General features: G+C 39.4%; 1 protein-coding gene and 2 long non-coding RNA genes across 3 annotated transcripts; all 3 read left to right on the top strand.

Moving 5' to 3' along the window:
- Nucleotides 1–15,412: 15,412 nt before the first annotated feature.
- LOC129775366 (uncharacterized) lies at nt 15,413–15,765 on the top strand. Its single transcript, XR_008742943.1, has 3 exons — nt 15,413–15,512; nt 15,573–15,636; nt 15,691–15,765. It is a non-coding gene; the product is annotated as an uncharacterized LOC129775366 (long non-coding RNA).
- A 2,469-nt stretch (nt 15,766–18,234) lies between these two features.
- On the top strand, nt 18,235–21,522 carry LOC129773684 (uncharacterized). The gene has a single exon (XM_055777330.1). It carries the CDS (start codon nt 18,235–18,237, stop codon nt 21,520–21,522), a length of 3,288 nt encoding a protein of 1,095 aa, XP_055633305.1.
- A 53-nt stretch (nt 21,523–21,575) lies between these two features.
- Nucleotides 21,576–22,051, top strand: LOC129775120 (uncharacterized). Its single transcript, XR_008742859.1, has 3 exons — nt 21,576–21,798; nt 21,859–21,922; nt 21,977–22,051. It is a non-coding gene; the product is annotated as an uncharacterized LOC129775120 (long non-coding RNA).
- Nucleotides 22,052–72,089: the final 50,038 nt, after the last annotated feature.

Below are 72,089 nucleotides of genomic sequence, written 5' to 3'. Positions count from 1 at the left end.
TTAGGGCAGTAGAGCGCATTATTGGAACAACTTTTATATTAAGGTACACATATTTATTATTAATATTATTATTCAATTCATTTGTTCATTGTTTAATATTATTATCAATTATTATCATATTTTTTTTGCTATTTTTTTTTGAGATTTTTGTTAAAATCAATAATAAATTAAAAATAAGACAGAAATCTTTGTAAAATGGAGTATAGTGGAGGATCTCCAAAGATGGAGATCTCCGATAATGAATCTCATACAAGATCTGGGAAAAAACATAAACGAGTCCCTCATAAGGAAGATAATTCTTCTGGGGACGAATCCGCTCATCCTACCATGTCCCCCTCTAAGAAAATTGCAAGCCTCCCTTCTCAACCCACTGTTACTTCCACTCCCCCTCTCCCATCATCGATTTCGCTTCCCCCTTCTGATGCTTCCGATCCAACCCAATCCTCGTCCTCGTCCTCATCCTCATCCTCGTCCTCGTCCTCGTCCTCGTCTTCCCCCTCTGTTGTCTTCGCTCCACGTGTCAGAGTTTATCCAGAAGATGCACCTGGAACTGGCCCGTGGGTTGTTTTCCTCCGGCCAAAACCGAAAGGAAAAAACCTTAACGTGATTCAGATTATGAAAGATCTGGCCAGATACACTTCTGTATCTGAAATTCGCAGGGTTAGACCGAACAAATTGCAAGTTGTCGTGAATGACCGGAAACACGCAAACGAGATTGTTGCTGATCAACATTTCACTCTCGAATATCGAACATTTATACCCTCCCATAACGTAGAAATTGAGGGGGTGATAACAGAAACGGGTCTGACGAGCGAACAAATAAAAGCAGAAGGAAAAGGCAAGTTCAAGAAGCTCCCCTCAATGTGAAGTGAAAATCTTGGACTGTCGCCAACTCGGGAAACTTTCCCATGATGGGGACCAAACTGAATTTACGCCGTCCGACTCGTTTCGAGTCACCTTTGCTGGTGCCGCCCTCCCTGACTACGTTATGGTGGACAAATTGAGACTACCTGTGCGACTCTTCGTGCCAAAGCCCATGACTTGCAACAAATGCAAGTCAGTTGGTCACACTTCGGATTATTGTGCCAACAAGGAGCGCTGTGCCACTTGCGGAGAGCAACATGAGGGGAAATCCTGCAGTGCGACTGAGCATAAATGTCCATATTGCGGGGGATCCCCACACGAGCTCTCAGTTTGTGAAACTTACAAGAGTCGCTGGGAGAAACAGAAGCGCTCTTTGAAGGAACGCTCGAAGCGCACATTTACGGAAATTTTAAAGGGCGCTTCGCCACTGACCCAACAACAAGAACAACCAATCTCAACACACAATACCTTTTCCACGTTGCCAGTTGATGAAATGGAAGCGGACACAGCTAGCGGGGGCACACCGTTTATTTTCAAAGGGAATCCCCGGCGCAAAAATGTGACCACTCCCAAAGTTCAAGAACAAGTCCCCACGGTTATATCCTCTGTTAGCTTGCCTAAAAAATCGAGTGCAGCGGACAAGCAAAACCAGGTTCCTCCTGGCTTCCGTGGGAATATTTCATCTTCGAACGACCCAGCACTCGAGGGGACATCAAAAACCCCAACTGTCCCTATTTTTCCGTCCAGTTCAACTTCCCAATCGGGATTTATAAAGTTGTCTGACCTTTTGGATCAAATCTTCAAGTGTTTTAATGTTTCCGACTCCATCAGAACAATTGTCATCTCAATGCTTCCAGTATTAAAGACAATTTTGCAACAATTGATGCAAACATGGCCCCTCCTTGCAATGATTATCTCTCTTGATGTCTAATTCAAATAGAGAGGTCGGAGATATCACTGTTTTACAGTGGAATTGTCGTAGTCTTATCCCTAAATTGGATACATTCAAATTTTTAATTCATAACTTCAATTGTGATGTTTTTGCTCTGTCCGAAACTTGGCTTTCTTCGCGAGATGATATCTCTTTCCTCGATTTTAATATTATACGCTTGGACCGTGATGATAGATACGGAGGGGTGCTTTTGGGGATCAATAAGTGCCACTCATTTTTTAGAATTGACCTTCCACCTATTGGAGGGATCGAAGCTGTTGCTTGTCATGCAAACATCAGAGGCAAAGACCTCTGTATTGACAGCTTGTATTGGCCTCCGAGAGCTGCGGTTAGCCGCAAACAACTTGATGACATGTGCTCACTGCTTCCTGAGCCACGATTGATCTTGGGAGACTTCAACTCTCACGGAACTGCCTGGGGGGAACAGTACGACGACAATCGTTCATCGTTGATATATGACCATTGTAACAACTTCAATATGACCGTTTTGAACACTGGGGAAGCAACACGTGTGCCTAAACCTCCTGCTAACCCAAGTGCTCTTGACCTCTCGCTTTGCTCGAATTCACTATCGTTAGATTGCAAGTGGAATGTAATCCAGAACCCCAACGGTAGTGATCACTTGCCAATCAAAATTTCCATCACCATTGGGTCGAATTCTTCTGAATCTATAAACATGGCATATGACCTCACAAGACACATTGACTGGAAAAAATATGCGGACGCGATTGCTCTAGCCATCAATTCCAGAGATGGTTTACCTCCATTGGAGGAGTATAACTTCCTTTCTCGTTTGATCTATGACAGCGCGGTTCGCGCTCAAACGAAACCCATCCCAGGTTCCACCATTTCCCGAAGGCCTCCCAATCTATGGTGGGATAGCCAATGTTCCAAGCTTTATGTAGAAAAATCGAATGCATTTAAAGCTTTTCGGAAACGTGGAACCCCTGAAAATTTTCAAACGTATTTAGCCCTTGAAGATCAATTTAAAAACTTAATCAAAGGGAAAAAACGTGCTTATTGGCGAAATTTCGTGGGAGGTTTGTCACGAGAAACGTCAATGAAAAAATTATGGAAAGTGGCTCGAAACATGAGAAATCGCTCTTCAACGAATGAAAGCGAAGAATATTCACATCGATGGATTTTTAATTTTGCACGGAAGGTTTGTCCTGATTCCGCTCCTGTGGAAAAAAATGTCCGAGATATACCACAAGGTAGGTGGTATATCTCGGATCTTGATTCCGAGTTTTCGATGGTAGAATTCTCTCTTGCTCTCCTTTCATGTAATAATTCTGCTCCGGGATCGGATAGAATTAAGTTCAACTTGCTGAAAAATCTCCCTGATGTGGCGAAACATCGCTTGTTGAATTTATTCAATCGGTTTCTGGAGAATAATATTGTTCCAGATGATTGGAGACAAGTACGAGTTATAGCTATTCAGAAACCCGGAAAACCCGCGTCCGACTTCAATTCGTACCGCCCAATAGCAATGCTGTCTTGTATACGGAAATTGTTGCAGAAAATGATCTTGTTTCGCCTTGATCGATGGGTTGAAACGAATGGCCTACTCTCAGATACACAATATGGGTTCCGCAGGGGCAAGGGGACGAATGATTGTCTTGCGTTGCTTTCTTCAGAAATTCAAATGGCTTACGCCGAAAAAAAACAAATGACTTCAGTATTCTTGGACATAAAGGGGGCCTTTGATTCTGTTTCAATAGAGGTTTTGTCAGACAAATTACACTCTCGGGGTCTGCCGCCTCTATTGAATAATATGTTATATAACTTGCTTTGTGAGAAGTATTTGAACTTTTCTCACGGAGATTCGGCAGTAAGTCGGGTCTCTTACATGGGCCTCCCCCAGGGCTCATGTTTAAGCCCCCTTTTGTACAACTTCTATGTAAGCGACATCGACAATTGCCTTACACAAAATTGCAGCCTAAGACAACATGCTGATGATGGAGTGGTGTCTGTCGTAGGATCAAACGAATCCGACCTGCAAGGACCCTTACAAGATACTTTGAACAATTTTTCAACCTGGGCCATTGGGCTAGGGATCGAATTCTCCACGGAGAAAACAGAGATGGTGGTTTTTTCTAGGAAGCATAAACCAGCAAAACCAAAGCTTCAACTTTTGGGTAAACCGATCACTCATGCTATGTCATTCAAGTATCTTGGAGTTTGGTTCGACTCTAAATGTACTTGGGGGGGCCATATTAGGTATCTGAGTAAAAAATGCCAACAAAGAATAAACTTTCTCCGTACAATTACCGGCACCTGGTGGGGAGCCCACCCAAAAGATCTTATAATGTTGTATCGAACAACTATTCTCTCAGTGATGGAGTATGGCAGTTTCTGTTTTCAATCAGCTGCCAAAACACACCTCATTAAACTCGAGCGAATTCAGTATCTTTGTCTCCGTATCGCGTTGGGATGTATGCCCTCAACGCATACCATGAGTCTCGAGGTTTTGGCAGGCCTACTCCCACTAAAAGATCGCTTCAAATTATTATCTCTTCGGTTCGTCATCCGGTGTAAGGTCATGAACCCATTGGTGATCGGAAATTTTGAGCAGCTGATCGAGCTAAATTTTCACTCCGGATTCATGAGTTCATATCATGAATTCATCTCCATGCAGGTTGATCCTTCTTCGTATATTCCCAACCGTGTTTGTTTCCCTGACTACATCAATTCCTCTGTGCATTTTGATCTGTCCATGAAGCAAGATATCCATGGATATTCAGATTACCAACGATCGAGGATCGCTCCAACGATCTTCGATGAAAAGTATGGGGATATCAATTGTGATAATATGTACTTTACTGATGGGTCCACTATAAACGAGTCCACAGGATTTGGAGTGTTCAACGAATTTTTTAGCACCTCACACAGTCTTCAGAATCCTTGCTCAGTGTATATTGCTGAATTGGCAGCAATTCATTGGGCGCTGGACAGCGTCGCCTCACGACCTGTTGAACACTATTACATTGTAACGGATAGTCTTAGCTCTGTCGAAGCTATCCGTTCAGTGAGGCCGGAAAAGCACTCGCCGTACTTCCTTGAGAGAATACGAGAAATTTTGAGTGCTTTATCCAGACGCTGTTATGTCATTACCTTTATCTGGGTCCCTTCACATTGCTCCATTCCGGGTAATGAGAGGGCCGACTCATTAGCAAAGGTAGGTTCAATTGAAGGCGATATTTATCAGCGTCAAATCGCCTTCAATGAATTTTATTCTTTAGTCCGCAAAACTACCATCGCTAACTGGCAACGCAAGTGGAATGAAGATGAATTGGGCCGGTGGTTTCACTCGATTATCCCTAAGGTTAGCCTCAAACCGTGGTTCAAAAGTCTAGACTTGAGTCGGGACTTTATTCGCACCTTCTCCCGACTCATGTCCAATCACTGTTCGTTAGATGCACTACTCTTTCGTTTCAATCTTGCCAGCAGCAATCTCTGCGTTTGTGGCCAAGGTTATCACGACATCGAGCACATTGTTTGGTCGTGCGAGGTGTATCTGGTCGCCAGATCGAATTTAGAAAACTCCCTTCGGGCCCGAGGAGACAGCCCAATGTGCCGGTGAGAGATGTGTTGGCTCGGTTAGACCTTGATTACATGTCCCATATATATGTTTTCCTTAAAACTATAGATCTTCGTGTGTGATTGACCTTATCCTTATACCCTCCTTTCCTTCCTTTGCGGGTAATTCGTCCCCTTGCTATAAATAGTAGAATAAGTTGAAATGTAAATACACTATAGATATACGAATAGATTTATGAAATGAGTGTTCATCAACATTGTTACAATTTCCTTATATCCCATCCTTCTCCTAAAAATATGTCACCCTCCTAAACTCGAGTACACCGCGAGTGATCGGTTTTCCACCTTTCTAACCATAGATGTAAGAAAATTGTTTATATATATATATAGTTTTAAAATTATATTTAAGAATTCGGCTCCTTTAAACCTAAGTAACTGAGCCTGTAAATATAAACGAATTAATAATAAAAAAAAGGTTACTTTTCGTAACCGCAAGGAATGTGACAAACGTTGTTGACATATTCTTATTCCAGAACAAATAAAATTCCCTGCCAAAACTCACAAACATTCAGAGCGATTATTGTGTAGCTTTGAACGTTTAGTCGATGTTACAAGTGCTGTAGCGGGGCCTGTTAATAGATACTTTGAATTTCTTTCCAAAGTTCACCTGTTATCTTGTATAATAGGAAAAGTTTTCTGCTAAATTCAATCTTGTGACACATCTGCTACGCATCCTACATTTTCTACCGGAGAAAAAGTTAGAAGCGCACACGGACACTGTCCGTGGGAAAAGTTTCCAGAACAGCAGTGATAAAAAGTCATTTCGGAATCAAAAGTAGCAGCAAGTGGCGAACAGATATTGCGAAATATAATGTCTGGATACTACCAACGGCTGACATGTAGTAGAAAATATTGCAAAGTATAATTGTGCTTCGCAAGCAGCGTAACGTTTATGCTTATCATTCCCGTTGCTGCCGATAAAAGAATATTTAGGAAAAGGAGAATTAGACGATTTAGCACAATTTAGGATTCAATAAACCAAGAAAGGAAAAGAATTCTATTTCAAATTCAAATTTCACATTCAAATCAGCAGATGCTTTTAGCAGAACGAGATGAAATTGATTTTATTATTCCTCGTTACAAGTTTTCCATGCCCAAAAAAGAGAGCCCGAAACGTGCACAAGTTACTAAAATTTTTTGACAGGCAATCTTGAATAAATTTCATAGACGATTGAGAGTGCTCCGATTAAATAGTAATAGGTATTATCTGTGTAACGTAATCTGTAAAGCTGAAAGAAATATTAAAGGTACTGTGATATCAAAGTTTCATTAGATATCATTGATTTTTTTTCGAAACGCGAAGCATGCTGACGTACCCTTATAATTATAGTTTAATATTTCATGATGATCAGTGGAGTGAGGTGTTTATGAGAAAATTCGAACACGTGTAGATTAGACAAGTATCAAACTCCGTCTGCATTTTCTACAGAGTTTGATTCTTATTTCAAGCAGCTTACTTTTTTTCCGTCAGTTGTGCGACTCTCACTTCCTTACATTTCAATTTTGTACCCTCAGAAGATCTGATGTAAGTGTGGATATACTCAGTGTTTCTAATTTCCATTTGTCCATTTGTATCCAAACATTTTGTTAATGAGTCATATTTTTTTGTTTTGCTCTTTCGGTCTAATATCATTAATATCATTAGAAAGGCGGTTCTACATGAACACTGATTATCAAAGCACTGCGCACGCTTTTACCCATTTCAAGATGGAACTCAGAGATTATGTATATCAGATAAACCCCTGAATATGTTGATAGAGTGTTTTGCAGAAATGTTACATATTCATACAGCTGTAACTGAGTTGCTCTACTCGATTCAAATGAAAACCATAGCATCATCCGGGAATGTCTGAAACGTGTCACATATTGGGTCATAAAATATACTTCGGAACAGTTTTACGAGTACATTCACTTATATTGAAAGGCATGTGGGAAAAAGTATGCATCCAACATATTGATGATATTGACATATGTGTTACCATAAAATTACTCAGGTTTTTACGCCAAAGTATTCTGATGAATAGCTCACAGTACCTGAAACACTTTTCGTTTCGGCACCCTGGGCTGACACTAAGTTTCAATGAATATGTGTTTATCATATCTTATGTTTGATTCGATACATATGCTTGCCATCATCAGGAAGCATTGCTGATTTCAGCCAATGTTTCGTGGAAATTCGAGCCAGAAGAAAAGCGACAGCCGCATTGAGTTTATAGCTTATCCATTTTCATATTGCTTGTTTCTTTTGCCACAAATTGGATACTCAGTTCGACTTGAGTGCATGAATGGCACGTCGAGAGTAGTCAATGATTGCGAATAAAATAATAAATGATTCCGTTCAGGTGTCTGAAACCGTATTTTTCGGATTTCAAAGAGATTATTTAAAATGATTAAATTGCTTTGGCTAGGTTAATGAGTTTTTTTTGTCATTTGAAAACAGTCCTTACCTGAGAACATTCTCTAGTATGGTTAACGAAAAACACTGATCTTCTCAATTGTATCAGCATCATTTGCGCTGTGGATCCAACTGGTAAATTTTAACACATGACGAATTTCATGCCAACTCGTCTAAGGAGTTGGCAGCACCATCTCAGATAGTAGTGAAACGTTGTGGGTGTAACGACATGGGTCATTTAAGTAACTTTGCATACTTGGAATATTCGAAAAAGAGTTAGACTACTTTTTGGAAAAAGTTAATTTTTTACAAAAAATTATAACTTAAAAACTATGATACCTACAAAATGATTGTCAAAGGGTGAAATGTGGGAAATTGTTTAAATTTTCACAAAAAAAACCAAAAGTTTTTTGGAAAAAAAAATTCGACGACAAAAAAGTTATTTTAAAAATTAAAATTCGTTTTTCTCAAAAACGTATTTTTGAAAAAAAAAAAAGAAAAGATATATATATATATATATATATATATATATATAAGTATAAAATATAAAAATATATATATATATATATAATATAAAATATAAAAATAGAATTTTCCGTTGTTCGAGCTCCAGTATTTCCTCAATTGAGTTGGGCTGTGCGAACAATGACTGTCTATCAAATCTGTTTTTGTATATCGATAATTGCCCAGTTCACCGCAAGTAAGTTCGGACAATGTTTTCTGGAATGGGCGAACCACGGAATTATATTTACCCATCGTGAGTGTTGCACCGTAAGATGAGAAGCGTTTCAATTATTGAAAGATATAAATATGAAAAACAGATTTGTAGACAGTTATCGTTTGCACAGTCCAACTCAATTCAGAAAATATTGGATCTCGAACCACGGAAAAATCTGAAACTTCTTTTCATCAAAAATACGAACGACAATCAATTAAGATAGGAATGTTTTAATTTTACATTTTATCGATTAGCTGCTCGTGCTGACTTGGTTTCTTAATGGAGCGATTGCAAGAAGTAACTTGTGGATCAAAATTTGAATTCCAAAAATAAATTCGAATATAAAATCGAAATAGACGAAACTTAATTGACATTCAACTTTCTGGCCTATTTTATAGAGGGTTCAAATCGACTGTATTGGTCGCATCTGTGTTTTAATTAATCAAATGTGAATCTAGCAATTCAAATTTCCAGCAATTCCGATTGAAAGCAAATCCTGATATCCATTTCCATTCTGTCCAACGAAATACGAGCTAAGAATAGGAAATAAGCTATGCTGCCGTTCTCGAAAACTGGACACAAGCCCGATTGCACGAGAAAAGTGAAATTTTATTTTCTCTCAGGGAATATGATCACGGTGATTGTATGTCAATTAGTTCTATAGTCGTATACCGTTCCGAATTATATTTCGGACGCTTAAGGCATATGATGCAGAAAACAGATCTAAACTTTATGCACAGGTATTACTTGGTAGATATTTTTAATAAATTAGTTCAATATGTTTTCAAGCTTTCTACTTTGGTACCTATTTGATTGAAAACATAATAAAATCATCGAATAAAATGCTCTTTAAATGAAGCGAATAAAAATCAAACTTCGGACACTAAATCAAATTTCGGACAGATTTAATTCAAATTTCGGACACTTTATTTTGTGATTTTATGAACGAAAATTACATTACACTTGATTATATTTTATAGTCAACTGCGAAACACTTACCTTAGCAATCACAGTAAACTGTTAACGATGATGAGAACTGATGAAATACGAGAGAAATTTAAATATTTATGAATGGGTAAATTCTACGTGCTCACGCAAAACAAACGTCAAACACAAACGATAGTGAGTAGTGTTGATAGATTTTTGCCGATTATGTGATAATTCAATGCTATTCTTAAACGAAGTGATAGTGAAACCAAGGGATCACTCTAAAGAAGCAATTGTGATATTAAATTTATAGTTGTATCATCAGTGCATGAAGCATTTCAAGATATTAGAACAAAGTGTCCGAAATAAGATGTTGTCCGAAATATGATTCAGAACGGTATGTATCAGTTTCATATTGAAATTACTGATGACAAAGACTCCACCTGATGGCAGCTTACTGTTATTGTTATCTTACTTAGTTCATGACTGCATGAATAAAATCGGAAGCAGCATGGAATAGTTGTGCAATACAATAAAACGTTGAGGAAAGTGGTGGGGATGTAGGGGAACCGTGGGGGAACCGTGGGTAATACGGACAGTAGGGGTAATATGGACACATGTGGTTGATTTGTATAGTTACAATTAGGATTTCAGATTTCTGTTAATGAGAACACCTTCTACATGTTATTCTACATCATTTAAGTCACCCTATGGCAATGAATACTGATCAAAAGTGGAAAAGGAAAACAAAAACCGAAAATCATACATGATTTCGCGTGTGGATGTAATTTTAGCTGCTTCGATATTGAGCATTTTGAGTGGTTTAATATCGAAATTTTATTCGCTCATGGTTATATTCCGGTTTGTGAGTTAACAGAGAAGCGATATTAGGTATGTAAGGAAAAGTATTTTTCATTTTTGAGTGGAAAATTTAAATTATGAAATAATTGTAATGGTGGGGTAAACCGGACAGAGGCCAGTGGGAGTGAGATGCCATGCGTTTATAAATGGAAATTAAATCGCCAAATGTGGACTGTTTAGAAGCTGACTGGAACCAAAAGCAAAATAGTTGAGGGTCTGTCCGTTTATACTGCACGATATCACTCCTAGGTGGTTTTATTCAGTTGTTTCATCATTTAACGGACATTCTTGATGAGTTCAGACCTTGGTTGAATAAAATTATTCCACTCGCGATCGATAAACCTCTACGCTTCATGTTCAAACATTTCCATATTATCCGCATCGAAAAAAATGTTGTTCTTTTCAGTCTGTTTTAATTTCAATAAAAAACATTGCAATACACTTTTTTGTAAAACATTTGACCAATGAGGTATAAAAACAGTATATTGGATTGCAAGAAACTGCATCAAAGTTTTGGGAAACATGAGTTTCCAAAGATATAATTGAAGTTCTTCTTAACATGTCCGTTTTACCCCCACCTCCCCTATGTCATCGCAGAGCCGAGTCAGGAGCACCTTCCCCTACTATATAGAAAAGTTGTGCTCTCGATTTGGTTCTCTCCTCTGTCATAAACCATTGAACAGCTGTTTTATTCTTACGCTCTACTTATACTTAGTTAAGAAGAAATAAAATTCATTCAGAAAATATGACGTTTGAAAATATTAAAACTCTTAGTTTAGATGAAATCAATAATTCTAAAAGGAGTAAGAAAAATAGAGAGAAAAACCGCTTTGTTATTCATAACATTGTTTTCCAGTGGAAGCAAACTCAGTGAAATGTAGGCTAAAATATTTCCCCCCATGTCGCCATTTTACTTTCTGTGCTGGTACGAACATGGAAGTTGAAAAATGTAACAAATTTATTCAGAACGATGATAGTTTGACGCTAGAGAAAACCGACCTGATTTATGCGACACGATGGCAAGTGATCAAGTGGAAGCAAGAGTGGAGAATTTGAGTGGGAAAAATGAAAAATGAGCATAGGTTTTTCTTTTGAGTGGATTTTGACCACAAAGTAATTTATGATGTTGATCTAATCGTTCTAGCTCGCACATTCGGCCCCTAAAGTTTTGGTACTCTTGCTTTTGCAATAAATGAAATATTTGCACTAAACATAATTGAAAAAGCTGGAGAAAACTTCTATATCGTCCTTTTTTCGTTCCGAAAGATAATAATGAATGTGATTACCGTATAAACATTGCCTATATGTGAAATGTCTTATGTTCGCCTATACTAAGCCAACACAAACAAATAACCGTTGTTCACATAACTTAACCTTAATAGAGCTATGTTACCTCCTGATTTCCACCGTCGTTATGTTAACTAAAGGGCACCCCAAAATAGACATCATATTATATCCGACCGTAGAAGGAAAAAAATCAGCCGTCGCAACGATACAATGTTTGACTGTTATGTCTCGAATAAAAATAAATTTCTAGATGATAACATAACGCTTTTTTCGCGTTGTTGCTTCTTTTCTTACTAGATATTCAGGGTTGAAAGAATGGCGTTGAGCTAAGGACAACTATAGTACAGTAATGCTTTTGAATCCGGATACTTTTTCATTACATTCAATATCATACCAAATGACATTTTTTGCATGTTGAATTAATGTAACTTATAGTTACAATTATTAGGCTGTCAAAAAAGTCCTGCGGTATTTCCGTTGTAAGCGCGTAGTTCTAGTTGTATCCATTGTATCGAGTCATGCTATAGCTTGTTGGAAAGGTATTTATATAATATAAATAATATAGTTCTTGACAGTGTTTTGTTTGGTTAAGTCGTTCGTGAGTTATAGTGTCGCAAATATGGAGCAAAATGAAGAGAAAATCCGACATATTTTACAGTACTACTATGACAAAGGCAAAAATGCATCTCAAGCTGCCAATAAAATTTGTGCAGTTTATGGACCCGATACAGTTTCCATTTCCACCGCACAACGATGGTTTCAACGTTTTCGTTCTGGTGTAGAGGTCGTCGAAGATGCGCCACGCTCCGGAAGGCCTGTCGTCGAAAATTGCGAATTAGCCGAGAAAGACCGGCATAGTAGCAGCCGTAGCATCGGCCAAGAGCTGGGGATAAGTCATCAAACCGTTATTAACCATTTGAAGAAGCTTGGATTCACAAAGAAGCTCGATGTATGGGTGCCACACACGTTGACGCAAAAAAACATCTTTGACCGTATCGACGCATGTGAATCGCTGCTGAATCGCAACAAAATCGACCCGTTTCTGAAGCGGATGGTGACTGGCGATGAAAAGTGGGTCACTTACGATAACGTGAAGCGCAAACGGTCGTGGTCGAAGCCCGCTGAAGCGGCTCAGACGGTGGCCAAGCCCTCATTAACGGCCAGGAAGGTTCTGCTGTGTGTTTGGTGGGATTGTCAAGGAATAATCTATTATGAGCTGCTTCCCTATGGCCAAACGCTCAATTCGGACCAGTACTGCCAACAACTGGACCGCTTGAAGGTAGCACTCATGAAGAATAGGCCATCTTTGATAAACAGAGGCCGCATTGTCTTCCATCAGGACAACGCAAGGCCACACACTTCTTTGGTGACGCGCCAGAAGCTCCGGGAGCTCGGATGGGAGGTTCTTTTGCATCCGCCGTATAGTCCGGACCTTGTACCAAGTGACTACCACCTGTTTTTGTCCATGGCGAACGAGCTAGGTAGTCAGAAGTTCGCCACAAAAGAGGCCTGTGAAAATTGGCTATCCGAGTTTTTTGCCAATAAGGGAGCGAGCTTCTATAACAGGGGTATTATGAAGTTGGCATCTCGTTGGGAACAAGTCATCGAACAAAACGGCGCATATTTGACTTAAAACAGATGATTGTAACTAATTTTATGAACAAATGAAAATTCAAAAAAAAATACCGCAGGACTTTTTTGACAGCCTAATACATCAATTTAGTGTACTGTCAAATGTAGTGCCTAACCAGTGACAAAAAAATGTCAAAAATCAAAATGAATACTTATGTTTCACAAACCCATGTCCGGAATAAAAAGTACATCTAGAAAAGGATTTTAAATCCGGAGAATCAAAAGTTTAGCTGATGTTTAGGAGCTACATAAGTAGACTGACCAAACGTACCGTTTTTAACGGGACAGTACCATTTTTTCGAACGATTTTCATTGTCGCGTTTTTTTTATCAATTTGTACCGTTTTTTGAGTATACAGAAAACACTTATACTTCTTAATATTCCACTATCATCAATAATTTTATTCGAATGAACGAATCGAGATTTACATTATTGTATTCGCAGAGATTTTACATAACTGTCTTCAACATGCAATCGATATTGAAAGCTCCGTTTGCAAAACTTTATGAATATCTTCATATTTATACGATTCGTGTAGAAAAAATGAAGAGTTTTTGTGGTTTAGTCGGTGAACATGATGCTAAAATGCTTGATCAGGGTAACACACGATTCCTTTCTCTTGGACCTTCTATCGAGAGGATTCTTACTAAAGGGTGTGTCACATCAAATTGCATCACGGAAAAATGTCGTCGAACGAAAAAGAGCGTCGTGAATTAATCCTGCGCACTCATTTCGAGAATCCGGAGTTGTCACATCGGGACATCGGTAAGATGCTGGGAATCGTCCAATCCACGGTCAGCAGAGTACTAAAACGATACTTCGAGAACCTAACCATCGACCGGAAGGTGAAGAACGGCAAAAATGGATGCTCCGTCAGTGAAAAAGAGCACAACGCGTAGTTAAGCAGTTTAGACGTGATCCGAGAAGTTCGGTCCGGGATGTCGCCAATAAGCTGAATTTGTCAAGTTCATTCGTCCAGCGGACCAAGCAGTGGGAGGGCCTGCGTACATACAAGGTTCAGAAGGCTCCTAACCGCGACGAAAGGCAAAACATGGTGGGGAAGACGCGAGCCCGGAAGCTGTACACCGAAATGCTGACGAAGCCGCATTGCCTGGTAATGGACGACGAAACCTACGTCAAAGCGGACTTTCGTCAGCTGCCGGGCCTGTTGTTCTTCTCCGCAGAGGACAAATTCAGCGTTCCGGAGGAGATTCGCCAGCAGAAACTATCCAAGTTTACCAAAAAGTACATGGTGTGGCAAGCGATCTGCTCTTGCGGAAAGCGGAGCGCCCCCTTCGTGATGACCGGCACGGTAAACGGGCAGGTTTACCTTAAGGAGTGCCTACAGAAGCGCTTACTACCACTATTGAAGCAGCACGAGGGCCCGACCATCTTCTGGCCGGATCTTCGTGCCACTATTCAAAGGATGTGTTGGAGTGGTACGAAGCCAACGGGGTCACCTTCGTGCAAAAGGAAATGAACCCGCCCAACGGGCCGGAGCTTCGCCCAATAGAGAAATATTGGGCGATTATGAAGCAGGCCCTCCGGAAGAACCCAAAAGTTGTCAAATCGGAGGCGGACTTCAAGAGAAAATGGATTTCTGTTCAAAAAAAACTACAACCTAACGTTGTACAGAACCTTATGGACGGGGTAAAGAGGAAGGTGCGAGCATACGGGCTTGGGCTCGAAGTATGAATAAAAAGAAAATGCCAAAAGTTGTTTAATAGTTTTTACTTTACTGTCTAAAATTTTCAAAAGGATCGGTCTACTGGGCGAATTTCTACAGCGTTTTTTTCCGTGATGCAATTTGATGTGACACACCCTTTATTCATAAAGGATTGCACTCTTATTTTCTTTCACAAGTTCTTTGTGGTTGTGGTTGCTTTCAACCAGAGACATCAGTAGGTGACCTTTCAAACATTTATTCGTCTTGTTGAAAGAGACTATGTATCTGCCACTGATATTGCAGTTAATTTTAATGATTTTATTAGAATTATTATAAGTGTCAAATCGTCTTCAACTCGATTATCTCCGAGTGTTGCGACACCCCTCGTGTAGCAACGCACCTTCAAACCAGCTATAAGGTCTAACTGACACACTCAAACCTTGTTTTGATCAAACCTTAAAATTAGTTCGCTTAGTCGGTTGACAAGTAGAAAAAATTACAATAGATAGTGGAAAAACGTGGCTTGATTACTAAAGTGGTTTCTGAATTCTTTATATCCAATTTATAAATTTCTTTGAATTACTGTATCCTATTCCGTTTGAAGCTTGAAGTAAGTTAGAAACCAATAAAACTTTATAAGAATTCGAATAATAATAAATTAATCGCTCAGGTGTAGGTTGATTGATTGTCTCCACTTATATTCCGTGAGGTCGTGCGAGATACTCGAATTTGAGGTATTTTATATAATAAATGGCTCAAAATAGCCTACTAATTGTTGATATATACAGGTGTACCTATTCAGGTTCCATTCAATATAGTTCAGGGAACGAATGCAACGAATTCCACGAAACCCACAAACGTAAGCATAGATTAAATAACCTAAAAAATATGTACTAAGAAACAAATGTAATTTACAGGAAAATTTTAACTCTGTAATAAAGTTTACAAGTTATCATTTAGGAAATTGTTTCGTTTGTTGCACTCTGCAACATTATTAAAATTTTCGTTTTCCCGGACAAAATTGAAAGATGCCAATCGATCGAACTCCACCACAGGATTATAGTTGTCCTATCTGCAAAAAGTACGATAACAGCCGGATGGTCCAATGCGACGATTGTAGCATTTGGTACCATTTCGACTGTGTGGGAGTGACGGAAGATGTTGAGAACCACGACTGGAGCTGCCTACAATGCACGGAAGCTAAAAAAGCAGCCAAATCCAAAGAACAAGTCTCTCATCAAGGTAACCCACCCACGCAGTCCCAAGAAGCTGCCGTCGAATTTCAGCAGGCAACAAGAACCCAAAAGGGAACAACGAGGACGACAATGGAGAATTTAGATCCCAACAGTTTGTTTGCCCCTGGACCGTCAAACAGGATGATACAGCAGAATGATAGGAACAGTGAAGGAAGTTTGCCAACGGTACAAGCAGAGATACGGATGAAAATGCTTGAAGAAGAAAAGGCTCTCGAGCGAAAATATCTTCAGAGGAAATACGAAATTATGATGGAAGCCGCTGGTGGATCTTCCGCACTGTTGGAGCATAATGTCGTGAACACTGATCTCCTCGGAGCCCCAGTAAGTCATTCATCTCCAATTAATTCACATCTACGGCCGAGCGCACCTCCGTTTCATCCAAACCACGATGATCATGCTGACGCAGAGGTTGATTTGATAATGTTGAACCGGAGCCAGATTGCTGCACGCCAGGCCATACCCAGGGATCTGCCAACTTTCGATGGTGATCCAGAAGAATGGCCCCTTTTCGTAGCGACTTTCGAGAGCACAACACGGGTGTGCGGTTTCAGTCAGGAGGAAAATATAATCCGACTACAGAAATGCCTACGAGGCAAAGCAAAAGAGTCTGTTAGGAGTCAGTTGCTCCATGCGATGAATGTGGACAATGTCATATCTACACTAAGAATGTTATTCGGTCGCCCGGAGATAATCGTTCATTCAGTAATCCGGAAGATTCATACATTGCCAGCACCAAAGGTCGACAAGTTGGGATCAATAGTGGATTTCGCAGTGGCTGTTCGGAACATGGTTGCTACAGTCCATGCATGTAATCTAGATGAGTACCTGTACAACATCACTCTGTTACAGGAACTTGTGGATCGTTTGCCTCCAATGATCAAATTAAATTGGGCCATGTATCGTCAGGGCAAGAACCAAGTATCACTAGGTGACTTCAGCGAAATGCTTAACAGCTTAGCGGAAGCCGCAAGCACTGTAACGATTCCCTCGTTGACCACATTTGCTGAATCGAAGACAAGACGCGGTCGAAAAGATGATGGTTTCCTCAATTCACACCATGAAACGCCTTTATTGTCAGACCGAAAGCAAATCAGTGAGGATCAACATGCAACCTGTTGTATCTGCAACGGAACCTGTGTTTCAGTGGAGCGCTGCAAGAAGTTCTTGAGTTTTGATCACTCTACGCGATGGCAGAATGTGAGAGAACGCAAACTTTGCCGATGTTGCCTCAAGAAACATAGAGGATTCTGCAAATCAAAAAATGAGTGCGGAGTTAGTGGGTGTACCAGTAAACACCATCAGCTGTTGCACAACAATTCATCGTTTAAACCGCGAACGCCACAGCCTCAAAATTTCGAGCAGATAACTGCGACACCACAGCCGAGAACCACGTCGGTTGCTGAGCACAATTGCAATATTCATCGTAGCGATTATACGGAAGTTCTTTTTCGATATGTGCCCGTTATATTGTATGGTCATGGAGTTAAAATCGAAACATACGCTTTTCTTGACGATGGTTCGTCATTGACGCTGCTTGAGAACGATTTGGCAGTCGAATTGAAACTTGATGGCGTTGCGCACCCTCTCTGTTTACAGTGGACAGCTGACACATGCCGCTATGAGGAGTCGTCACAAAAAGTGTCCTAACAGATTTCTGGTTCCCGGAATCCTGGAGTACAATATCATCTTCCAGCAGTACACACTGTCAAACAACTTAAGCTTCCCCCTCAAACATTGGAATTTTCTAAACTAGTTGACCAATATAAATATCTTAAAGGTTTACCGGTTGACTCTTACACCAATGTACGCCCAAGAATCCTAATTGGAATAAACAACTGGCGTGTGGGTCACGTTCTCGATAGCCGTGAAGGAAAAGAATATGAGCCAGTCGCATCAAAGACTCGTTTGGGGTGGATGGTATATGGTGTACATAATAGCGCCCAGCATCATGAAAGGTATACTGCATACCACAGTTACCATATCTGTTCAAATTCTAGTCAGATTGATGACGATTTACATAACATTGTTAAGAAATTCTTTGCGCTTGATAGTATCGGCATAACTAAACCAGATAAAATGATCTGTTCCAGTGAGGATGAACGCGCCTGGTCCATGATGCGTGCTATTACCACTTTAGAGAATGGACACTATAAAACTGGACTCCTTTGGAAATTCGACGACGTAAGACTGCCTGACAACAAGGCAATGGCGCTTAGAAGATGGCAGTGTCTGGAACGTAGGATGACCAGAGAACCTGAACTAGGCGCTGCACTCAGAGCAAAAATGGAAGATTATTTGCGTAAAGGATATGCGCGGAAGATGACGACCGATGAATTGAGGCTACCATATGAACGCATTTGGTACTTACCAATATTTCCGGTGTTCAATCCAAATAAGCCGGGGAAACTGAGAATCGTTTGGGATGCTGCTGCTGCTGTGAACGGCGTTTCGTTGAACTCAGTGCTAATGACCGGTCCAGATCAGCTAACAGAACTCCCAGCAGTACTCTACAAGTTCCGCCAATATCCGGTGGCCATAGGAGGAGACGTTCGTGAAATGTTTCACCAGTTACGAATGAATGAGATGGATCAACATTGTCACCGATTTTATTTCAGCATGGATGAGAATCAAAAGGAACCCGACGTATACATTTTGCTCGTTATGTCTTTTGGAGCGACTTGCTCACCGAGCCTTGCCCAATTCGTTAAAAACGAAAACGCGGAACGCTTTCGGCGTCGCTTTCCAACCGCAGTGGACGCAATCATAAAATCACATTACGTTGACGATATGTACACGAGTGTCCCCACCAAAAAGGAAGCAATCGTTCTAGCCAAGCAAGTCAAGGAAATTCATTCTCACGGTGGGTTTGAGATGACCAACTGGGTTTCTAATTCGCCAGATGTACTTGAAGCTCTGGACGCATCAGAGGTTCCTGAAAAGAATTTAGACACGACGATCGAAGTTGCCAATGAAAAGGTACTCGGGATGTGGTGGTCGACGGAATCAGATGTTTTTACCTACAAACTATTCCTGCAACGCAACAAGGATATCCTTTCTGGAACGCGACGCCCTACTAAAAGGGAACTTTTGAGAACCATGATGAGTGTCTATGACCCTCTCGGTCTCATCGCACACTATTTGATGTTTTTGAAGATGCTTTTGCAGGAGGTCTGGCGATCCGGAGTCGGTTGGGACGATTGTATTGCTGAACGTGAATGGGAGAAATGGAATATCTGGCTGCAGTTTCTGCCCTCGCTTGAAAATTTACGGATTCCCCGCTGTTACCGTCTGAAGACATCGATAAACTCCTCCGTTCAACTCCACACTTTCGTGGATGCTAGCGAGAACGGATATGCCGCTGTATGTTATTTCCGGTTTGAAGAGGATGGCCGAGTCGAATGCACGCTGATTGGGGCAAAAAGTCGTGTCGCACCACTTAAATTTGTATCTATACCGCGTTTGGAATTACAGGCAGGTATCATCGGTGCTCGATTGGCAAAGGCCGTAGAACAAGGCCATACATACAAAATATCGAAACGGTTCTTCTGGACTGATGCTCGTAACGTTTTATGCTGGCTGAACTCCGATCATCGAAGATACAGCCAGTTCGTTGCCTTCCGTGTAAGCGAGCTGCTGGAGACAACGGATCTTACTGAATGGCGATGGGTGCCAACCAAATTAAACGTGGCCGACGAAGCCACAAAATGGAAATGTGCACCGAGTCTTAAGTATGATAGTCGTTGGTTCAAGGGCCCCGAATTTCTGCTACAACCGGAAGAAAACTGGCCGAAGCTTCCAGCTTTAGAATCCTCCAAGGAAGAACTCCGTTCGAATTTTTTAAACCACCATGACGTTGATAATTGGGTGGTTACACCAGCGAACTTTTCAAGTTGGAAGCGTTTGCTTCACACCGTGGCATTTGTGATGCGGTTCCCAAGAAATTTGAGGAGAATGAAAGCTGCAGAAACACCGACAGCTGGACCGTTGTCTGCGGAGGAATTAACCGATGCTGCAAATTACATCTATCGCCGAGCTCAAGAGAATGTCTACGGAGAGGAAAGAAAGTTGCTTGCTAAACCCAACCGTGCTAATGGTACTCCGATTCTTCCCAAAAGCAGCTCTCTATACAAAGTCGAACCATATCTTGACGATGCTGGGGTAATGCGTATGCGTGGTCGCATCGGCGCGTGCGATTTAATTGATGAATCTACAAAACATCCGGTTATTCTTCCTCGAAAACATCACATCACCTCTCTAATCATCCAAAAAGCTCATGAGGAATTTCATCATCAGTGTCATCAGACTGTTTTGAACGAAATCCGACGCAGATACTATATACCGCGGTTGCGGACAGTGTACAGTAAAACTCGTCGGGATTGCCAGAAGTGCAAAATAATGACAGCTAAGCCACAGCCTCCTCCCTTGGCCGACTTACCAAAGGCTCGTCTCGCCGCCTTTGTTAGACCATTTTCATACTTAGGTATTGATTACTTTGGTCCGATGCAGGTGGTAGTTGGTCGCCGTGTCGAAAAGCGCTGGGGCGTACTAGCCACTTGTCTGACTACTCGAGCAATTCACATCGAGCTGGCTCATTCATTAACAACGGATTCCTGCATCATGTGTCTGCAAAACATAATAGCGCGACGTGGGACTCCTGTCGAGATCATAAGTGATCGAGGAACAAATCTTATCGGTGCAAGTAAAGAGCTAAAAGAAGCTTTAGGAAAGGTAGACAAGGAACGTTTAATGAAAGAGTTCACAACCGAGAACCTCAAATGGGTCTTCAATCCACCTGCTTCCCCTCATATGGGGGGAAGCTGGGAAAGACTGATACAATCAGTGAAAAAAATTTTGACCAGTATTCTCCCGACCCAACGACTACCTACCGATGAAGCACTCAGAAACGCTCTTGTTATGATAGAAAATGTTATTAATTCACGCCCTTTGACCTACGTATCAGTTGACGACGAAGCAGCCCCGGCACTCACTCCAAATAGTTTTTTGCTGGGATCCACAGATGGCTCAAAACCTTTAGTACTTCACGATGACAGCGGTGTAGCTCTTCGAAGTGCCTGGAAATCATCACAAATATTGGCAAACAAGTTTTGGAAGAAATGGCTAGAAGAGTATCTTCCTGAAATAACCAGGAGAAGTAAATGGTTTACGGCCGGTCGTCAGATCCAGATTGGAGATATCGTGATTGTTGTGGACCCAAGTTTCCCACGAAATTGTTGGCCAAAAGGCAGGATTATCGCGACGAAGGTATCCAAAGATGGTCAAGTTAGATCAGCGACGGTGCAGACAGCGGCAGGCATACGAGCGCCCGGCAGTTCGTCTGGCAATGCTGGAGGTAGGTGCAGATAGAAGTGACCAGGATCAGGATCCAATCACTGGGGGGGCTGTTGCGACACCCCTCGTGTAGCAACGCACCTTCAAACCAGCTATAAGGTCTAACTGACACACTCAAACCTTGTTTTGATCAAACCTTAAAATTAGTTCGCTTAGTCGGTTGACAAGTAGAAAAAATTACAATAGATAGTGGAAAAACGTGGCTTGATTACTAAAGTGGTTTCTGAATTCTTTATATCCAATTTATAAATTTCTTTGAATTACTGTATCCTATTCCGTTTGAAGCTTGAAGTAAGTTAGAAACCAATAAAACTTTATAAGAATTCGAATAATAATAAATTAATCGCTCAGGTGTAGGTTGATTGATTGTCTCCACTTATATTCCGTGAGGTCGTGCGAGATACTCGAATTTGAGGTATTTTATATAATAAATGGCTCAAAATAGCCTACTAATTGTTGATATATACAGGTGTACCTATTCAGGTTCCATTCAATATAGTTCAGGGAACGAATGCAACGAATTCCACGAAACCCACAAACGTAAGCATAGATTAAATAACCTAAAAAATATGTACTAAGAAACAAATGTAATTTACAGGAAAATTTTAACTCTGTAATAAAGTTTACAAGTTATCATTTCGGAAATTGTTTCGTTTGTTGCACTCTGCAACACCGAGGTTAGCCTTAAACCATGGTTCAAAGGCCTGCCCTTCAATCGGGACTTCATTCGCAATTTCTCCCGACTCATATCCAATCACTGTTCGTTAGACGCGCTGTTATTTCGTATCAATCTCACCAGAAACAATCTCTGCGTTTGTGGTCAAAATTATCACGACATTGAGCATGTTGTTTGGTCGTGAGAGGTGTATCTTGTAGCCAGATCGAATTTAGAAACTCGAACTTTTCTAACTTTTCCTCAGAACTATCTATCTCTATGTGTAAACATCAAAATTCTCCATATCTCCTTATGTACTTTCCTCTCTCATGTCACTCTACTAACTTCAAGTCGTCTGCGTTTAATCGATTCCGCATTCTAATAACCGTAGAATAAGCAAATTGTAAATATACTTTAGAATTAAAAATAGGTTTTGAATTTGGTTTCATTAAATTTAAATAACTGAGCCTGTATGAATAAACGATTTATTTAAAAAAAAGTATTCCTGACTAGTGTGGAGCAAAGTGGTCTTGAAAGTTTAGTTGATTCAGATGAAACACAGTAAACGAGATCTATTTAAACTGTGGATAATTTTACGAATATAGAAAAATGAAAATTTAGTTTAGTAAACACACAACAATATGAATGGATTTTATTAAAGTCCATTCCTAACTGACCATTGAATGTAGCATTAGTAAAAAATATTCTTCTTTAGATAAATGGAAACATGTTGTTTGATGAGAGAAATGGAAAATGAATTTCCGTAGTGTAACTTAGCTTGCTTATTATATTTTATGTGTGTTTAGTAGTACCGTATCAGTTGAAATGATTTTTCCATGATGAACAGTATGTGGACAACGGGAAAGTCACGACTCAGTATTGAAATCACGAAATCATAAATAATTGTCAACAGAACTTTCATCTTGGTTGTGACAAAATCTATGAGAAAATTTCCAAAAATCATAAATATTCTTTTCTGGTAGAGAAAAAAGCGTGAACTTTTTGTTTTTTTTTCTTTAGGGTGGTCCGAAAAAACCGGTTTTTCCCTTTTTTCCAACAATTTTGGGAGCAATATTTTGCGATAAGAAACAAATAAGCATGGAATGGCTGTATAAGAATGTTCAATTGTTACGTGTCCCGTTTTTAGTCCGGAACTATTTGGTCAGCCTATGCATAAGAGTGTGTCGAAAGCCCTAGTATGGAGTACGGAGCATGGAGCAAAGATTTTCGATCCGGGGGACCGCAAAACCCTTCGGTTTACAGAACGGACTCGATTATATACAATCACCACTATCTTTTCACTGTATATAATCAAGTGAACAAAATAATATTTTCGTTTCATACACATATATATATCTTTTGTTTTTTCGTATATAACAGAAGAATTTAATTTTTGATTCATCCCCTTATAATCAGAAAACACCTTTCTCACATAAAAAAAACATATATCCGAAATCTTTCAGAACGTGATAGAGGATCATATTTGATGAAAAAAGTCACAGGAGGGTTGTGTCCGGGACACGACGCATAGTTGACGAAGGATTCCGTTAGGCTATCTGTTGAGTTTGGATTTGGTTGAAAAATTACATCGTTAAACTCTTTGATAACGATTTGGTGGCCCTGGAAAGAGCCGTTTCGTTTGGTTGTTCACTCCATCAGTGTTTACCGAGTGATGATGACAGACGGATGGTGGACAGCCGTTGGATGGTGCGTATACATTTTTCTCATCAGTGAAAACATGTTACATATTTCAATTGGAAAAGATAATTTTCTTTTATAGTTTTTACTTTATGAGTGTTTATTCTAGCCAATGCGAATTTTAATTGGACTAACAATTCCTAATACTATATGTAGAGCATATGGGAAATCACTTTTTTAATATTTTTTCACTTTTCCAATTTTTCACGCCGTATAAACTTTCCTTGGGTGAAAATGAACACAACAAAACACAGATTAAACCAAACGACCTGTTCTCGAGCGGGAGCACACCTTGGTTTTTATTTATGAAAATTGAAATAAATCGTTTCATATATCAAGTCATTTTTAACACAACAGCTACCATATACAATTTTACACTTACACTTGTGCTAAATTTTTCACAATACACGATCGGTCATTGACATAAAATTTCACGAAGCAACCAACGTAAAAGTTCTAAATTAAAATTTTATTTGCTAGAAATAATCGTATTACTCACCTTACTTACAATACAAAAATGCCCCCGTCTAACATATATTTGCCATGCCGTTTTCCCCCAGGCAGCTTGGTTTAGATGTCTCTGTTAGGGAATACATTTCGGTAGAAACAAAAGCTCCCCCTACTTTCATGTATTTGCAATGCAAATTCCCCCAGGCAGCTTGGTTTTTATGTCTCTGTTAGGGACCCGCCGCATGTGTCGTCAAATTTCACCAATCAGAAGTGGGTATTTCCGTTAGGATAGGGGTTGAGATTTTTCAATTGTTCGATAGTTACTTTCATGACATATATTATTTTGTTCAATATAAAAAATTGTTATGAAGTGCCGAAATCGATTGACGCAAAAATGTCATCAGTCCATCATGAAATTACTGAGCAATAAGCGTTTCAAATTGGACAATTTTCACGATGTACTCGATTTTGGATTTTCAATTTGTACCCCAATATGTTCCCGAAAGACGTAATCCTACGTCAAAAAAATTCTTCTACGCTTATGTTCGAATTTCAACAATTACAGAGTTATTTGTTTCGAATTTTGTTGGCTTAAACTCTACTACGAAAAATACGCTACGTGAAAGGAGTCTGTTGCTTCCATTTGAAAGACGAGACAATTTAGTACAGGATATAGTTGAGAAACCTCCAAATTAGTGGATTTAAATAACATTTTGGAAGTGAAAACTTAGAAGTTAGTGGTTGTTAAGGTGTTATTACTAATATTACTCTAAAAATGCATAATAAACTTGATTTTTCATATCAACCAAATCAAAGCTTTCTAATCTTTCTACAATTTGTTCTTTGACACCCAACTTTTATCTTATAAAAATATATATATATTTACATATATATATATTTTTTATACTGTATGTAATCGAATCATATATAATTGAGTCTGTAAATAATTGAGTTCAGTTTGTCGACTCAGCATCTCATCTGAGAATAAATTAATAGGTACATGGTTTCAAACAAGGTTTCTGAAGTTGTGTACATACTTGATGACCCAACAAGTGTCTTCATTATGGATGAGTACTGCATCGAAAAATATTTGTTTTAGTAAGCTCTAAAAGTCGTCCGAAGACAGTTTGCATGAGGAATTTGAAATGTAAAAATTAGAGCGAAAAACGTATAATAAGAGAATTCACGTTGTTCTAAAACTTTATAGGAAGTGAACTCACGTGCTCTTGAAAACATAATTTAAAATTTAATTATATCTATAAAAGTAAAATACTACTGTACTAGTAAATCTTAGTGTTCAAATTAAGTCAACCGGATGGTTGAAATGAGTAAAATAGGAATTATAAAATAGAATTCTGTCTAAATCAATATCGTAACCAGTGTTGCCACATTTATACCTGTACCAGAGGGGTCAAAAATTTTACTCACCTGTAGTTTTTTTTTTCCAAAAATCTGCACAATCGAAAATATTCGTTGTAGAGAAAAAAAAATTCTTAGCATTAAAAATTACTCATTTATTTACTATAAATACTACATTTGCAAGTCATTCGTGTGTTTGATGAAGCTAATACATAGTTTTTTCAATCTAGATTGCACACTATCATTTTTAAAAATTTTCGAGCTATCACCACGATGTTTGACCAAATCCTTTGATCTCAAAATCGCATTCATCGTATCGTTACTGAGCCGACTTTTTGTTCTGATAGTATTCAGAAAAAAATCGCTCGACAGTTGCCGAGGAGTGAGGCATAGTGAGAACGTTACAACAAGGCATCGAAGCGCCGAAAAGGCGAGCAAACCGTCAATTCTTTTCAGGCATCTTATTTTTGTCCACCAACCCTGCACATGCTTGTTTTCTGAAATTGTGATTTTCTTATGCAGTTCTTTTATCTTTAGGCTACAGAATTAATTCTCCATATTTTGTACATTTTGGACATTGAAACAACGTAAGGTTCCTCGCAGATATTAGTGAGAATGATCAAATAAAAATCTTTCAGCTCTTCATGTAGCATCGTGAATTCAGGTTTTTCAGCCTGAAACAAACGATTCAATCTGCTCATCTGGGGCAAAACATACGTCGCATCGTCCGACGCGAATCCTTCCAGACGATCCTTGTAAGGAACTTCGTCTTTATGAAACTGATCAATCATTGCATTGTAAATGCTATTAAGATCAGCAGCACCAAGCGATACTGCGGCTCTTTCATCGTTTCTTCATATGATACAATGAATTGTAGCTTAAAATTAAAAGAAAATAGTTCAAATTTTGCTAATATAAAAAAAAATTAAATTAAGGAATTCACCAAATAAATTCGTTAGAATTTTGGAACCAATTATCTCTTCGTTGCATTAGCTACAAATGGTAATCCATCGATGTATTCCCGTTATGTCCCAACTCAATTTTTTGTTACATCCGTCATATCAAGCTGAGATGCTTGCGATCATACAAGATCTGAACAGCAAAAAATGTTGCGGATCCGATAATATCTCAGTGAGTGTCATGAAATCGAACGCAGTTGCTTTCTGCAGGAAGATACCCAATACTAAAGTCGTGTCAATTTTGAAATTCGAAGATTGTACTAATCCTAGCAACTGTCGACCGATTTCAACCCTATCATTGTTTAAGGCAGTATTCTAGTCTAGAAATTTGGAAAAAAACAAAATTTGTTTGCAATTATTTTCTCGTTTGCTTAATCATTTTTTTAAAATTTTGTCAATTCTTCAATTTGTTAAAACATTGATTCTTTTATTGTTTAACTCATTAATTTTTTAATTCTTCAATTCCTTCCCGCCGTCGGTATTGGAGTTCGATAACGATGATTTACGGAATTTATCTTCGGTCCGATTGGTTTTAGCGGAATCCTCTCGGTTACCTTTTCAGGTTTCCCAAAGTTCTATTAAGTTCTAAAAAGCTTACCCGTGATAAATTATTAAATATATGGCCGGTTCGATTGTTTTTAAAAGAATTCTCTCGGTTACCTTCTTATGTTTCCAAATATAATTTTCAACCATTGCGATAAGAATTGAGAATATCTCAAGTTCTACTGAACCGATTCATATCGAATTTATATGTATAAAATCTGCAGGAATCTTGTTTAAACCTCTAAAAACAAATATTTTTGAGATTTTACTGATTTTAAAAATTCGGGGAACGTAAGAAGAAGCGTTTCAAGCCGCATTTTGTTTTTCAAACCGATAGACAGTGATAAATAATTCCTGAAGTATCCTGCGTTCAATAAATATTGGAGTACCCCAGGGTAGTAATATTGGACCTCTGTTGTTTCTTCTATACATCAATGATAGAAGTAACCTGTTATTGATAGGAACTGCTAGACTATTCGCTGACGACACTGCATTATGATGTTCTCCAGGTAGTTTTTGACAACAATTGCAACATGGGGCCGAGCGTTGTCATGTTGCAGAATCACCTTGTCGTGTCTATCGGCGTATTGCGACCTCTTGTCCTTCAGGGCTCGGCTCAAACGCATCAATTGTTGACGGTAACGCTCTCCTGTGATAGTTTCATTTGGTTTGAGTATCTTATAATGAATGACTTCGAGCTGATCCCACCAAATACACAGCATAAGCTTGGAACCATGAATATTCGGTTTTGTGGTTGATGTTGATGGCTGGCCGAACTTAATCCAAGCTTTTTTACGCTTACGTTTGTCGTACCGTATCCACTTTTCGTCACCAGTCACGTTTCGGAGCAGGAAAACTTTTTTTCTGTCGCTGAAGCAGTTGTTCGCAGGAGAGAAAGCGCCTTTCAATGTCTCTCGGCTTCAACTCATATGGGACCTAATTGCCTTGTTTTTGAATTACCCGAGTTGCTTTAAACGATGAGGAATTGCTTGTTTTATCACTCCCAACATGTCTGCAAATTCTTTTTGTGTCTGGCATGGATCTTCATCGAGTAACTTCTCCTCATCTTAGATTTTTTTTGGTGCGCCGGGGCGCTCCTTATCTTCGAGGTCAAACTTATCACTTTTGAATCGGTGAAACCAAGCTCTCCATGTTGGTTCCGACAGAGCATGCTTGCCGTAACTTTTCACAAGAATCCGATCTGTCTTCTATTGTTTGCAATAATGCAAATGAATTCCCCGCAAAAACGGCTTTTTTTTAACGAAATTTTCAATTTTTGGAGCGATGGGAAAAATGTTGTTTTGACTTTGAGGATTCAATACGCACTGATACTTGAAGCCTCAACCCTTATCTTTATAATAAAGTTGTGTTCACTGTGGTCCGATGTACATGTTTGAAATAGCAAACCTATTGAGTCAAACGATTGGGACTTATTTGTATACCCAATAGTTTTTTCTGAATCTAGATTGCATACTATTATTAATTAAAATTTTCGAGCTGCTGCCACGATGTTCGATCAAATCTTTTGATCTCAAAATAGCGTTCATCGTATCGTTGCTGAGCCGATAGTATAGTGAGAACGTTACAAACAAAGCATCGAAGCACCAAAAAAATGAGCGAACCGTCATTTTTTTACGCTTCCATTTTTTGTCCATCAATCCTGCACATGCTCGTTTTCTGAAACTCTAATTTCATCTTCAGGGTACGGAATTTATACTCCAGATCTAGTATATTACTATCGTAGAACCCAGGAATCGCCACTAACACAACGTTAATGTTTGTTAAACTGGAAAAGTTCCTGGTATTTGACAGTGCCGCAGCATTGAGCGTCGCATTATTAAAATCGATTCTTTTTCTCATTTGCTTGATCAGCTCAACGAAAAAACTGCGACAAATATCCTTTCAGCACTTCTTGTAGCATCGTGAATTCAGTTTTTTAAGCCTGGAACAAACGTTTCAATCTGTTGACCTGGAGCAAAACTTACTCAAAAAATGCAACTGCAGCGTAAAAGTCATCATATACCTGAATGTTGCTTTGTTCAAATCTATAAAATTTTACACGCGGAAAAAATCTGTATCAATCTGTACTTTTTGACGAAAATCTGTACCGAACCAAAAATGTACCGTACCAAAAATAACGATAAAATCTGTACCTTTCCAGATAAATCTGTACGTGTGACAACACTGATTGCAATATGGAATAATACAGGGTGGGTCATTTAAAGTGGAAGGATTTGTTTTTGCAATAGCAAAGTAAAGAAGTGGAATTTTAAAAAATTTTGTTTGAAATTCATTTATTTTGGTCCAAGGAGATTTGTTCTAACTACTTTTTGATTATGATATCTCGTAAATGACCGCCTCTGGCCTTGACCGCAAAATGTGCCCTTTTTTCGGCATTTTCCATCACTTTGCCCAATGTTTCGGCCGATATGGCAGCAATTTCGTGTCGGATATTGTCTTTCAGCACAGCCAGGGTCCTTGGTTTACCAGTGTATACCTTGGATTTTAAATATTCCATAAAAAAAAGTCAGGAGGCGTCAAATCAGGTGATCTCGGTGGCCAGTCATAATCGCCGTTTTTCGATATTAATCTTCCGGGGAACATTTCGCGCAATAATTTGGTCGTGGCAGCCGCTGTATGGCATGTAGCGCCGTCCTGTTGGAACCAGTAATTGTCCAATTCATTTTCACGAACAAATGGCAATAAAAAATCGGTTATCATTGTCCGATAACGCTCCCCATTCACGGTTACCGTTGCTCCATTTTTGTTTTCGAACGGCATCAATATTCTCGTCGAAACGTGTTGGTCGTTGTCTGGACAGATGACTGGCATTACCAACACTACCAGACGATATAAATTTGGCATATAATCGACGTATAGTGTTGTCTCCAGGCGATGTTTTAACTTTATTTTTATTTTTCCACGCACGTTTAGCTAACACAATTGAGAAGTTATTTTGAATGTACAGCTGAACAATTTTAGCGCGTTGTTTAGGTGTGTATTGTTCCATGGTTAAAATTGTACTGAAATGACGCTTCCAACGCGGTATGACATTTGTTAATCTGACATCTCTGTCAAAAGTTATTGCCAGATGCTTCCACTTTAAATGGCCCACCCTGTAGTATGGAGACATGCATGTAAAACAAAACTAAAAAAAAATATGTATTGCAGAATAGGTGTTTGAATTACCAATCCTCCACTCTACTTCAGACTTGTATTCTGACGATTCTGATAGCATACTGCCTCTTACTGGACTGCGCGAATCTCAGACTGTAAAATTTATCCACAGCGTTATAAATGACAATAATATCCATCACAACCAGACCTACAGCAAACCACTCCAAGCCCGGAATTTAATGCGAAGTCGGGAGCAACCAATGTTGGTCATCAGCGTATTCTGTTTTATGGACCATTTCATTTCAATCGAACCCGAACTCCCGCCATGTTATGCGTGACGCTAACCACTTGGTCACGGGAGCACCCACATATCTACTATTGTAGTTAAATGAAAGCAAAGCAGAATATTTTGCAAGTCAAACAGTTCATAGCATGGTTCAAATGTTACTGTATGAAATTGGGTGAAACACAGCTTAATGCTGCAAAGTTTCTATTTTTCCCCGGAAATACTCCGACTAGATATCATAATAACATAATTAAAACAAGCCCAACAAACTCTGTGCCCGCTCCAACACTTCCAAATCGAATCGATACCAATTCCATCCCCCTGCATCATGGTTTCATTTCTTCAAATTTCGATGAAGTTCATCAATTCCAAGAAGGTGATTGGAAACGTGCCCATCGTTTTAATGAAATTTCTTAGGAATTATATCGCTGAAAACATCTGATACCGGTGGCTTAATTGTATACCTACGAGCGAGAAACAACTTTCATCATAAGATTAAATACATTTTCCAGCAATCACCGCATGGTACACTGATACATACACAACTTGAATGACCTACTATTTTTTTGCAATTGAGCATGATACAGCTCAGGAAAGAAGCATAATTTAATTGCATGAACGAATAAGGTTGACAATTCACTCGATGAGTCGGCTTTCTTCCAGGATGCCTGTGCCAGAATAATGTATTATTCGGAAAGATCTACTGGCGTTGGATAGAGTCGAATTCAAGGTTTCCATAACAAACCGTGTTAATTGGGGCACCGCTGATTTCCGTCAGCAGCCTCCAGCTATTGAACTACAATAAAAACATATTGGACTTCCTGAATGGATAACTGAGTGGCTCAGATCGTATCTAACCGATAGAAAAGCTTTCGTGAGAGTTGGAAGTGCTCGTTCCCGTACATATCTTATTTCATCCGGCGTCCCTCAAGGGAGCGTTCTTGGGCCCTTGATTTTCATTCTCTTCGTCAATGATCTCGCCAGCCGGCTGAGGTCTGGTAAGCTTTTCTACGCTGATGACCTAAAAATATTTAGGAAAATCTCTTCCATCTTCCATCTGCTATGCTCTACAAGCTGACGTGAATGAATTGGTTGCATGGTGTGCTGATAATGGCATGGAGTTGAACATCAGCAAGTGCAAGACAATCACATTTACAAAGCGCCAATCGTTTCTGTCCCATGACTACATAATCGGTTCTGCTGTTATCGATCGCGTTACCTCCATTCGAGATCTCGGGGTAATTCTCGACATCAAACTAAAGTTTACCGAACACATCAACAACGTCATTGCAAAAGGATACGCTGTTCTAGGGTTTATCCGGCGGAACACGCAGTCCTTCCGTGACCCATACACGCTGAAGGCTCTGTACAGCTCAATGGTTCGAAGTGTCCTTGAATACGCAGCATGCGTGTGGGTTCCTTACCATACAACGCACATCATCAGGATCGAAAAAGTGCAACGCTGCCATGGAATGATCCCGCTCATCTTCCTGATTACGAAAGTCGCTGCATGCTTATTGACATAGAAACGCTTTCGGCGAGGCGGAAGAAAATTCAACGTCTGTTTGTCTTCGATTTACTGTCCGGAAACATCGACTGTGCGGAGTTAATCAGCGAGATACGGTTTTACGCTCCCACCAGACAGCTCCGCGAAAGACAGCTATTGGCGATACGGCCGCATACAACGTCGTACGGGCAAAACTGTCCTTTGTCCAGCTGCTTCCGTGCGTTTAATGAAGTTCAATGTCACTTCGATTTTAATGTATCTAAATGTGATTTTAAACGTAGAATTAGGAATATTAGGTAGTATTTAAGATTTGTCAGTCTGTGAGATGTTTTTTTTAATCTAAGTGAAATAAATATAATATTATCTTTGGTTATCTGCAGCTCAATTGTTGTATAAGATAGGAAGCCTTCGGTTGGTTTTACTGCTAGCGATTTTCACCCAAGGCAATAACTTTTGAATAATAAAATAAGAAAATAGCATAAGTTGGTTTGCTGTCGATCATTCATTATCCCGATTTATATATTTATTCCAAATACAATGCAAAATTAATTATATGTACCCTCAACTTCAATCTGAGCTGAATCTGCTGAATCAGTCAATGTCCGGAATTTGGTCATCAGGAAAACACGTTTAATTTTCTTGAATGGTTGAAAATATTTTATTCGAAACAAAGAATATAGAACCAGCAGATTAGCCCACTTTTCAGGCAATTCATAAATGTAATTTTTTGACGTAGGACTACGTCTAACCGGAAGATATAGGGGGTGAAATGGAAATCTAGGCACTGAACAAGTAGGAAAAAATGCAAGATTTGGAACGCTTATAACTCGAGCATTTCTCAATACATCGCAATTTTTTTTGCATCAATTGATAGGAAATATATCTACGCATCTATCATAACGAATAACATTTAATTTTTCTTGAGATAAATAATTGAATAATTGTGAAATATCAAGCATTGTCAAAATGCACTATGTCCCCAATTTTGATTGGTCCATTTTGTGCTCCTCAAATCGTACCGACCAAAACGGGCAACCAGAGCAGCTGCGAAATAGAATGAAGCACGATTGGAAAGGAAAAAGAAAAAAATGAACGAAACATTGGTCGCAGTCTCACACATGCGTAATTCTCGAGCCAGCCAGTCAGCTTAAAAATCCCCGCTCCGCTGCCGTAACGATCATTCTCATCCAAACCGTACACCGCATCGATTCGCATCACAACACATCAACAAACCAACCCAAGCAGCCATGTATGGACATGGTAAAGGAGGAAAAGTGAAGGGAAAGGCAAAATCCCGCTCGAACCGTGTTGATCTGGAGTTCCCCGCAAGGGTAGCTAGGCCGAGCGCGTTAGTACCAGTGCACCAGTCCACCTAGCCGGCGTTATATAGTTTCGGCCGCCGAAGTGATCGAGTTAGCTGGCAAAGCTGCTCGCGACGATAAGAAAACCCGCATTCGGAACAGAACACATTCGGTTCGGTGGACATCAAGACAACAGGCAGTTGCAGCGAGTGGCGAGTGGCAAACGCAATCGCAAAACGGCATCAGGTAGCAGAAGAAAAAAGTTTGTTCTTTATACAAACTGCTTTGGTGGCAAATCCAGAACAAGGTGGCATCGAGGGCGTTCGAAATGGTTTTTTTCAAAACCACGAGTACTAAGTTTTCTAAATTGGAACCATTCCAAAAAACAAGGGCCATTAAACCTTCCAAAAAAGAGTTTAGGAAATACAGTTCAATGCTTTCTAAAACATTATCCAAAATAATAATAAAACACAAATTGATTTTTTCATCACTTGTTTGCCAGGATCTGTTGAGTATGTGAATTTGGCAGTTGTTCTGAGCTTATTGATAGTTGGGGACTTTCCTGATTATTCAATTTTCACCAATTCTTAAATTGTTTCCAGATTGAGAGTACAGTAATTTACAATTAGTTCGACATTTAGCTAATTGGACGGACATGTAATGCGACTTATTTAGTTGGACATTTTTGTAAACATAGAGATCCAAATTATGACCCCACATTGAAAGTCGACACTGTACCACTGTCATCGCAAATGTTCAATTACAGGTTAAAATCGCCTCTAATGCGACACTGAGTGGCGCTTCGGCACGTCGCATTGAATGTAATTTACTGTACAACATGTCACAAAGCTGGATGGGAAGAAATTTTCCAACTGTGAAAGCTGAGGCGAGTGGCAACAAATCGCTAAACAGGAAGGTTTAGCCGAACAAGATGGGAATATCGAGTGAGTGAAAACAATAAACTCTTTAGATTGAAGATAATTTTGTGATCCTGAAAAGGACCCTTTTTAGCCTGCATGTGAAACCAACGAGCGAACAAATCGTAATGAATGTATTTTTTTGCCATCGCTCCCTTTTAACGCTCATTCGTTCGTCTCGTTGGACTCGCCCCTCTGGCTGAGTCTGCCGATTTGTCTCTATCCTGTGAGTGTGTACCGCTAGAGTATAAAACACGCGGACCCCAAAAAAATATCTTATTTTCTTTCAAACCGTAAACCCGTGTGGTTGTACGGCATCGGCATCGTGGACGTAACAAAGGAGGACAAGTTAAGGGAAAGGCAAAGTCCCACTCAAATCGTGCAGGTGTGCAGTGCCCTGTTGGTCGCATTCACTGATTGCTCCGCAAGGGTAACTAGGCCGATTGGATTGGTGCCGGAGCACCAGTATACCTAACAGCGATTATAGAGTTTCGGCCGTCGGAATGCTCGAGTTGGCTTGCTAATCTGCTCACGACAATCAGAAAACCCGCATCAAGAACAGAGCAGCTTCGGTTCGGCGCTCATCAAGGCAAGTGGCAGTGGTTCCAGTGAGTGGCAAAGTTTCTCCGGCACGTCGCATTAAATGTAATTTACTGAACAATATGTCACAAGCTGGATGAGAAGAAATTTTCCAACTGTGAAAGCTGTGGCGAGTGGCAAACGAAATAGCTAAACAGGAAGGTTTAACCGAACAAGATGGGAATATCGAGTGATAACAAAAACACAACACCAAAGGTTATTTTCAGAACCATCAACATATTCATAAAGAGTAAACAGTAAACTAATCCATTTTTCAGGTAGATAGGTAGGTATTCACGTGGGAGAAGAAAATAAAACAATATATTTAAAATATATATTTAACAAAAGCTGTCCCCTTTGTATAGTCCTACGTCACTCCGGTTATGTCCCCGACATTACCCACCCGTCTTTTTTTCAGTTTTTTTTTCTAACCAAACCAGTGATTTTAGTAAGAATTAAAGCGCTGCTCAGCGAGTGCGTGTTTCATCCATTAGAACAATTGGTAATTCATTCATAAATTAAAAAAATATCAAAGTAAAATTATTCATTCGGACAATGGATAATGATATAATTAAATATGGCCGTTGAACACCAGGTCAATGTGAGTACGTGAGTGGTGATTACTGAGTACGAGTATAACTCATTCGAGATGTCCTATAGTTGAATTTGTACAATATAATTGCACGCATCGACTTTACAGATGAGAAATTATTGTTTGACTGAACCCCGACAAAGCCGGTCAATCAGTTTTTTTTTGTATAATTAAATATCAAACATATGCGCTACTAATCACCTAACAATACAATTCAGTTGGTGCCAAGTTAATTGCATATTCACACCAAATTCATCTGTAATAATAGAGGGTGGAAGGGTGTGAATTTAATCCAGAATTTTATAAATTATATCATTGAGCAAGTTGAGCAGGCAGCATCATCCAAATTGACCCCATTAATCAATTCAATATTCACCCGGATAATTAATGTTCGCATATAAAATAATTTCCTAAATAAGCAAATTCAGCGTTAATTATTTCGGATTTCTAATTGCTACTCATTGTCATAATTACTGCTCATTTGAAGACAAATTAAATTAATGGAGAGAATTTTTAAACTGATATTAAAACCATTTCAGCTCTCCGGATTACCTTCCGCCGAATGGTACATTGAATACCGCGTGGCAAACAAGGGTAAATCCAATTTCCGGCTTCCGTCCCGTCAAATGCTTCAAATAAATGAAGCATAAAAAATTAATCGAATCTTAGTGTGTACTTGTTAGCCAAATGCCAGAGAGAGAGCGTGATTTCACCCAGTGCCTTCGCATCCATAGCTGACATCATTAGTCGGGAACGTGACGATGAATTTTCATTACGCATTGCGGATGGCGTTGCGTAATTTTGTATGACGGAAATGCTGCCGATGAAATAACGTGCAAATCTTCTTATTTTGAAATTCTCACACGTTGTTGAACCATTCACCACTTTCGCATGCGGTATGATCTGCATGATGGATATCGCATGATGCTTACGAAGTGTGAGATGAATCGGTGAGCAATCAGATTGGTTGATCCAACCTGGAAACCAATGCTATAAATCCATGTTTGGCACAGCAACTTTTGAAGCGATTATTAAAGAAAAACACAACATAGTTCTCAAATAAATAAGAGTTCCTAACGATCCACGTTGCATCATCATTGACGAGAATATGATTTCATCTAATTACCCTCGCCTTCTGTAAATTTCAGCACAGAAGGATGCTAGAAGAAACCGTAACAATTGCAGCAATGACGAGCATCTCCAAAAAGAGTCAAGCAAAAACCTCAGCTCGAGTGATTACCATCATGCAATCTAACAATGTTGAACATCGTTGGGATAACATGAAAGCAGCATTTTGCCATTGCATGTCTGGATGAACCAGATACAGTTTGCGCGATGGCTGTAACGAGATTTATCCGTTTTTGAGCAATTGTCCTCGCAATACTGACGGAATGAGTTATGAGCGTATAATGGAGCATTTTTCCCGTGAATATACTCACATCCCCGCAGCGCGATACAATTTTCTAACGTTGCGTTGTTATTTAGAAAACATGTCTTGAAATAAAAAGTCACAGGAGGGTTCTGTCCAAGACACGACCGCATAGTTGACGTAGGATTCCGTTAGGCTATCTGTTGAGTTTGGATATGGTTGAAGAATTACATTGTTAAACTCTTTGATAATGATTTGGTGGCCCTGAAAAGGGCCGTTTTGTTTGGTTGTTCACTCCACCAGTGTTTACCGAGTGATGATGACAGAAGCATGGTGAACAGCCGTTGGATGGTGCGTATCAGATAAAAGATACCGAAGTGAAATGAGATACGATGAAAACCGCACTCTGTGATCCTAGACGAGATGTCTCCTGTGATATGTATGAATGCAATAAAGAAAAAAACACTCACCAAAGTAATATAAGATAATTACCAGTACCGAATGAAATTATACATTTTTCTCATCAGTGAAAACATGTTACATATTTGAAATGGAAAAGATAATTTTCTTTTATAGTTTTTACTTTATGAGTTTTTATTCTAGCCAATGCGAATTTTAAATGGACTAACAACACCTAATACTATATGTAGAGCATATGGGAAATCACTTTTTTAATATTTCTTCACTTTTCCAATTTTTCACGCCGTATAAACTTTCCTTGGGTGAAAATGAACACAACAAAACAGACAGATTAAACCAAACGACCTGTTCTCGAGCGGGAGCACACCTTGGTTTTTATTTATGAAAATAGAAATAAATCGTTTCATATATCAAGTCATTTTTCACACAACTGCTACCATATACAATTTTACACTTACACTTGTGCTAAATTTTTCACAATACACGATCGGTCATTGACATGAAATTTCACGAAGCAACCAACATTAAAGTTCTAAATTAAAATTTTATTTGCTAGAAATAATCGTAATACTCACCTTACTTACAATACAAAAATGCCCCCGTCTGACATATATTTGCCATGCCGTTTTCCCCCAGGCAGCTTGGTTTAGATGTCTCTGTTAGGGAATACATTTAGGTAGGAACAAAAGCTTCCCCTACTTTCATGTATTTGCAATGCAAATTCCCCCCAGGCAGCTTGGTTTTTATGTCTCTGTTAGGGACCCGCCGCATGTGTCGTCAATTTTCACCAATCAGAAGTGGGTATTTCCGTTAGGATAGGGGTTGAGATTTTTCAATTGTTCGATAGTTACTTTCATGACATATATTATTCTGTTCAATATAAAAAATTGTTATGAAGTGCCGAAATCGATTGACGCAAAAATGTCATCAATCCAACCTGAAATTACTGAGCAATAAGCGTTTCAAATTGGACAATTTTCACGATGTTCCCGAAAGACGTAATCCTACGTCAATATATTCGGAACAACCCTTTCGGTACAGTTTGTGTGCCTCTATTTCAAAAGCTGAATCATCAGTGGATAGGGGAAGCTTGCTCTGACTCTGACTTAACTGCAACGGTTATAAATCGCATAAAAATCTTGTGTTTTTATAAGTATACTGTATAGTTTAACTCTTTAACTATGTTTTCTACTGGTCGGTGTGGTTCATGTCTGCTAAAGAAAGAGGAAAACAGAGGCCAACAGAAAAAGGGCATTCCCCCGGTAGTGCGCCACGCTCGCTGAGCCGGGTTTGTGCGAGCCATTCATGGTAAGCACTCAAGTTAACGTGTAAATGTAGTACGAATCAAAACAGGGGGTCGGTATAGAACCACGTTTTCAGGACAGTTCAGGACCTCCCCGACTTCTTTCAAATAACGGTATGCCGTGTGTTACAGTCAACAGGTAGATTCAATTTATTTCCAATTTTAACTTTTCGTCGTACATCGAAAATCGGATCCTTAGTAGTAGTGTCGAGCAGCAGTAAACATTTTCTAATATTTCACGAACATGATTTTATTATTAATCAATTGATTATATCTTGACAACGGTTAGTCCTAGGATAAAACATTATATAAGTTAATTATTCGACTTAGAGTTTCGGTTGCTAACGATTGAAACACGGTGATAATCGAACTAAGACTAATTTATTTTCTGTTTTACGCCTTGCAGGAAACTTATTCTATTTGCCTACCACACCACGAATATCCTTATCGCTGTCTTCTGTGTTCGCTCCACCGCTGGTGGTCAAAACTCGTTCTCCTATCACATTTCCTGTACTAGTAGTAGCTTATCTGTTCCATGTGGCTGAGGTCTGTGTTTATGTTTATTTCGGTTGTTTGTTCCTTGAATGGTTTCTTTTTCCGAGCTTGGTTTAGCTTATCGCATTTATGTTAGTCGAAGCACGTTTAGTGCTTCTTCCAATGTTTGTTGCTGTTCTTTGAGGTGGGTCAGTTGAGCTGACATAACTTATATATAGTTTTTTTTTATATTAATTCGCAAGTAGATTCTATTTTTTAAGTTACTTTTGCTAAATTGTTATGATTTCACAAAGTATTGGAATCTCATAAATTTTCAAAAATTCATATCTCTATTTTGGTGAGCTCAACACAGCACCATTATACGAAAATTGTGATTCTAGGTTGTTTCCATCATAAGTACCAAGTTTCAAAAAAAGCAGAGTGGAGGGGGGGAGGGGGGTGTATGGTTAGCGGTCGGCTGATTAGGCGTGGAATTGCTCTATAGTTGAAGTTATAATCAAGCATTTCACTCTATCGCGTGATCAATGCAACGCAGTAACTTTTTTAGTTTATCGCAATAAATTACTATTTCATTACTATTCTGATCATTAACCTTACCAGACGTATATTATTTTACTCATCCCCAAGGGTATCGCACGTATTGAGGGTAAGCATGCACGTAATCCTTTTCGAAGTGAGCGTGAGCTCCGAGTTCCTGGCAAGTAATCAGATTTTGTTACGTATAGCTCGTTTTCTGGCGGAGTTGTTTCCCCCCCCAGTGATCTCCGAGAAAACGTTCGATGATCCTCAAAACTAAGAGAAGGTGCTCAAAGGACCGAATCGCGAGCGGTGGATCGCGGCCATGCGTGTGAAGTTATCAGTTTTGGAGGCGAACGAAATGTGGGAAAATACCAATCTTCCGAACGACAGAAAATCAATCAGAATCAAGTGGGTCTTTAAGGGGGTAGTACACTATGGAAACTTGATCTGGCTCAAAATGTTTCCTGGGGTGGCTACTTTACAGTTGTATTTGTCCCAGGTTTGTCCGACGCCCCGTTCCAAAGTTACAAGCCAATTAAGACATAACATAAGTCCACGGATATAAAATTCAAAACGCGTTTTTGTCGAAACTATGTTTTGCAAACTAGTGGGGGTTCTACCTCCGGAATGGTCCATCCGATTTTGATGAAATAGTTTTTTTTTCCAGATTCTTCACTAAATTTCCTGTCATACTTTTTATGTTGTTTATAGTGTACTACCCATTAAGACAAAACGAGGACCAATAGGTGACATCGTGCGGTACAAGGCCCGTCTGGTTGTCGAAGGGCGTTCGCAGCGGCCAGGAACCGATTACGACAAAGTGTATTCCCTGGTGGTACGATATTCCACCGTCCTACCACCACTACCTTCTAGCGATGGTGGTTAAACATCTAGATGTAGAGCAGATGAATGCTATTACAGCGTTCCTTCAAGGCAGTCTGGCGGATGATCTTATCCATGGATCTGCCACCAGGATTTGCTGGTACTTCGAAACAAGCCTGTCAGCACTACACGGGTTCAAGCAATCGAGCCGTGCGTGGAACAGTCAGCTGGGCGAAGTGCTGAAAGAGTTCGGACTGGAGCAGTCATAGGCGACACCAAGACAAAGTCATTCGAGATCGAATAGTAGGAAAACTGTGGGTAAATCTAGAGCACTACATCGACAGCATTTAACGAAGATTCAAAATGAAGAAATGTATCTACACCAGCGGAGACGAGAGTTAAGTCGGGCAAATCAATGTCACTGACAACGCCGGACGAGATCCGGGAAATGAAGGAAGTTCCTTACCAGGAGGCAGTGGGCTGTCTCACCTGTCTGGCGCAAACAACGCGACCAGATATGAGCTTCGCAGTCAACCAAGTCAGCCAATTCAGCACGAATCCTAGACGAAGCCACTGGAACGCTGTCAAGCGTACCAGGCGATATCTGCGAGGAACAAAATCGAGCCGACTCACATATTCCAAGGGATGCACGGATTTGATTGGCTATACCGATGCCGTTTGGGGAGGAAATCCACCACGGGATACGTTTTTATTTTCATGGTAGGAACTGTGTCGTGGAACGTTGAACAGCGCAACCAACCGTTTGGCGCTTTGGCGAATACACATAGGGGATATTTTTGTTCCCTCTGAGCTGTGTTTCCCTAACACGGACTTCAAATTCAATGTACCTGGGGCAATCCGCTTTGCATATACATGCAAGTCGAGGGTATTTTTGTTCACACCGAAATGTGTTTCCCTAAGACAGATTTTAAAACAAATTTTAAACAATGCCTAGGGGAATCCGCATTGCAAATATATGCAAGCTGCGAGTACTTTTGTGCCGCTTGTCTTTGTGCGTACCGTAATATATTTCTCTAAAACGTACTTCTAAACTGAGAAGCTTGAGAAAATCGTCATTTCAGATACTAAAGGTGAATGAACTTTCGCGATTCGAGAACTACGTATACATGAGGAATGCAATAATTTCATAGGGAAACGTAGAACACAATGATCGTTTGACAAGTGTTCCGTTCACATATTTTGGTAGTCCTAGGCATCATATCAAACGTAAAAGGACGATTATAAAATTTACTTGTAACGAAGAACATAATCTATTACAATGCATGAATTGATCTTACATGGTAACTGTTCAAACTTTTTTATGATGAATTCAATTGAATCCGAAAAAAAGTTTCAATCAATCGATAATTTAATCAATATAATAAAAATTCTCATTAAGACAACGGTAGTCCTACGTGCGGTTATACCATATATTTAACCTACCCATGTTTTTATCTTTTTTTTGGGATTGCACCCAAAAAAAGTCGGACCAAACCCAGATGGAATGCAAGACAATTGCGTGATAATATCACACCTCATAATAAAATGGAAGGTGGAAGGTGTTTTCTAAGAGTAAAAAGGAGACCTTGAGGTGAATATATATATATATATATATATATATATATATATATATCGATCTAGGCCGTGTATATGGCAAAGTATGCGAAAAGCTTCAATATGTGCTTATTTACAATGTGTCTCGCTCGCTCATATTGATCTTATATTGCAATACCATATATATTATACAAATGCTGTATCGGTATTTGACAGTCATGACATTTTCTGTTATGTTTAGGATCATTTAATAAACTCGATAATGTTCTAATTGTATTGTGGAGGTTTGAATGAATCCGTATGGTAACGTTAGCGTCAATTTGAAGGCTAACTGGTTCAACACATAATAATTCCCACGTGCGTAATTAGAACGACACTGAATTAGCTGAAGTAACTCTAAGTGGCTCTCTATGGTTTCAGTAGCTTGTTTGTACACAGTTACCTCTAAAACCACGAGTTTAAGGCGTACACTGTGAAAAATATAACCATAATTTCGTTCTGTCCCTGTAGGTCAGCTTCAGAGAGGTCGTTCAATTTCATAACATACTAATTAATTAGACAAGTGAAAATTGGTTTCGAGTGTGAAGAAAATTTGGTGATATGGTGTTTTTTTGAATGTGTCGCCATATTTAGCATCATGACGAGTATGATTGTTATTTGGGGAGCACTTGACATATAATCTGACAATAGAAGCAGATAAGCGTTTCATGGCTGATGCTGCCACTCAGCTACATGGCAATATCAAATGCTGGTATGCTAGACGGAGGCAATACGAAATGTGGTTCAGCTTGTGCATTTATTGTCCATTAGAATAATGCGTTGGTTGGTTTTTAAAATTCTTTCTCATTCTATCAGAGATATCTAGAACCGGAGTTTCTTCAAAAATACATGATTTCAAATTGATTATGGGTCTGGGTGGAACGATGGGTCTTTGAATGTAACATCTGGAATCTGAGAGGAAAATTAAAAATAAGAATTTTGATCTAATCGTGCACGTTTTTTATGTTTCTAGACGAAGAACTTCAGTCGAATTATTATGAAGTTACTCGCTATCAGTTACTCTCTCAATGGATGGCACAAGTAAAAGATCATTTCCCCAATAAAGCCATATAATCTGTCGAAATGGAGAGCCAAAAAAGTCCTCTTGGCGAAATCTGGGACGTACTTTGCTCGAACAACCATCTGTTCGAGAGGCAAAACTCAACACTCAGCTCTCTCCAGTTGGCTGATGAGGGAGGGAAACGGTAGTTATTGTCGCACTATGCTGCACATGATTCATCCCACAATCCGGATGGTATCATAACTAACGAGCAGCTTTTTGTCCACCTCACTGCATCTTGCGGACGTATTGACAGAAGAAGCTTTCATCTGTGCTCGAGCATTCGTGCACATTCGATTTGCCAGCGTTCCCATAAATCCGGCTGATAATGCGGAGAATACCTCCGATGACCTTATTGGCATTGAGTATAAAACTTGTTTTTGTTACGATTTCTCTTCGATTGAGTCTGCATATTTTCAGTGGATGAATATCTTGTAGGAAATGAAAGTTCGAGGATTAGCGACGAACTTATTCAAAAGAAGGATATATTTATTATAGAACCCACTTGATTGTGCAATTTTGTGGAAACTGTTGAAACCGTTACTAAATTCATGGTTTGTACTGTTACAATACAATCGAGTTTAATCTGTGGCAGAAACACTTTCTTGACCTACATTAAACTATATCATGTTCAATTACACGGAAAAAGTTATTCGTATGAGTGCCCAAAACAATCAATGATTAATGTGGAGAAGAATAGCGAATGGAATGGCAATTAGCTAACCTTATCAATGTGAACAAACCTTTTGACACCTTGTATTCCAAAGTGTTGAACTTGGAAAATGATGAAAAAAAATATCCACACTCTGAATAACTGGAAAAAATATAAAGATGTTATTCCTCTTCTCTGAAATTTCTAACATAGCAATGATTAAGTCAACACTGATGAATCCATAATCTTATCGCAATAACCTGGGAAAACTCACACTGTTTCGGTGTCGGCGAGATTTACATCCTTCTCCGAAGCCGTTGTAACACCCGGATTCCCTTTCTCCGTACGACGGAAATTTAATTTGTCACAGGTGGGCTGAAAACTTTCACACACTACCGACAACTTTCTCGGCTTTCTACGAGGGATTGTTGAAACAAGACCCAGATGGTGTAACATATGTGTCATGAAATTTTATTCAACGGAAAACTTTTCCGATTATACCGGGATTAACAGGAAGGTCCGAGAAAGTATTCCGTACCGTGTATCGAGACACCCATCGGCCTCGGTGTAATCTGCTGCTGACATTTCTAAATGAGTTGTTCGTAGAATGAACCGTACCGTTTTCGAATTTATTCCTGCGATTTGTTGAGAGAGGGAGGAAATTTTACATTTTATGTGTGTGTGGGATATTGCTCAAAATGTTACTCTGGTAGGGATAAAAACGATGTTTTCGGTGATGATTTTGTGGTTGGTGTGACTATCTCACAATCCAATTATGAACAACGTTGGGATCCATTCTTTTTCTAGTCGTTGGGATGCTCTCAGGCCAGGTCCATCTGGGATCATTTTTCCCTCGCTCCTGACAATGTTCGCCTGAAAAACTAATGTGTAACACAGTCCATTGAGAATCGAGGGCAACAGAAGGAAAGCTCTGTATGCTGTTTTTTGCACGTCAAAGTTTAGATAATTTAGAAATGGACACCCATTTCTGATAGTGTTTTGTTCCTTGTGAGAAGATCTTCATTGCATTTTGACGTAGGACTACGTCTTTCATTTCTGTACCGGGGTGTAATTTCAAAGTTTCGAAAACGAGAGAGTTACGCTGGACTGCAAGGTTTTGAACGTTAATACCTTTTTACCGGCTGAATGGAGTGGTATAACAATCACTGCATCCGAAAGATAAAATGTCAACGAGTTATATTATTGTCACTTATTGGTCCAAAAAATCGTTTCAATAGCTTAAAAATTACTTTGAAAGCAAGCTATTGAAATCATAACAATCTAGCTCATTGATGATGATTGGTGATCGCAATGTGTTCCCGAACACGGACGCAAAATCTGGGCACCTGGAGAAACCGTCATAGCGAATACATATACGTTGCGATTTTTTAGGCTCGCTTGCATTAGTGTTTGGGAAATCATAGCGGACACATGCAAGGCGTGAGTACTTTTACTCGTATCAGTTTCTGTTCTGCTTTCGCATGGAACAGTCATGAAAAATTGCCACATCACGATTAAAACGAAATGAATTTTATGCAAGGTTATGCAAGGATAGACTTTATTTCGTTTTCACCGTGAAATGGCTCAGTTTCTATTCTGCGCATGGAGTGATCATGAAAAATCTGGTGTTATTCTCACGAAAACAAACATGAATCATGTATCAAACATCTTCAGTTGATTTACAAGGCCACTCAAATTCTATCGTTTCGTTTTGGGGCCACCAACTCGTTCGAAAGAGTTGAATTTTATGTTAATAGCAATTCCATACTTATTCCCATCCACCCATACACTAATAAGAAAAACTTTCAGCAATCTTTTAAAATATTCATTCATTCATTCATTTAGAGTTGATTCAGATGTAATTTCAAATAAATGATTACCGGGCCAACGATAGTCCTACGTCTACCTTGCGGTTATCACACAGATATAACCCACTTCTTGCAACTGGAATAGTTTATCGTGACTACGGTTGGAAGTGTAGATCAAGGTTGGTTCCAAAGCAGTCTTCCATGTTTCACAAAAAAATACTGCGTCCGGAATAAACATGTCCACGCTGCTGTTCACAGTTTTGTGTTTGAGTACAAACATGATTTTTTCGTACCTATGTTAGAAAATGTGACATGTTTGTATTCGTGGTATGTTTGGACATACGATGTTTAATCCCAATGTTTCACATGATGTTCGAACATGGTGTACAGTTTCTCTTGCATTTTCACCCCAAGCACCGGCAGTGCGTAGAGTAGAAGAAGCGAATCGGACACCACACCACCACCGCTCAACGCGTGGTGTGTTGGTATGTTGACATGGAAAAAATGCTTTCCTTTCATGACAATGGGTGCTTCATCAAAAATATTGGGCAAATAAAATAAACCTCTTTTTCTGTTCTGAACAAAATAAACATCGATTGATATGAGAGTTTTTCACATTTGATATCATTATTTAGTGCACGCATCAATTTATATATTGAATTCATGTAACATTCGCTATTATTAGCTATTTGAACAAGTACTAAAATTGAATTATTCAGCAGTGACATGTTAGGCGTGACGCTAACCACTCGACCACGGGAGCAACAATTTTGGCTGGATCTTTGAATACAAATGACCAATACTGCTTGTTCGCGACGATCGCGACCCGAGCAATAAAACGAGCGGAGAAGAGGAGAAGAAAGAATGATGCAATCGCATACACACATAGCATATGTAGTGCAGTGCAAGTGTAGCTTGTAGTTTTTTCCTTCATTCAGTTTGTGATAACATCGAGAAATTAATGGTGTGTTTTAGCCGCTGAAATTTCTCTGCTGGTTCTGCTGTGTGCCGCTGAAGGTTGCATCTAAAACTAATTTTTGGGTATTTATTTTTTTGGTCAGCATTTGTACGACGTCGCCCGCTATGCAGTCGGCTCCCCAGACTTTGATTGCCAACATGCACGCAAAAAACAAAATAGAAAGCTTCTTTCTATTCAGAGAATGTTTTCTTTGAACGAAACCAAGGATTATTTAATCAGACTTGCAAAATATGCATGAACGATCTATAAACTTTTACTTAGTCGCGGCAATACATACACACACTCTTTACAGACACACGGGCCGAAGGTTGTGCAGTCCACTGATGATTCAACAAGAGCCAAAAGTTGTACCGCTCATTACAACTCTACACGAGCTGATGATTGCGCCGGCTAGTGATCATTCTATCCTGGATTCCTCGAGTCGAAAAAGACGCACCACGCTAGATATGGGGTGCATACTAGGGGGGCGTTGTTGACTAACGGTCAGCTGCATCCCAATAGGAAGTATCCCATGTCGAGCACACGTACAGAGCACTGAAGACTGCAACATCCCAATTATGAGAACACTTGTAATACTAACCTCGAGCCAACCGCGAGTAATCGGTTACATATTACTAACATAGTTGTAAGCAAACATTGTCAAAATATTGAGCTCCCGGCCCCGTTAGGCTGACGCCATATGAGCCTTAATAAAAATATATATTTTGGTGCATGAACTTATAGCCTTTTAGTTCGTGAAATTTTTGAAATGCGAACTAAATTTCAAGTTCGTTTCTGTGAAAAAGTATTCTACGAAGAAATGTTTTGAGATGAATAATTTCTTTCCGTGTATGAAAAGAAACGAAATGAAAGCAATGAATACTGCGACATCGGGTGATATGTTTGTACATGATGTTCTTGAATTAAAACATCGTGTTTGTTTTCACATGTCTATGTTTGTGTATCATTGTTCGTGTTGGGGATAGACACTCAACACTAGCGAGAATCATGTTCGAATTCAAACAAAAACATGGAATTTTCACATCGCGTGGACATGTGTAAGTGTTTTTCGGAAGACTGTTTCAAAGTATCAAATAACGATTTGAAGAAAAATATCGAATCATAAAGTATTGCGGGGCAAAAGTGCGCATTGGCCTTTTTGAAACAAACGAACGAAACGAAAAATCGTCAGCAGTGTATTCGTTTGACACATTATTACACCAGCAGTACACACATATAAATAAGATACATTTCATGGAAGTGGCAAAAAGTTAGGAGGTAAGAAGAGTTTTGCATTGTTTTGATTATTTTTTTTCCAATTTTGGGGATGATGATTCAGTTACCTAAAATAACTGGAAAGTTTTAATCTACATTGTCAAGGAAACCTTCATTCTATAGTTGATAAATGCTTGCGGGAAAAAGTGCGCAGCGGTTGTGGGCCAAAAGTGCGCACCAGCGTTTTGCTCTAAATAAAAATTATAAAATGTTTTCAACCAAATTTTTAACGGGACTCACAAGAAAAAAAACTAATTTGAAGAAATGTACTTCAGAAATGCTCGAAATGGCCCGACAGAGGCTTCGGCGTCGGATTGCAGTAAACCTCGGTATATCTGAATCAGCTCTGATTAAGAGGATTTATGAATTGATGATGATTTGATTTATGATTTGAATCTTCTTTTATGGACATTTCTACTTCTGCTGGGATGTGCCAGCGAGTGAGCAGTCCGAGGATCTGGCAAACCCTCGCAGAGCACTGGCCAAAAGTTTCTATGGTATGACTCGGCGATTTACGGCGCCTGGTGCTTGAATTTGCGGAAGCCAACAGCCTCCAGTACGAATTCAACCAAGTTGCAAAATTGGGGGGAAGGGATTGGACTTCTAGCTTCATCGTCTGTCTTTTCGAACCCCACAACAGCGCAACGAAGCAAAGCGTCGGAATCCAATATGAGAAAGAAAAAGTCACAGGAGGGTTGTGTCACCGCATAGTTGACGTAGGATTCCGTTAGGCTATCTGTTGATTTTGGATATGTTTGAAGAATTACATCGTTAAACTCATTGATAATGATTTGGAGGCTCTGAAAAGGGCCGTTTTGTTCGGTTGTTGGGTTTTGTTTGTTCACTTCACCAGTGTTTACCGAGTGATGATAACAGAAGGATGGTAAACAGTCGATGAATGGTGCGTATCAGATAAAAGATACCGAAGTGGAACGAGATATGATGAAAACCGCCCTCTTAGTTCCTAGAAGAGATGCCTCCTGTGCTATGTATGGATGCAATAAAGAAAAAAAAACTCACCAAAGTAATATAAGATAATTACTAATACCGAACACAATTATCAATTTTTCTCATCAGTAAAAACATGTTACTTTAATCTAGAGAAAAAATTGAAATGGAAACGGTAATTTTCTTTTATAATTTTTTACTTTCTAAGTGTTTATTCAACCCAATGCGGATTTTAATTGGACTAACAACAACTAATACTATATGTAGAGCATATGGGAAATCACTTTCTCTAATATTTCTTCACTTTTCCATTTTGTCACGCCGTTTGAACATTCCTTGGGTGAAAATGAACACAACAAAACAGACAGATTAAACCAAACGACCTGTTCTCGAGCGGGAGCACACCTTGGTTTTTATTTATGAAAATAGAAATAAATCGTTTCATATATCAAGTCATTTTTAACACAACTGCTACCATATACAATTTTACACTTACACTTGTGCTAAATTTTTCACAATACACGATCGGTCATTGACATGAAATTTCACGAAGCAACCAACATTAAAGTTCCAAATTTAAATTTAATTTGCTAGAATTAATCGTATCCCTCACCTTACTCGCAATATAAAAATGCCCCCGACTTGCATATATTTGCAAGGCCGATTTCTCCCGGGCACCTTGGTTTTGATATCTCTGTTAGGAAATACAATTCGGTAGGAACAAAAGCTCCCCCTACTTTCATGTATTTGCAATGCCGATTTCTCCCAGGCAGTTTGGTTTCGATGTCTCTGTTAGGGACCCGCCGCATATGTCATCAATTCCGACCAATCAGAAGTGGGTATTTCTATTAGGATAGGGGTTGAGATTTTTCAATTGTTCGATAGCTACTTTCATGACATATATTATTTTCTTCAATATAACAAATTGTTATGGAGTACCGAAAACGATCAACGCGAAAAATCATCAATCCATCATGAAATGGCTGAGCAATAAGCGTTTGAAATTGGACAATTTTCACGATGTGCTCGATTTTCGATTTTCAATTTGTGTTCTCGAAAGACGTAATCCTACGTCAAAAATAAAAAAAAAACGAATTCAAAATGAATTTCAAACGAAACATGTTTTTACTTTCACCATATATTCAAATCAATAACGGTGATGTTTCGCTTATGTATATGTTTTCACAATGAACATCAAATGAATATTGTTTTTTTTTCAACAATGAGTTTCAAAAAAATCATGCGAAGGTTACTATGTATTTATAAACTTGTGCTGTTATAAAAATGATTGTGTTTAAAAAGTTGGACATTTTCTTGATGCCAAGAATTAATCAGCACATAACAAAATTATGTTCGACCAGAACAGTCTCCCTTCTCCACCCATAAAACATCACACAACATCCTCCTCCTCTCCACTTGATAGTGCCTATACACTCTAGCAATTATGCATCTTCCACTAGTAATAATGTTACAAATTCCAATTCCAGAGTAAAAATCCCGAAAACAATTGTAAAATAAATAATGAATGCTTTCCTTGGGGAGTCTCCGTGTTCGTCTACCCAAGTCAGGACCCCACGCATCAGGATACAGGCAGCTACCAACTCCATCGACCGGTGGGCCACCGAGAGAGGATTTCTTTCAGCGCAGAAGAGCGGTCATATGGTGATATGCAACCACAGATATCAGGGTTCCACTTCCAGGATCCAACTACACACAGAACACATTCCTCGCTGAAAAACATTGAATATCCTCGGAGTGTTGGTCGACCACAAACTTAGCTTCCTCCGCCATTTCGAGGAAATTACGAAAAGCTGTGCCATCCGGTTAAACCTTCTGAAAACTATTTCCAAACCGCACCGCGGCAACAACAGGAAGATCAGGACTCGGACGCCTCAAAAGGACTATCAAGAGTTGGATTTGGGGTAAGCGATGGCTATAGCAGATTAATTTCTAGCAAAAAGTCGCAGACATCTGCCAGGTCTTCTCGGCAGAGGTGGCTGGCATTTTCGAGACAACCACAATCCCATCTTCAAGACGCTGCTGGTCGTCTCCGATTCTGCGAGTGTCATTGATGCCATCGGTGTGACTAGGTCCAGACACCCTTGGGTACAGGTCGTCAGGGGGTTCCCGGACACAGTAGCATCGCAGGGAACGAAGCGGCCGACCGATTTGCCGGAAATTTGTCACATTGGACCGTTTTCTACTCGGAAGGTGCCGCTTGATGACATGAAGTTGTGAAAAACCAACTCTTTTCGCAGAGAGGGGAAGTTCCTCAAAAAGGTTAAGGGCTCGATTGAAGGATTCGAGGACGTAAAAATGATGCGAGAACAACGAAACCTGTCTAGACTGAGGACCGGCCACTGCTCGGTCTCGCACGGTTTCAATGGAGGATCTTTTCACCTACCCTGCGATTACTGCTAATGATAATCTCTATTGAATCAACGGGAGTGTACGGGACATCTTATGCGACGATTCAGCGAGGGTTCAAGATGAAGGGGAATAAGAACACTTCGGCATCTTCAACGGCAAGTATTCCTCTCCACTGGCCTGGAGCTATTCCGAGGATATCCTTGCCATCTGATACAGCAAGTTGGCCGCAATCTGAGAAACATCAGTATTTTTTGTTTAACTATTTTAAAAATGTTTTCATATGTTCTTATCGTTATTATTCAAGTTAAAATTGTTGTTCGTTCAAGAATTTATGCAATTATTTAATTTTAATTTTAGGAATATTATATGTAATTTGTTGAACCTTGCGGCAATGTCTACTGCAGAGGCGAGAACCTGCCTTGTCCCATTTTCAGAATGGATTCTTCCAGTTTCTCGCACAAAATGTAGATGTAACTACCGGCAGTCATAATATCGTTGACCTGCCATAAGTTTCTCACCCCAGCCCACGAGGAACAGCTCAACACCATGAGGTTTCCACCACCGTGCCTCATAGTCAGTTGTAGATGCCGGTCCTGGAAGCCCTCGTCGCTCTTCTGCCATACTCGGAGTATTATTTTTTTGTGTTAAACAGCTCGAATTTGCACTCGTCCGACCGAATAACGCGCTTCCAGAATTCATTTTTTTTTGTTGGTGTTGCTGATCATCGGTCACTTTTTGGCGAAGTAGCCCTTCAGGTCCCGTTCCACCAAGCGTCGTCGAATGGTGCGATTGGAAAGGTCCAGATCCAACCTATCTTTAATAGCCCGAATGGTCGTTTGTTGGGATTTTATTTACATCCCGGATGATTACCGTGTCCGTTCTTGCATCAGTCTTACGTTTTGGTCCTCTTCCAGGTTGATCGGCCATCTAAGCCAAGCATCTAATGCTTCCGTTGAGACTTCTTACGCTGGAAGTCACGCATAGTTAAATTTTGGACCGGAGTTGAGATTTGTTTTCCTCCCATTTTGCGGCTGCTTCCTCAGTGTCAAAAACATGCACTACGCACGAAAAGTTGCCACTCCAACTAAACCAAGCCTCATTATGCGGAACGTTATGTTTTTTTTTTTTTAAGAGGTGAGGAACGCTCTACCAGCCTTATCTGGGAAGGGTTAACCCAGACGTCGAGTGGGGATCGCACCCACAAAAACCAAGCCCTCTACTCGTTGCCTTGTTCCCCCTGGGACCACATCTAGGCGACTACTTGAGGGGGCGGCTCATGCACTCTTCGAGTTTTCAACGCTGACTAGCGTTGTCCTTCCCTTTTTCTCAATATTTTTTCTCTCTATTCGCTTTTCATTCCACTGCGCTTATGTCCTCTTCGCAGGCATCCATTTACCCGTCGAGACGTGTACCGATTAGGAATTGCCCTCCAACTTGACGCGCAACCCGTCACAGTCACCCTCGCGGGATTTCTCACCTGTCGAGACGTGCGCCGATTAGGAAGCGCCCTCCAACTTGACGCGCGCCCCGTCACAATCACCCTCGCAGGATTTCTCTTCCCAGCGGAGCGCCGATTAGGTTGTGCCCTCCTACATGACGCGCACTCCGTCACAGCTACTCTCGTGGGGTATGCACCATTTTGATCATGGCTTCATTCTTCGCGGTGTTTCTCCATCCAGGCCACGTTCAGGCGTTGCCAGGCAGGCATTTTGGCTCTTCTCCGTGGCAGTATCCGGTTACCTGTCGAGACGTGCACCGATTAGGAAGCGCCCTCCAACTTGACGCGCGCCCCGTCACAGTCACCCTCGCAGGATTTCTCTTCCCAGCGGAGCGCCGATTGGGTAGTGCCCTCCAACATGACGCGCACTCCGTCACGGCGGCTCTCGGGGGGTACTATCCGGTACTACAGCCGTCTCAATTGTTCATCTCTTATGGTCAGGCGTTATCCGCATGCTGGTCGGTCCTCCACTTCCGCTGTAGCTCGGACATGATATGTATGATTGCACTGTTTACTGCGTTCCAGGTGCCCTCGTCACGACACATTTCCTCCACGATGTTCCCAGCATGAAGGGTAGGCAGCCCCTCGTGTTTCGGTGTTTCCTCCACATTTCCACACTCCGGACAAAGAGGCGATCTTGCGTGTCCGAACCGGTGCAGATACTGCCTGAAGCAGCCATGACCAGACAAAAACTGCGTTAGATGGAAATTGACCTCTCCGTGTTTCCTGTTCACCCAGCTCATTAGTGTCGGTATGAGCCTGTGCGTCCATCTGCCGTTTTGCGCCGCACTCCACTCTTGCTGCAACCTAGCCATCGACTCCGCCCTCATTAGCTTCCGGATTCCTCTGGTTCCCCTCCTCCTATAGCACTCGCTGTCCTCCGCCAAGATGATGTCTATGGGGACCAACCTGGCTATGACGTAGACCGCTTCTGTTGACACGGTTCTCTACGCACTCGCGACGCGTATCGCCATGAGCCGATACGTACTATTTAGCCTCCTCGTGTTCCGCTGAGTTTCTAACGCCGCGATCCAGGCTGGACCACCGTAACGTAGTGTCGATGAGGAGACACTAGCCAAGAAGTGCCTCTTGCTGCTGCTTGGGCCAAAGTTGTTGGGCATGATTCGTGTCAGTGCATTGATTGCCTTCGTTGCTTTTTTACAAGCGTAGTCGACGTGACTGTTGAAGTTCAGTCGATCATCGATCTGCACCCCCAGGTATTTTAGATCTCGCTTCGAGGTTATCGAGTGCTCTCCAATTGTGATTTCTGCACGTTGCACCGCCCTGCGGTTGCTGACAATCAGCATTACCGTCTTGTGGTGAGCTATCTGCAGTTTCACACTTTGCATCCACCTTCCGATCATGTCTATCGACTCGGTCGCGAGTATTTCGACCCTTTCCAAATATTCCCCTGTCACGAGAATAACGATGTCATCCGCGAAGCCAATGATCTGGGCAGATTCAGTTTTAGTACGCCATCGTACATACTGTTCCAGAGCGATGGGCCCAGGATAGAGCCCTGCGGAACTCCCGCCGTAGTTTTAATCTGCGCCTGGCCCGTGTTTGTCTCGTACACCAGCACGCGGTTCTCGAAGTAGCTTCTCAGTATTCTATACAGGTAGTCTGGGACTTTCATCGTGTGGAGCGCAGTCACGATGGCCTCCCAGCTGGCACTATTGAACGCGTTCTTAACGTCGATCGTTATCACTGCGCAGTATCGATTTCCTCTGAGCTTCTGTTTGGATGCTCTGTTGGCTCTTTCGACCACTATGCGAATGGCATCTACCGTGGATCTCCCTTTCCGAAATCCGAATTGATTATCGGACAGTCCACGAACTCCCTCCGTGCATTCCGTCAGCCTATTAAGGATGATTCTCTTCAAAAGTTTCCCAAGAGTGTCCAACAGGCATATGGGTCTATACGATGCTGGACCACCCGGCGTCTTTCCTGGCTTGGGCAGTAGTACTAGCTGTTGTACCTTCCATCGATCCGGAAAGTAGCATTCGTCTAGACACTTCTGCATGGCTGTCCTGAACATATCAGGGAATGTTAGGACTGCCGCTTTTAAAGCTACGTTGGGGATTCCATCTGGGCCAGGCGCTTTCTTCATTTTTAGGCGTTTGATAGCTGCAACTAGCTCGTCGTTCGTCACCTCTCTGCGTTCGATGCTATCCTCATCCTCTCCATATGGCGTGGGTGGCCAGGCCGTTGGGTCGTGCTGCGGAAATAACCCTTCCACGATAATTTTTAATTTTTCGGGACACATTTCGGAAGGTGTCGTTGGGCCCCTGAGCTTCGCCATCACCATTCGGTAAGCATTGCCCCATGGATTGACGTCCACGTCACGACATAACTACCTGAAGCAATTAGATTTGCTCCGCTTAATCGCCCGTTTAAGAGTGGATCTAGCCTCTCTGAATTCCACTCTCCGCTCTTCTCTGGTGTCTATGCTTGACCGTTGGAAACGTCTTCTGGTGCTAAGGCAGTTGGCCCGAAGCACGCCAAGTGCCTCGCTCCACCAATAGGCTGGAGGTCGCTTATACCTGGGTTCCCTTTTTCTTGGCATTGTTATATCACATGCTGTTGCTAGCGTTTCCGTCAGTTCATCCGCGTTCATGTTCAAGACGTCGCTTTCCACGCGTAGTGCTTCGATGAAAAGGTCCTTGTCAAAGGTTTTTGTCTTCCATCTGCGCGGGCATGTCCTATTTATCCGTATTGCCACGGAGTTTCGTTGGCCAATGGTATAACGGATGGCTTGATGATCACTGTGGGTGTATCCTTCACATACCCTCCACCTCATTAACGACGGACTGCAGAAAGTCAAGTCGATGATGGACTCTCGACCCTCTCGGCGGAAGGTACTAGTGGTGCCCTCGTTGCACAGGGTAACATCCAACTTGGCTAGAGCTTCTAGTAAACTAGTCCCTCTCGCGTTGGTGCATCTGCTTCCCCACTCTACTGCCCAAGCATTGAAATCCCCTCCTATAACGACTGGTTTTCGTTTGGCGAGCTCCTCGGTGAGGACATCCAGCATATAGTGGAACTGGTCCATCGTCCATCTGGGAGGTGCGTAGCAACTACAGATATAAATTCCGTTGATCTTTGTGATCACGAAACCTTCGCGAGATCTCGAGACTACCTCCTGAATGGGATATCGGCCCATGACCTGGATGGCGGCCATTCTCACTTTATCCGTCACCCAATTGCCGTTACCGGGGGGAACGCGATACGGCTCCGCGATAAATGCGACATCACATTTTGTTTCTGTTGTTGACTACCACAACAGTTGCTGTGCGATGTCACAATGGTTGAGATTAATTTGGGTTATCTCCATCACTGTTGGCTTTCCCTCGCCTGTTTGTACACAGGGCAATTAAAGCCTCCCGTCATATGGTCATTACTGTCCTCTTTTTCGCAGAGCATACACCTTCGTTTTCCCTTGGTTGCGGAACGTTATGTGTTTCTTACTATGTTTGTGTATGTATGAGAAAATTTAAATTAAGACTCTAGGTGAATAGGCCATGCTTTTTTCATACATTTTTTTTACTTACTATATCGAATATGGTTTGACAGAATTAGGATGAAACGCTTAAATCTATCCCATTTAGCTTGATATGTGCTGGTGACCACTTTACCTCCAAGCAAAAAAAAGTTCTATTTTTCACCTTTTTTCTAATGATGAAAAATGTACTATTTTGAATTTTTATAGTAAAAGTCGTTTGCTATCGTGAACAACAATGAGTTGAACCATAATATTCTTCGAGAAACGGGAATTGAAGCGGTATGTGGACGCTGGAAATGGGCATATTCCTTAGGGTGACCACTATGCCCCCACTTCCCTTAATCTATTTCACTCTCATTATTATTTCGCTGATGATTTACTATTGAGAGCAATAGATTTCAAGAACAAACAATAGCTTCATTTGATTTAAGAATCGATGTTTAAAATACATTTATCGAAAAACGAAAGCTGATCGACGGCTGAACTTATTTTTTTTACTCTTAGAAAATTATTACCTTCCGTCGATCTTGTATACGCTAAGACGCTAGAAAAAGAACATCATGCGTCATGTTACACAATGTCAAGGGGGAAGACCATCCGAAGTGATAAATGTGAACATACGGTATTGTGTAAGCTCACATTGAAAGCATGCAAGCTTAGAGAGTGTTTTAGAGATTTCTTTCTTCATTTTCCCGTGCTATGGTTTAGTGAATGAGTAATGGTGGAATAACAGAGTCAATATGTGGTCAGGACAGGAACGGAGATTTAACAGAGATTTAAACTTCTTGCTGCACACTTTTACCGAAGCCATTGATTTTTAGTAGCCATAATAGTCTAAATCTCAACAATAAAGTATCCAGACAATTATGTGTTTTGAGGCAGATGGATATACATATTTCCGATGGATTTCCGATACATTTTCCGATGGTCAGACTGAGTGTGGCATAGAGGAACTGTTGTAAAGTCTGATAGCTAGAATGATTCGCATTCACTCGCTTCCCTTTGCACAGATTGTGCAACTTTAAGGTTCAGATATCACAACAAATCTTCCAAATTGCCTTCTCATTTCTGAAACTTAACAACTGAGTGAAACTGACGGATGGAATTCCAACCATTTCAACATCATCAAGAAATCATTATTTCAGGCACTGCATAGAGTTCTACGGTTTTGTTTTTGAAAGTCATCCTCCAAGTTTAGAAGCAGTGTGTTAGTAATTTTGATCAGCAACTTATTCATTAGCTTTTAGAGTTTGCTTATATTCGTTATGACGAAAAAGCGTTCATTTCGCAACGTAATAGAAGGGAAATACACACTAAGAGGATTCTTGAATAATGCTGCATACAACACACAATTGATTTGAAATGATAATGGAAAATAAATATGATGTGGATTGGAAAAGAAACAAAAGAAAGGAAATAGTCAATGTGGAACTTCAAGCTTGCTATGTTAATTTTTTATAATTTTCAACGGCAACTACATCTACTGAAATATCATCTGATGACATTCAAAACAATATTATTTCTATTAACTGAGATCGAAATTTTTCTTCCTTCTCCGGATCTGGGCTATTTATGAATGAAATTGCTACTGATGGTTCTCACTCATTGGAAATGAAATGCCCCAACTTTTCATGATCCTTAAATAATAATGTTCGATACATAAAGTGTAGAAGCGTTCCTCCTTTTCTCAACAGTATTAATCGTCTGCATGATGGGCTATGGGTTGATCCTGCTATGAGTGCTTTTCATTGAGTGCTTTCCATTCGTATCAAATTGGCAGAACAAAAGTGATTTTTAATTGCGTCCGTTTCGAGCTGATCACCACATTTTATCTTTCTACTTTCTGTCTAAAATTTGACAGCATTTAATTATACCCGTTTTAATGGTGTAGATCCGAGATAAGCTGGAAAAGAGTAAACTAATTGTCGTCTAATGTGCTAGAAAAATATGATGAGAATAATCTTTTCTGATATAGTGGTCATTTCCAATAAGTAGAGATTTGATTCCGCAGCTCACATGCTGAAATTGGAACATGAGAAAACTATCCAATATTTGTTTTCTGCAAATGATTTAGTAATTTGTTCTTAAGGAAGAATCTCTGATGATCTCTGAATCTGAATCGATCACTTTCACACGCTGCCAATCTTCCGTAGGATAAAACTATTCAATTAATTGCAATGTCGTGTAACAAAGCGATAAATTGTCCCGATTTTAATGTATCTAATGTGTGCATAAGCAGGTACCAGTGAATAAACTGTAGACAAATGATTCATTATCTAAGTCAGCGAACGAAAAGAAATTTCATTATTTTTAACAACTATAGGTGTGCAACTCTAAATGATATAAGAGTGAAATGGATCGTACGCTCGCAAGAAAAAGGAGGTGCAAAATCGATATTTTTGAGTTATTTTTGGAAAGATGTAACTTCGTTATAAATGAAACATTTGAGATCAAATGTGCATAATTACAAAGCTACAAGTTTTTAGTTCTGTAATCTCTTAGTATCATACGTTTGCTTCGGTATGGGTAGGTGTAATGTACAAAATAAATATATTTTCGATGTGGGACTACGTCTAACCGGAAGGTATAGGTGGTAAAATGAAAATTTAGGCACTTAACAAGTAGTATTTCGAGTATTTCTTAAAAGATTCTATTTTTCTTGAGATAAACAGTTGTGTAATTGTAAAATGTCAAGCATTATACAAACGTGCTATGTGCCTCGTTTTGATTGGACCAATTTGTGGTCTTTTCTGCGAAAGATGCTGAATAGTATAAATTGTAGACTTTTGGGAATTATGTTTCTGGGAGCGCTGGAGATGTAATTTTGCTAATAGGTACAGAAAAATTACTCGGATATCTGATAAGTTATTCAAATTGACAGGCCTCGTTTAAACCCTACGTCTCTTAACACGTCGAGCCTCGATTTTTTCTTGCTCCGCTTTCCATTCAGAACACATCAATGGCGTTTACACAATAACAGTGTCGGTCCCAGCTCCTAAAGATACTTGTCGTGTAAATAGAAAATAGTCGGAAATTCGACTAGAAAGTAGTTACAGTTCGAAAAACATTCGAAAACAAACCATATATATTTTTATTTTCTTATTTTGTAACTGTCAGTCCTAGTCAGTCAGCAATTTTCTACTGAAAAGCTCAACGTCGGCCCCTAGGGACCGACGCTGGGTTCAACATGTTAAGTTATGTCTCCGACATTACCCACCCGTCTTTTTTATCTTTTTTTTTTATTAATGTACGATTTTTTATTATTTTCGTCAAAGCACCAGAAAATCGGTATAAAGTTTCGGAAACTTGACTACATTTTGAAAATGGTCGAATTATTGTTTTGATAGAACAAAAGTCTCAAAACTCCCTATCGATTTTCTGCGCGATCATCATTTTTTGATATAACGATTATCGGCAAATGGGTAATTATTCATTCAATCAAATTTCTATCTGTAGTGAATGGTCTTACTGGAATGTTATATGAAGCAAATGAACGCAAAATCGGGCTAAATGGATTCCTTAGTGATTTTATTACTAAGTCTTAGTTCACAACAACTTTGAAAATGCATAAAAAACCGTTCAAGGCGTGTTATTTGGCATAATAAATCTCTACTAAGATGGATGATCTTGAATCGAGATTTAGAAGATCGATCTTTTTCATTTCGATTTTCGATTTTTTGGATCGATTCTTTGTGCTTGGAGAAATCGGAAAAATCGATCTTTTTGTTTCGATTTTTTTTGTATATTTGCTTTTCAGTGTACCGTTCTGAATCATATCTCGGACACCTTGTTCTAATATCTTGAATTGCTTGATGCACTGATGATATAACTATAACATTAATATCAAAATTGCTTCTTTAGAGTAATCCCTTGGTTTCACTATCACTTCATTTAAGAATTACATTTGAATTACTACATAGTAGGAAAAAAATCCATCCAAAATCCAAAATCCACTCACTATCGTTTGTGTTTGACGTTAGCTTAGCGTGAGCACGTAGAATTTACCCCTTCATCAATATTTAAATTTCTCTCGTGTTTCATTAGTTCTCATCATCGTTATCAGGTTACTGTGATTGGTAAGTGTTTCGCAGTTGAAAGAATTTCATCAATCCATCATGATATGAATGAGCAATAAGCGTTTGAAATTGGACAATTTTCACGATGTACTAGATTTCTGATTTTCAATTTATACCCCAATATGTTCCCGAAAGACGTAATCCTACGTCAAAAATTACAAAATAAAGTGTCCGAAATTTGAATTCAATCTGTCCGAAATTCGCATAATTTGAAAAGTATTTTATTCGATGATTTTTGACGTAGGCCTACGTCTTTCATTTCTATACCGGGGTGTAAAATCAATGTTTCGAAAACGAAAGCGTTACGCCGGAGACCGAAATTTTGAGCGTTAATAGCTCCTAAACAACTGAACGAAATCGTATGATAAACACTTCATTCGAAATATAAAATGTCTACGCGTTATATGCTTGTTACTTTTTGATCCAAAAACTTGTTTCAATAGTCTTAAAATTGCTTTCAAAACCGGCTATTGAAATCACCAATCGGTATATAAACGAGCGCCGCTCGTAAATCCACTCAGTTATAATTGAGCAGCGATTGAGGTACCATCGCAGGAATGAATGGATGTTTCCCTAACACAGACTTCAAAACCATGGAGCCAGGATAAATCGGTATCGTTTGCGTTTCTGCAAATATGAATGTTTCCCTAACACAGACTTCAAAACCATGGAGCCAAGGGAAATCGGCATTGCAAAATAGATACAAGCAGCGGGTACATTTGTACTCGTTTGCGTTTTTGCAAATTCCGATTTGCTAACACAGCCTAACACAGACTTTAAAACCATGGAGCCTGTGGAAATCGGCATGGCAAAATAAATGCAAGCAGCGGGTACTTTTGTACTCGTTTGCGTTTTTGCAAACCGGAATGTGTTTTCCCAACACAGTTTCCGAAACCAATGAGTTGGGAAAATAGGCATTCCAGATCTCGGCAGTACTTTTTTACCCCATGCATTTTTACACTCCGGAATGCGTTTTGCTAACACGGTCTACAAAAGCGGTTACAAATGCAACGCTTTGGCTCGGTTATTCAAGACTGCATGCCCCTTCATGTCGCCAGCTCACTGAATTTCTACGCATACCGTTTGATGATTAGGCAAAATGTTGATAACTATTTGCTGCGATAAGAACTACCATAATGCATGAAATTGTTTCATTCATTCACTAGTTTAATGAATAATTTAATCAATAGTTCTGCGCAGCGGTGATATCGTACCCAATGAGGAACATACGATGTGCGATTATTGTTGATTGAAAAAACACAAATGATTACTAAGCCAACGGCAGTCTTACGTCAAGCTTGCGGTTATATCATTGGTATAACCCATCCATGGTTTTTAATGTTTTAAATCAAATAGGTACCAAAGTAGAAAGCTTAAAAACATATTGAACTAATTTATTAAAAATATCGACCAAATAATACCTGTGCATTGACTTGAGATCTATTTTCTGCATCATATGCCTTAAGCGTCCGAAATATGATTCAGAACGGTACATTGATTTGATTCTAACCAAAGAACTAATATATCCTTTAACAATTGTATCGCTTCATTAAAATTCAGTGGTTCAGTGAATGGTGCAGCAAGCGGTATAGTAGTGGTTTATGAAGAAGTTCAGTAAGCGGTTTCGTCACCGTTTATTGGACGGTTCAAAGAACGGCCAGTGAGCTGTCCTATGTTCGGTTCAGGAAGAGATTCAGTGATCAGTTTGATCGTCATTTGGTAAGCGGTTCAGTAAGAAGCTATGTGAATGGTTCATCAGGAGGTTCCATAGCGATTTAGAAAGCAGTTCAGCTGGTGGTTGATGAAGCTGATTTGGCAGCGCATAGTGAGCGCTTGAATCATCTTTCACGTTCCTGAACGGCTCAAGAAAAGGTTCAGTAGCGGATCAGGAATCGGTTCGGTAAGCTGTTCCGAAAACGAGTAGAAAGGTTGTTTAGTCAGTGTTCAATATGCGGTTTAGTTAGCGCTTTAGTGAGCGATTTAGTGAGATATTAATTCATCATCAAGTCGTAAGCGATTCAGAAAGCAGGAAACGGATTACTCATCGGTTAGAAAGCAAAGCAGATAACGGATTAGAGAGCGATAAGAGGAGCAGTTTAGTGAGTAGTACAGGAAGAGGTTCAGTGAACATTTCAGTTAGCGTTTCGGTAGATCATACACCCAAAACTGATTTTTAGCTCATGTTTTGTCATCCCGATTTATGACATTAAATGAGACATAACACAACAGAAAACGTCATGACTCTCAAATACTGGTAAGCATTTGTATAATAAACATGGTACAGCAATATAAGATTAATACGAGTGAGCGAAACAAAAGACAAATAAGTTTTCCGCATACTTGCCACATGCACGGCCCAGACCGAGATAGATATTGCTCTCCTTCATGCGCTCCTTTTTTACTCTTAGAAAACACTTTCCAACTTCATTTTATAATCAGGTGCAATATCATCATGCATTTGCCGAACAGCATCATTAGCCATGTGGATAGTGTGGTCGTGTAAAACAGTCTTGCGTCCTAGTTTGAACTTTTTTTTTGTGCAATCCCAAAAAAGATTGAAAAAGAAACAAAGAAAGAGATGTCTGCTTCCATACATACAAACATTTTAAAACGTTGAGGGACAGATGGCATTATTTGCCTATTTGACGCTTCAAGGCACGAAATGGCATGTTTTCTGTCGATAATGAAATGCTTCCTGACAACGCTTGTGAGGGTGAAGTTGTAGATCATGTAGAATCATAGTAAATGAATAAATAAATTCAGCAAGCGATTCAGTGATCGGGTATGCGGTTCATAAAGCAGTTTGGGGAATAGTTTAGTCGCTGTTCAGGAAGCAGATCAGGATGCGATACATGAAGTGATTCAGTGAACGTTTCAGAAAGAATTTTAGTAACAGTTTAGGAAGCGGTTCAATAAGCGGATCACTTAGCGGATCAGTTGGCCTTCAGGAAGCGTTTTAGTAAGAAATTTCAACATGTCGCAACCTTGTTGAAACAACGCTGAACAGATTGTTTGAATTGATTGGAAACTAAGAATGACCTACAAACAGGGTTGCCACATTTAATTCTGTAAAATTTTCTGAAAAAATCTGTACAATTGTATGTTTAGCCAAAAAATCTATAAGAAAAATATATTAGGGACAGTTAAGGAAAAAAAAATAAAATAAAGGTTAATTTTCCCTTTGAACTAATTTTTCTCACTATTGGGTTGTTAAAGTCATGTCCATACAACAAAATAAATTATAGAAAAGTCAAATTCCCCTCTGAATTGTATGATGTTTTTACATGGTTTTGTTGAACTTTGCCTTCAAATGTTCCTTCAACTTCATCCTTGACGCTCCTCCTTGAACCGATACATAGTTCTTCGCTCTCAAAAAAGAGTCCATAACTGTGGGTGCCAACCGATTTTCGGTTCGTTTGTTTGTTTTGTTGTTTTTTAATGTTTTATCGGCACTGTAAAGCAAAAATATTCGCTCAACACATGCTGCTGAATGTCATCAAAAAATGTCTTACAAACGACAATTCACAATGGATACAAAAATTTCCCATCACGCCTTTTGACATCCAACAGCTGGGACGAAGTTATATCCGAGTCACCGAATTTTTGCCGACTTGAGTAGCCTGAATTCTTAATCCAAGCCCTGTCTATTACCTGTTTCAACGAATTGAGGAAATTGTCGCATCAAATCATTAAGGTTTGGTAGCTTGACGAGATTTTGAGGGTTTATCAAGGCTGCAGCTATTTTTCACCAGTTCAATATAGAAGTCACGACAAATCGATTTGAAGATCAACTTCCTAGCTGCATTCAATCCTTTTTCAGGTTCTTCTGCATCGCAAACCACCTCAGGCTTCTTCAGAAAGTCTTCAAAATCTTTCACATCAAGGTCAGCATCAACGAATCGTTGCACGTAGCTCTCCAAACAAAAGTTACCCAACGTGATCAACAATAACAGGCTTCTCTCATTATAAAGTTCGCAAAATTGAGAACTTTCTGATTGAAAGGTTCGATTGACGTTATTGATGAGCGGTAGAACAAAGTTTAGGAACAGTATAATCGGTTCGGTCATAGGACCCTTTTAAATGAGTCAATATACGATTGGCGAATTGATTACGGTCCTACATAACTTGGAACGAAAAAAATTGTTAAAGCTCTCCAAAACGCTCTAGATTTCACTTAATAACTGCCTCCAACGAAAGCCATCTCGTTGAAATTTGACGAAAAATCTGTAAAATACAGAATATTCTGTATATGTGGCAACCCTGCCTAGAAATTATGTTGTTTTTGTTGTTTTTCCCAGTTATGAAACACCGGCATTTTGGAAAGTGAATGTTGAACACATGAACAAAACAATAAAGTCAAAGAAGCTAGTCGTATAAATGAAAATAGTTAGTATATCCTACAATGTATACATAATTTCATACGAGCTTTCATTTCTGGAAATTCAATTCATTGAGTGGTTCAAACGTTATGAAGCATAGTGTATAACAGAACGAAATTCTTTCTACAATTAAAAGACATCATTTCAGAAAAATATTTTTCTAACAATCACGTGACCTTAGGCACAGAGTTTTGTACTTTTGTGTATCCATATTGTCATTTAAAAAAAAACATGTGCAAGTTCTTCCAATTCTTAATTACTTCACGATTATTATGCATTTTATTTCATTCATTCTTCTGTTAACTGAGAAAAGTGGATAATACTTTGTAATTGTTGCACTTCTCAATTCTCAGAATCCTCAAATTACAAAACATCATTGCGGTCGGTCATCGGCAATCTGTAACTTGGTTCCTGAGCGACTTCTCCCTCAACAGTTTACATAAAGTCCAGCAGCAATAAGTCTACTTCGTCCCTCTGTGGATATAAGCGAGGGAAGTGTGTTGGTCAGTGTGATCAGCAAAGAATGCAATAAGGCGAATGACGTTGATCACGTTGACGCGGATTTTTGGCATCGTGCCAAGTTTTTCAACATTTTTAACACTCTGGTGTGCAGTCTTCCATGTTTCACAAAAAACACTGGGTCCGGGATAAACATGTCTACGCTGGTGTTCGCAGTTTTGTGTTTGAATACAAACATGATATTTTCGTACCATTGTTTGAAAATGTGACATGTTTGTATTCGTAATATGTTTGGACATACGATGTTTAATCCTAATGTTTCACATGATGTTCGAACATGGTGTACAGTTTCTCTTGCATTTTCACCCCAAGAACCGGCAGTGTGTAGAGTCGAAGAAGCGAATCGGACACCATACCAACACCACTCAACACGTGGTGTGTTGGTATGTCGACATGGAAAAAAATGCTTTGCTATCATGACAATGGGTGCTTCGTCTAATATTTTGGGTAAATAAAATAAACCTCTTTATCTGTTCTGAACAAAACAAACGTCGATTGATATCAGAGTTCTTCACAATTGATATCATTATTTAGTGCATTCATCAATTTATATATTGAATTCATGTAACATTCGCTATTATGAGCTATTTGAACAAGTACTAAAATTGAACAAGTACTAATCACTCGACTACGGGAGCAACAATTTTGGCTGGATCTTTGAATGTTTACAAATGGCTAATACTGCTTGTTCGCGACGAACGCGACCCGAGCTATAAAAAAAATTGTAAGGGGTTGTATCTTGGACACGACCGCATTTTGTACGTAGAACCACGGAATTATATTATTCAACTCGCTTGTTTTGACGTGGGACTACGTCTAACATTTTAATATAGAGGTCTATTTTAAAGTTTCGTGTGGAAAAAAGTGTAAGGTTATCCTACTGGGATTTGAAAACATGATTCCATGGAAGATACGTTGATACATTTTCCGTATGCTACTGACATCTTCTTTGTCGAAGCACACTTTGATACGGAGGGCTTCCGCTTTTTCGAGGGTGTGTAGTGAATGCGGATGAAATTGCATTACCGTTTCGCAGTATCTTCCATTCTTGCATCGAGCTGTGTATGTCATGTTTGTGAAATCAACATTAGGTATGAGTTATGTCTGCTCGCTGTGTTGCACTTACTTACTCCTCGCTCGCAACTGTGGTTTCATTCCATTCCATCAGTGGAAAGAAACTCCATACTCCTCCATCCCTTGTCCATTCTCGCTCGATGTTCGCCAGCAACTATATTGCTCCGATGACCACCAAACGAGAAGTGGTGTGGGTTCAAATCGTGGATGGCTTGTTTATACCAAATCAGCTGGTAACGAGCAGAAACGATTGTATTAGTTGCTCGATTCTGACGGTACGGTTGTGGGAAGCACACAAATCGGTAGAACAAATGTATGGGAAAATCGGAATGCTTCCAGTTTTCATTAATTTAAACTGTTTAGAGATTAGGGAATTGTAATGTATAGCATATCAAACAAATCTTAGAGAATTTTCAATTCGATTGGTATGCAAATCATCAGAATCCGTTTGCTGTGAAAATAGTTATTAACGTTAACTTTATTTAATAAAAACGTGACATGTTTTCTGATTTGGCACCCTTCCTGAAAGACGTAGTTCTACGTCAAAACGAAGAAGAGGAGAAGAAAAGATGATGTAATCGCATACACACATAGCATATGTAGTGTAGTGTAAAGCTTTTAGTTTTTTCCTTCATTCAGTTTGTGATAGCATCGAAAAATTAACGGTGTGTTCTAGCCGCTAAAATTTCTCTGCTGGTTCTGCTGTGTGCCGCTGAAGGTTAGTGAAAATTTGATATTATTCCAAGGTGTTTTACAGTGAATGTGTACCGTGTTAGAGCAAGCTGAGTTCTGTTTGTGCGACGTTTAGAGACAAAACACTCCTCTATCACTTCGAGTTTTTGAAGGCGAAAATCTCGGTTAATTTTGTACATTCAAAGTAATGGAGCAATAGTAACGTTTTAATATGATATGTAGGGTTACCGCTCCCATATTCATTTCATCACCTCGTAATCCATCCCATAGCATATGTGGATTATAGCGGTAGTGGTTTTGTTTATTTATTTTTTTTATTTTTGTATTTTTTTATGGTCCTAAGCAAACATGATAACCAAAATAAACAGATATTTTCGTGCTCCAATCATTTGTTAACGAGTGGGATGAAAATAAGGGCTTGTAATGAATAATGGGACAAATACCCTACATATTTATTTATCATTGTGGTCTGACATATTTTCATCGTTCAAAAAAAACAGGTAAAATGGCGAAAATAAATGTAAAAAAAAAGTTTTTCCAACTTGACGAAGCTACGCAGCTTTATAAATGTTTGGTACAGGGATGTAACAGTATGTTGAAAGGCGCCGATAACAGTTTGAAACGCCATATTGTTCAGCAACATCCAGTTGTTGCGAAACGAGTTGGCCTGGACATCAGATCGACAAGCTGATCAATCCGAAGGGCCGTCAGTCAAAAGAATTAAAAGAGGATCTAGAGGATTCATTTTCGAATTCAACCGAGGGATACATCGAAAAAATCAAATGTGGAGCTCATACCCTAAATATTATTGCCAAAGACGTTTTAGATGTGGAGTCCGAAGCAATCCTCAAAGTGGTACGCAAATCGGTTAAAGTTACGAGAAAGGTGGAGTTCAAGACATATTTTGATCTTGCCAGAATTCCTTTGCCACTTATTGATTGCGAGACGCGCTGGGGATCAACGTGGGCCATCATCGACAGTATACGTACTCATGAAGGATTCTACAGAGATATCGGAAGACAATGCTCAGAACTCTTAATCTGCAATGAAACATGGGATTTCATGAAGGATTATAAAGAGGCGTTTGAGCCTCTGTATGTGGCTACATAAACATTCCAACGGGAAAACTTCATATACGGAGATGCATTCAAAGCGTTTAAGAAATGCCAATATGAACTAAAAATTGAAGTAAGCGCACAAAATCGATTTTCAACGAGAATTATCGAAACTTTGGATAAAAGAATGAGTGAAATGTTTAATAATAAGACTTTCAAGGCAGCACTGATCTTTGACCAAAGATGGTGCTTTGTAGATTCGCCTTTTCTTTTCGAAGGAAGACAAACTATCTGCCATTGTAAGTATTTTTTATAACTAAAAATTTGTGTAGTCATGTATTGTTGCATTTTTCTATACGATTTAAGTAAATGTTAATTTATTAGGTTGAGAAAAAAGTAATCCTTTATTTTTGAGTGAATTATTTTTTATATTTCGGATTGTCCGGTTTGGGTCAAATACGAGGGTCACTATTTATATTTCGGGAATAGGAACAAAAACAAATAGTTAAGCTGCGAATACATTTTTATTGTTTTTCAAAGTACTCGCCACGATGATCGATACGCTTAAACCAATTTTCAAAGCATTTATTCCAATCGACACGAGTCTTTTTTTTGAGCGATTGTCAATTATGTAGGATCCAACGAGAACATAATTTTCGCACAACTAAGTGTTCATGTAAAATCGCATATATGCTGGTGGAACTAATGCTTAGGGATGCCTCAATCTCACAATAGGTTACATGACGATTTTGCTTAATCATTTCGTGCACAGCATCGATGTTTTCTGGCACTACAGTCGATTTTGGACGAACTTCATGAAACTCGTCGGACAGCGAACTACGACCACGATTGAATTCACTATACCAGCGATACACAGTGGTTTTTGATGGAGCTTCATCGCCAAAAGTCAAATTAAGTTGATTGACGCACTCTTGTTGTGATAATCCACGTCGAAAAGTCGTAAAAAATCATCGCACGAAAATGTTCACGATTCAGTTCCATTTTTTTGCCGAGACCAAACTTTCAACTAAATATAAAATAAACAAATATTTTGTAAAAATATTTGTTTTGTTGTAAAATTTGTTGCTATTCTAAAGGTAGCTTCATAATGTCTCTATCATAGAGATCTTGGTCCTTATTGGCGAAAAACTCGAGCAATAGATTGTTACAATCTTCTTCTGATCCCAATTTCTTATCACTCTGAAAATTTTGCAATGCGAAAAAAAGACGGTAAACAATTTTTAAAAAAACTAATAAAAAAAAAATTAAAATTAAAAAGATTAATTAAATTGCATGTATTTTGCTGTTGCAGTACCGGCCTGGCTTGAATTTTCGCATTTATAAAAGAAAAGGTGTAAAATGTTCTGAATTGTCCTTTTGTTGACCTCCATTGTTACCATCTGTAACTCAATACTAAATGGAACAAACAGAAAACAGCAAAAGATTTTTTAGTGTGAAATGTCACCTTTACAACGAGCCTAAACTCAAAATTGTATGATCGATATTACGCCAGATATTGATCACTAAAGCCAGCTACCGTGAAAATAATGAATAACTTTTTCCCCAACCTAATATGTGCACAATTATGCTAAGGACTATTCACAATTTGCGTAATACATGCATTAACTCTTTTAGTCGATCAGGGAAAAAAATGAATCAGTATTTATTTCGCAGATTCGTTTGTTGTAGTTGTAGTTTACATCAAAACCTAGAAAGTCTCATTCGAGACAAATCAATCCAAAGCAAAAAAAACAACAACAACAATCCAATCCAAAGCAAAAAACAACAACAACAACAAAACCAATGCCATATTATTTTCCATCCCTGCTCACTTTTAACCCATATTTTATATGAATTGAAGTCATATGCGGACTTTCCATTCCTTACCATATTGAAATGTAAATTAATTTGATAAAAAACTTACTTTACCGTATATCGTTAAAATGAAATAAGTTGTCTTAGCTACAGTTTTGTTGAAGACCTGGTTTTGCTCAATTAACTACAAAGCAAATTAACTATTATTTAAAGAAAATGTCAGCAAAAAAGCTAAGATCCACTAGAGAATACCAGTTAGAATATTGTATATAAAAGTGGACTGTGGACAACTTTAATTCAATTAGTAGTCCTTCAAATTGTACCCATATAAAATAACTCAAATGGATAGTAGAAAGTGTGTTCATTTTTATCGAATCATTTACAATTTGGGGATGCTCTCAAGATCATATATGTAAATGTTGTAGAACGGAAACTTCGATGTTCAAATTGTTTTACTCTTTTTTTCTAATATAATTTTCTTTAGGATCATTTACTTAAAGTGGATACAATTCTTCGTAAATTTAAAACCAGCATTTGCACTAAAATGGAGAACGAAAAATCATCCGCCAACGAAGGACCATTAGATAATAGCGAAGATGATTTTGATGCCATGTTAGCAGAAGAATGTAACCAGGCTAGACCGTCAATTGAAACTACGCAGTTAGATCTCAAACTGAAGCTTCTACAATTGGCTAATGCCAAATCACGACTACCGACATCTATGGACATCATTCAGTACTGGCAAAGTAAACAATTCGAAGACCCGGAGTTGTATGACTTGGTTATGACCGCATTAGCTGTACCAGCAACTCAAGTTACGGTGGAACGTTGCTTTTCAGCAGTCAAAATACTACTTGATCAACGGCGTCTGCGAATGTCTGCAGCTTTGTTGAATGATATGATGATTATAAGATGCAATCAAGATCTCCTACCAATGGCTGTGTCTCAAATTAATAATTGAATGCTGCGTTTTTTTTTTAATTTGGAGCACCATACATTTTTTTTATTCTTGTTTATTTTTATTTCTATTCCCTTGTAATAAATTTTAAAAAAACTTGTTGAACGACTCCCGTTTTACTTTTTTTCTATATCAACAAACTTGAAAGAGGTTTCAGAATATATATAATAATATAATATAATAAATTTAAATTACCCAAATCAGTGATTTCAAATTAATACTGTTAAGATAAAATCAATTATGCTGCGCTAAACTGAAAAATATCCCTTTACTCGCCCCAGCTTCTTACTATACTGCACAAAAAGGCATAACAGTCCCATTTCCATTTAACCAAAAATGATCTCTCTTTGCATCCATTTTTGACGTAAGACTTTCTATACCGGGGTGTAAAATTAAAGTTTCGAAAACGAAAGCGTTACGCCGGAGACCGAGATTTTGAGCGTTAACAGCTCCTAAACAACTGAACGAAATGGTATGATAAACACTTCATTCGAAAGATAAAATGTCTACGCGTTCTATACTTGTTACTTTTTGATCCAAAAACTTGTTTCAATAGTCTTAAATTTGCTTTCAAAACAGGCTATTGAAATCACCAATCAGTATATAAACGAGCGCCGCTCGTAAATCCACTCAGTTCTAATTGAACAGCGATTGGAGCATGTTGTCGCTGTTGTGATGAAGCTCTTCGTTTATCATGAAAGCGCGGATGAACGGTGTCACCAAGAGCCTGTTTGTGCACCCTAGGCCAGAAGGGAATCCATCAGGAGGAGAGTGATGCCACAAACGGTTCCCCGGGAAGACATCGCTACACACACATACACGCGCGGAATTCTTTCCGTTTGGATGCCATTCTGCATCGAGAAAGTTCCGGAAAGATCTAATCATTTCTGGAAAATAATCTGCCAGTTCCTCCGGGAATTTAAAAATACATTCATGTGAAAGAGTTTATTTGAATGTTTTCTATCCATGTAACACTGTGACCAAATACATTTGGTTTTGTGATTTTTCAATCAATCGCAATTAACAGGATAGCTTCTGAAGATTATTCTTCCTCATCAGTAGGATATTTCCGTTTCCAATATTGTATGCGCCCGCAATCGATTATTGCTCTGTCGCCGAAAGTTCCGAGCTCAGAGAGTTCATTACCCTCTAGTTTGCCTTCCAAATTGCCATCGTAAACCACGCCTTTTCTCGATTCAATCACGCACAAAAAGCATACTTAAGCGATTTTCTGGACGCATTCATTTTTCGTGAGGACATCGACAAAACAACATTGTTGCTGAGGGTGCTGGACAGCGAAGGATCGAGATCTGCCCTGAAACGCAAGCAGTTTTTTTTGAAACTATGAGGGAGCACAGAGAAGCCGATCCTTCAGGAGAAGAGAAGGTGACCATCGAAACAGCCGCTACACACACACACATACACGCACGGAATTCTTTCCGTTTGGATGCCATTCAG

The sequence above is a fragment of the Toxorhynchites rutilus genome, chromosome 3, assembly GCF_029784135.1.
Source record: "Toxorhynchites rutilus septentrionalis strain SRP chromosome 3, ASM2978413v1, whole genome shotgun sequence".
In the NCBI taxonomy this organism is placed as follows: domain Eukaryota; kingdom Metazoa; phylum Arthropoda; class Insecta; order Diptera; family Culicidae; genus Toxorhynchites; species Toxorhynchites rutilus.
Note: the sequence above shows the minus strand (reverse complement) of the source record. Positions and strands in the feature narration are given on the sequence as shown.

Bases quoted from the DNA above. Each gene is read 5' to 3' on its own strand.
- LOC129773684 (XM_055777330.1), top strand. From the start codon at position 18,235: ATGATCTGTTCCAGTGAGGATGAACGCGCCTGGTCCATGATGCGTGCT.